Raw genomic sequence first — 60,948 nt, forward strand, 5'->3', positions numbered from 1 at the left:
AAATGGGATAATAATATTTCTTCTGTCTATTTAGATGGTAATTTCCATGTGACAGAAACTGGGTCTTACGACATGTTGGTACAGAATCCACCAGTGTGATCCTCTAATACTAGTTCTTTAAATTGGTAGTAAAAAACAACTTGTACAAATATGAAAAATTAAATGTTAATTCCTCAGCTGAAATCTCAGTACAAACTAATTTCACATATTTGAACAAGTGCTTTTCTTCTTCTTAGCAATAGGCCTCACTGGCCAAAAAAATAAATAAATTGGCAAAGTAAGTCTGCTAACATCACCTTTGAAGCAAAAGCTCAAGTGCCTCTGGAGCCAAACAGAAGGTATTCTGAATATAGGGTATTCTGCTACACATACAGGGTTCCCTTGAGGTATGTAGATTGCGGCAGGAGGAAAAGGAGAGGAAAAGGAATTGCTGAAACTCTGAAACAGCCTATTTTCTCACCTCCAGCAATTCTTCTTCCACTCCTATTTCCCCACACCTAAATTAGGGCAAGCCAGAAGGCAACAATTTCACTTGGGTAGTGTCTGTTGAGTTTTTGGAAAACACCCTTACAGGTCTTTAAGCAGTACTTCAGAATACCCCGTACCCTGAGAACTACCTCCTTGGTGTGTCAATGATGGGAAGAGAGTGGAAAGCGAGTTGACTTCATCCTTCATCGTGTGTTGAGATGTACAGGGAGTGTGATGAGACCACTAGGCTGCAGGACTTGGTGGACGAATCTGAGGACAAGACCAGCAGAGGAAATGAGAGGGAGCTTGCCAACAAGGAGCTGCCTGCAGAATGGGAAGAAAAAATGGGCAGAATGGTACACAGGAGAAAAAAGGTCACATTTTCCAGGGTTTTTACACTGGCATTTCAACTCTCATGTCCAAAGAAAATGAACTGCTTAACCTTCGCCTGTTCACTTGCAAGTAACCCTTACACAATGAAATGACAGTGCTGAGGCAAATTGTTGTAGGTTGAGAAAACAGAGTTTCACGAAGCAATAGCAGTGATTTCAGCAAGTTGTGACATTTGAAAACACAGACTACCCTGTCCTTTATTTCCTAGCAGTAGAGATGCCCTGTTATGTTTAATAGGCAACCATGGTCAGTAGCTAAGAGTTGACCAAAATAGCAAAGAAAGCTTCAACTGTTGAGGCGTCTTGGAAGTATGAACAAACCTGGCACTTTGGTGATAAAGAAAAAGAGAGTGGGGACAGGAATAATATCTCCTTGAAAGAAATTCATGTCCTCAGGCAGCTTTCAGACAGAGAAAGAATAATATTTATATATCTGTGAACTCTCTACAGACAGGACCTTGCTGTACAAACCCCATTGCTAACAACAGTGCTGTTGTAAGACACCACCTAGGTGAAGAATCCTTACTGCTGTATTTTAGCACTGGAAATTTAGAAGATGATGTGAGTGTTTTGAAGGACAGCTCTTCTGGCTAGATGCTGATCCCACATTATATGGGATATGGATGTTCGGTCATTTCAGTCGCCACCCGGAGGTCAGAACGTGACATTTTGAAGAACCAAAACACTGGACAGCCAACAACAGAGGGTTTATCACCACCAGACCAGTTCTGATGGTTCCAGGAAGAACCCCCCATTTCATATCAATGAAGACCAAACTTTTCACTGCCCTGAGGACGTACCTGCATTGTACAGGTAAGTGCACTCTGTAGAGGCAGGGTGGGGAAATTAGTCTGGGCACTAAAACCATGGATCCATGTATAAACATGCTTGTTTAAATATACTTCCAGTATCTCTATCCTATACTGCAATCTCAGTTGTTTAAACCACTCTGAAGTACTGAATCTTTTAAATCTCATCGTTTCATAGTCTCAGACATCTGGTAAACTCCATCTGTGCGATGGAACTATGCTATTTCAAGGTCATGCATTTCAGTAAATGATTCCTAGTGCGTTTTGCTCCTGTGTAGATTTAGAGTTCTCAGAATTATCCAGACGGCTCTCTGCATCCGGCTGAGGTACAGAAATACTGAATTCTAGAAAAATCACATCAGAAAATTAATCCATGGGAATGGGTCATGAAGGGTAGAGGGAAATAGAATGAGGCTGCAAGTGAGCGGCCTTACGAAAAGTGAGTTTATAGGAAACAGCAGAGTTGGCAGTTTGCTAAAGAAATGCTCTGGAACACAAGCACACACCACCTTAGTGCAAAAGGAGGACAGGAATTTTAGTAAGACCAGAGTGCCTCAATCATTAGCTCTCCTTTGATCTCAGCATAAGAAGGAAACATGCAGAAAATGAAATGTAGGTCATCATACTAAGGAGTTGTACTAAAATGGTAATACAAGCCTTTATTGTGGAAATTATACTGTAAGTTAGCAAGAGAAATAAAATGTAAGGAAGGATATTTCTGAAAGTATATGACTAAAATGAGGGAGTTCAAGCTCAGGTGTTGTACAATACCAAGAAGTGAGGGAAAGCGCCAGGGAAGAGGAAAGTAATTTTTTTTCTCATTCTTTTCTAACATACCTAATTGCAATCAAATAACCAACAAATTCTTGTCTACATGCGGAACAATGCATGTGTTATTTCTGAATTACATTCTCTCTTTCTAGAACTTTTCTTCAATTCTTGTAGTCATTTGGAAGTCTTGTTTTCTCCTCCAGAGTGCAGCTTCTGAAAATGTAGGACATGTGCTTTCTTGTTTCGTCATCTAGGTTATTACTGAAATATTTAATAATACTGGATTGGATCAGGTCTTCCAGGTAATTGTGTGGTACTATCCTCAGTTTTGTCAATGAACTACTGAAAATCAGTGAGTCCCGTGTTCCCTCCTGCCCTGCCCCCACTTTAGCGCTGCCATCAAACATAACATGGGGAACCAGCCTGTTTAGAAGCACATCATGAAAGACGGTATCAGAAGCTTAACTAAAATCAAGATCTAGAGCGCATACTGCTTCCTCCTACTCAAATGCCTGTTACTGGTTCATAGGAGAAAAATATTTTGATTTGACACAATTTGATCTTGGAGAAGAACATATTGGTTGTCAGTTACCTCCTTGTTTTCTTCCAGGTATTTACAAATAGTTTAATTATTTGTTTTAATATCTTTCCAGAAAATGAGATTTGAGTGACTGATACATAACTCTCCACTCTTCCTTTCCTCCCTTTTTAGCGTATTTATCCTCTTCAGTCTCCTGCACTTCTCACTTGTCTTCTATAAAGTGCTGAGGGTAACCACCAATGCCTGTGAGACTGCTCACCATGTACTTTACAACAGATATTGTCAGGTCCAGCTAATTTAGTCCAATCTACTTAAGTAATTTCTCAGCCTTTCTTTCTCTATTTAAGCCTAACTTCTCCAATTAGGTGGATCTAGCAGAGCAGTGCTGGTGCAGTAGCTTTGTGTGAGTAGTGGAAATATGGCTTTGACATTGCAGCTCTCTTAGTTGCACTTTCTTACCAACGCCAGGAAAGCAATAGAAGCCAACTAAGATGTGCCCACAAACCCTCAGGTTTTTTTACAAAGTGAGTGGCAGAGGTTTCTTGGGGCAGGTGGTAGAACCTAACTGCCTCTTTCCATTTTGGGGCAACAGGATCATGCATGACTGCAAGGTGTGTGAAAATCTGGCTGCTCCCAAGCTTGAGATTCAGAGGCTGTTTTGGATATCCAGGCATTTCCTACACAAGACCTATCTCTTTTGTTATCCTGCCTTTCTCTCATCGCTCTGTGGAAACATCATAAATGTAAGAAAGCAAATAGGCTTATGAGCATTAGGGGGAAATAAGAAATGTCTTATATCCTGTATGAGTGTTTAGCCTTTTGGCAGTGAAGAAAAAATAAAACCCAGTTTCTGTGTCTTGTGCAGGGCAGAGGTGCTGGTCATACTGTGGTACATGCAGTGGCTGTGTGCATCAACTAAGGTAGCTCCTTTTCTGGCCAAGGAAATCCAGCTGTGGCTGGTGGGATTGTCTTCCACAGCACTGCTGGTTCATTCCCATCCGAAGCCCCCAGATTGTGGAGGTGGTGGGCACAGAGAATTTGTCTGCCGAGCTGGAGGGGGCTCTCCTGCCGCGCAACGTGGGAGAGGGGCAGCTCCCCGGGGTGCGAACGTGAGCCCAGCAGGTCACGAATTCCCCCAACTGCCCTCACACAGGTGGCACATGCTGCCGTGGGGGACGCAGACTGAGAAGAGCGCGGGGACAGAGAGTTGCAGGTGTTACCTCGCCTCTCAACCCTGAACTCGCCACCCACGGGTTCACTGCAGCAAGCCAGGAGCTGCAGGGCTCTGCAGCAGCCCTCTCAATGGGGGCACGTTCTGGTGCTCCATGGCAGCTGCCTGCTCCCAAGAGACAGCGCTCAACGTGGCCCCTGTACCGGGAAACTGTGGATGCGGGTATCCACCAAGGCACAGGCACCATAAGACAAGCTCCTCTGGGATGCTGGGGATGCCCTAGCCAGCCTCCTAGTGTTGCCCCATCCCTCCGGCCCAGGGACCGCGCTCAGAAGACACCATGAAGACCCCTGTGGTGGCCTCAGGCAGCTCTCTGCAAGGGGCACGAACAGCGACTGAGAGCACGTGTGGGGCTCGCCAGCCTCCAGGGAATACTCTAGCGTGGTCCCATTCTGCAAAGAAGACGGGTCAGTGGTGACCACAGTAGACGGAAATAAGTTTAGGGTGCAAGGGATTGAAGGCGCCACGCTTCATGGTGCAGCGTGGACATGGCCGCTCTGCTCCAGAGGGCCCTTGCGCTGAACAGCAAGAAAATGCCACCTGCCCTGAGCTTGCTTCTGCTGCCTATCATGACCAGCGGTGGTACCCCTAGTGACTCACTTTATCTGGAAAGAGGTCAATAGGGTAAGAGTCTTCTTGCAAGTAGTAATTTAGAGGTGATTTGTGGAGAAATTTTCCTTTGGGCTCGCTTTCACATTTTTGGGGGTGTATGGGGAGCGTCTAAAAGGTACTAGTTTGAGTTTCTTTCCTGCTTCTTTTTTATCCTAGCAATATCACAAAATAAATATATAAATAAATACATATGTAAAAATATATAAGTACAGAACTCCTAAATATACGTGGGGAAAAAAAATAATCAAGATTTGCTAGAGGATTGCCTGAATGCCTGGCTGTGCAAAACCTGACCTGCTCACTGAAGAACTGATGCTGGTGCATTCTCTAAAAAAAAAAAAAAATAAAAAAAAATTTGCCTAGATGTTAATTGCTCAGTGCAGTTATGTAAGTGTTAGGGAAAACATATACCACCATAAACTTAAACAATCTTGTCTAAAACTCCTATTGCTACACAGTTTATTTTACTCTTTTCTCTTGCGATGTTATTGTTTTGTAATTACTACTGAAGATAAACACATCTGACTTGCTAAAGTAATCAAATAATTCATAAAAATTGACAAGCCCATCTTAGAAATTACAGGGAAAAAAAAGGGGGGGGGGGAGGCATAGTATTTTTCCTTTGTAGATCAATTTCAAACTTCAGAGAAAATGATACATTTTGAAGTGTTTACTACAGACTACTTTACTGGAATAGGTAGATACAAAAATAGATGAACATTTATAAAAAGCTGTAGCTACTTGTCTGAAAATAGTTTTACTTCTTACTCAGATAGAAACTGGTAAGTGTGTCTGAGGAGAAATGGCTTATCTTTTCTTTTAGTTTCTGGGTGCTCATTTTAAGTGTAACAAATACTTCATATTTTTTTATACATGGGAAAAATTATTGCCCGTTTTATTTTGAAGTAGGTCTTACGGTCTTATCCCAAGGAAAATCAAATTGTTTATAATTTTTCTCCCTAGTTTCTTGTTTTATGGCTTTGAGAAACCCAGTTTCCTCCCATCTTCTTATAGTCAGCGGTGGAGTTCTTGGTGGGAATTGCAGCACGTGGGTCTCCTTAGCTCACAGTGTTTGCGCCATACTGGGGTCATGTTTAAGGCCCACTTGAGCAAGGTAAATAAACCAGTACCACCCTTAGGTGTACATATAATCCTAAATTATTGGTGTAACTCGGTGTTAAAGTTGCCTACCATGCTGACTCATGTCCCAAAGATTTTGTAACTTTTTTCTGTGATAAGCCTGTGAACAAGTTTTCTTTTAAATAAGCTATTATGTTCTCACGGAGCACTTTTAGCTTTCAATATGTCACTTACTGCATACACGTCTTCTAACCTTCCAAACCCACATCTTTGCCAGGCTGCCAATGTAAAATAAAGTTCTGGAGCTTTCCCCCAAGCACTTCCTGAAATCTTTTTTTTCCCTGTCATTATATAAAGCGCTGTGGTGCTCTTTCTTTTAAGCTTGCCATCTGGATGTCATTCTTGATTTTGCCTCTTTTAAAATATGCATATTCAATCTAGACCTGAAATGACGCAGCTTCTTTCTATGTAACGGTTCTAAAAGCTGTACTTTCTTTCCCAGCCGTTTCATCAAAACTTTGGTCATGTCTTCATCATCTCAGGCCTTGGTATTTTGAGTTCTTCCTCTCTGTTATGAAACCCTGTGTTTTCTATCTCCCTAGGGATATGCAAAATGGTGCTGCAAAATTTATTTTCCTGACTGCGTGGACCGTACAAAACCCCCTTTTGAATCATCTTCCCCCGCCGCCTTGTATCAGCTGCAAGTTTCTCATCTTCACCTCCTAGGCTCCTCACCACTCAGCCTTTCCTAGGTTAGCTGATCTTGAAATGAAACCTGGCATCCGCTGTATCCTCATCTCCATGTCTTTAATGACATGTAAGCTCCCTGTCTCCTGAAAGCAAGAGCTGCTGGTGAGGGAAGACAAAGTGCTGAGCCTCTGCTGGGGCTCAGGGTGCAGGGGGTAGAGACTGGCACTTCCAGGGCTGGTTCTGCGCTGGCTGCCCTGGCACCCTCCTCTGCAGGGCCCAGCTTCTGTCCACTGACAGCATGGGGAGTACAAGACAACCCTTTCCATGTATAAAATTACTATTATGCATGTAGGTTTGAACACCCAAGGTTTTAGACTATAATATCTCTGTACCTGAGACTTTCTCCCTCTACCTATGTTTATGCAACAAAGAGAAAGCAATTCTTAACGGGATCTTTAGATGCAATCATAAAACTACAAAAAAAAAATAAATGCTGTTCGTTAATTGCTGTCCATCTCTTGTTTTTCTCTGATCACAACCTTGTGCTTTGCAAGGATACCAATCGATTTGTGAAACTGGATTTCATTACCAAAAATAACAAATGCAAAGAATTTAACAGTAATAGTTTTTTGCAATAGTGCTTTTTAAAGTAATGGATTACTGTGTTAATTGTTTTAATCCTTTAACATATCTGTCAGTGTTTAAAAAACCAAGATTGTCTTGTAGAATTCATAAGATTGGATAGTGACATCAATGAGAATAGCTATTTAAGAGGGTGCATCATGAAACTCAAACCTAAAAAAAGATAAGGGAAAATAAAAATGTTTGGTTTTCTCTGTATCTTTAAACCAAGAAATCAGATATCCTGCTGCAATAGTTTGCACAGAGATTAGTGTGTTCTTAAAACTCACTTAAAGTCTGCTTTTCATGTCAGTGCCATTTCTGACAGTGTAGTTTACTGGTTAGTGTGCTAATAGCCATCTATGAGATCATAACCGTATTCTTATTAAAAAAAACCCTCAACGCTTGGCGAACTAGTAGCAGTTCAAATTCTGTTTTCACTTCATCATAGTCTTCACTCTGTTTTTTGTTTTTTCTTAAACTAGAGAATGCAATTAAGAATTAGGAGAGAAGACTTGTCCTGCTGGCTTAATACTGGCACAGGTTCCTGATGAGTGGCCCGTAGGTGATTGGTAGGAAAGAGCACCAGAACCAGGCCACGTGGGAAGTAGCTTATTTCTCGTAGCCAACCCGCCTTCAGGCTGCCCGTGGTTCAGAAACTTCCCGAGTCAAAACTGTGTCCCTGAACGCTGCGCTTAGTAGCGGCTTTATGCTCTGTGACTTTGTCAAACTTTTGTCACTCAGATGCAGTTTTGTCCTCCACAGCCCCTTGTGGCAGCGACTTCCACAGTTCGATGATCGTGTCTGCGGAAAACAATATCTTTTTTGTTTGTTTAAACTCATTTCTTCATACTGTCACTGGGTGTCCCTTAGTTCTCCTATTTTGAGACTTTCTTTCTTCAACTTCTCTATGCTGCTAAGGACGTTAGACCTCTGTTATGTCTCCCATTCACTTATCGCTTTTCCAAACTGGAAAATCTTAGACTATGTATTCTCTCCTGTGTGAGTTGTTCCTTATTTCTCATCAGCCAGGGCAATAAGGAAACGGATGTGAAAAAGCGGCTTTATCACTACAGGAGAATACCAAACCAGGGGGGAATGTGTCCCGGCATTCCTCTTCCAAAATGCAGTGAATCCCAGTGGCAAAATGCTTCCCTCCGCTTGCCTCCTCTCCCTCTCATACAGCTACCCCATTAACTCATGTGGTATCTGTTTGTTTCCTGTGTGTTGAACGCTCTTCCCTTCCACGGAGCCAGAATGAGTGTTAAAATATGTTATTTATTATGTTGGTTCTGGTTTTACAGTTTTGCTTTTATAAGCAGAGAAATCCAGCGCAAGAGCTGTGAAATTCAGCATGACAAACTAGGAAATGGTAGAATTAAGATTATGGGTACATCATTGATTTACCCCATGTGTATTTATGGTATCGTATTAGTTCTTAATTAGCTCCACAATATGTTATTTCTCTCCCGGGAGACAGGCTCCAGGGAGACCTTATAGCAGCCTTCCAGTACCTAAAGGGGGCTACAGGAAGGATGGGGAGGGACTCTTTATCAGGGAGGGCAGCGATAGGACGAGGGGTAGCTGTTTTAAGCTGAAAGAGGGTAGATTTAGATCAGATATTAGGAAGAAATTCTTTACTGTGAGGGTGGTGAGACACTGGAACAGGTTGCCCCATCCCTGGAAGTGTTCAAGGCCAGGCTGGATGGGGCTTTGAGCCGCCTGGTCTAGTGGGAGGTGTCCCTGCCCATGGCAGGGGGGTTGGAGCTAGATGATCTTTAAGGTCCCTTCCAACCTATGATTCTGTGTTAGTCACTGCGTCAGGCAGACAGGTAACTAACCAGGGCGCTATAGGGAAGGAGGCTCCTGCCTGTGGGACTCTCCCCTCATTTGTTCCAGATGTAAAAGGCGTCAAACACAGAAAGTCTGGGTTTCTTAGGTGAATGAGCAGACGGCTACCTGGATTGCTGTCCCTGCCTCCCCAGACAGCTCCAGTGTTGTACTGGGCAAGTCCCTTCAACAAAGCTTTTGTACATGGCCACTACTTCTGTTTTCATTATTTTCCGGGCAGGAGGAGTGTGTTTACATTACAGACTTGTTGGTGCAGCTATGCCATTCGGGAACACAATCACAACTGACTGTTGTTCTGTGCTGGCAAAAGGCTGTACGTATGTTTATAAATGTAAAAATTATATGATTTTACTGATACATTTCTTTTCTGAAAGGGGAGAGGGAGAGGAAGGGAAGAAGGAATTTCCTGGCAAAAGTTCTGCTTCTTTGTGGTACGTGCAATGGCCATCTGCCTAGTGTTTTGGATGTCCAGAAACATGTCGGAGAGTAAATTATTACCAAAATAGGTAGGCCACTACTGAAAGCAGTAGTCTGCCCCCAGCAGAGGTAGTAGAGATGTGAAAGACCAAGGTGAATTTACCACAGACTGCAACCAGAGTGCTCTGACAGTGTATAGAAAAGGATGAATATGGACTGTGACACCCAATGGTGGGTGACACTCAGGGGAGAGGGTGACCTTGATCTGAATGGCCTAAATGAATGGGTAAATGGTCATAAGAAGACCTGATGAATAGTGGGGAAGGGCTAAATTCCCTGTCACTTTTTTCCCCTTTTTCTCTCCTGGTGAGTCTGTGCCTGGCAGTAATGGTGCCTTGGCTTTAAACCTCTCTGTGCCTTGGCTCAGCATCTGCACGTAGGGGCAGGAAAACCTCCCTTCCCACCTCGTGGGTATTCAAAGAGGCTCGTTAATGTTGATGAAGCACTCAGCGGCGGGAGGGCGGTCGCCCCAGTAAATCCCATGAGGAAATCAGTAATTCCCCCTTCCGCGCCCCGTTTTGGGGGCAGGGCGGGGGGGAGAGGGGTGGCCCAGGGGCTGCCACGTTAACAACAAGGCGGTGTGGTGCCGAGGAGCCGGATCCGGGCATCTTGCCGGTACCGCCGGCATCTCCCGCCCGGTCCCGCTCGCCGCGGGCTCCGCCGGGGCGGGGCGGCCCGGGCCACGCCCCCTCATAAATATATTCCAGTCATTAGCATACCGATGAGGCGGGCCCCGCCCCCCGGCGGCCATTTGTAGCCGCGGCTGCCTGGCTGCGGGGGCGGGCGGTGCTCCCTCCGCTCCGCTCGGCTCCGCACGGCGGGGCGCTGCCGGCGGCGCACAGGGGCGGCGGGGCCTGCGGCTGCTCAGCCCCGGCGGCCCGAGGACGAGAAGGAGAAGAAGGGAGAGCGGGAGGGAGGAGGAGAGAGAGAGATAGGCGCCGGACCCGGCGGCGCTGCCGCCATCGGCTCGGCTCGGCTCCCCGATGGCCGCGGGCTGCAGGGACGGCCCGGGGCAGGAGAAGTACCGGCTGGTGGTGGTGGGCGGCGGCGGCGTGGGCAAGTCGGCGCTCACCATCCAGTTCATCCAGGTGAGGCGCCGTGGCGCCTGAGGCGGCGGGGTGTGTGGGGGGAACCGCTCCGCCCGGCCGCGGCGCCGGGGCCTGGGCGCTGCCCGGCGCGCAGCGCGGCGGGGGGGGCCGGGACCGGGGCCGTCGCGGCGGGCGGCAGCTCCCGGAGGCGGCAGCGGGGGGGTTCGCCGCGCTGGGAAGCGGGGAGGTGGCGTGACCTTGAGGGGCCCCGGGGCGGCGGTTTGGGGCGCGGCACCCGCCTCCCCCCGGCGCGGTTCGAGACCACGGGAAGGTTCTGGAGGGTGGGAAAGGGGCGGCCGCCGCCCCCCCCGCCTCCGCCCCGGCCCGCCGGGCGCCGCCGGCGGGGGCCGGCGCCGCCGGGGCGGGCACAGCGCTGGGGGTGCGGCGTGGCCGCGGTCGGCAGGCGCTGGGACCGGCCCCGCGCCCCGCCCGGGAAGCGGCGGCGGCCGGGGCAGCGGTGACACTTGGCGTCCGGCTCCGAAATAGCTGACATCCCCCCCCACACCCCGTCCCCGGGGCTGAGCGGCCGCCCGGTGTGCCGGCCCGGCGAGGGGCGAGCGAGCCTCGGTAGCCCTCCGGGGAGCCGGGGTGTGCGGAGAGGGGGACACGCTGCGCCCGCTCGGTCGCCCACCGCCCCTCTGAGCTCTTGCTGTGGGTGCTTCAACTTCTAGATAATTGAACTTCCCCCCCCCCCATTCATTTTTAGTAAAAAGCATGACAGAACAGGTGATGTAAAGCGCGCGTATCAGTCTCATGAGGCAGAGCCTTTTTTCCTGTTCCGCTGCTAATTCAGCCATACCCCTTTTATTTATCTTCATCTTCTGCCCTGTTGCTTTTAGCGTCTCTAGTGCTGTCGTGGGGGCGTTATTAATCTACCTCTGTCTGCTCGTGGTGGAGGGAGGAGATGGCTACTTGCTGGTATTGCTGAGGATGAGCAAATCTGGAGAGAATGACTTTTTATTTGTTTTCTTTAATTCCACTGAGGAGAGGCCGTAATACTCTACCTGCCCCCAGGACAGGCTGTTTGGCAGCAAGGCAAACTTGTCTTCAACGCTTGAGGCAATGGTATTCTCAAAAAATACTTTGTTAGAACAGATGATCTGATAGCAAATAGACTATTTTTTTTACTTCGGATTTTCTGCACTAATGCATGCATCCACGTGTTTGTTAGCTGTAATGTTGCGTGGAGAATTTGAGCTCTGCAGCATAGACTAAATAGCCACGTAATCCGTGTAAGTATGGGATAGTGAATGCTTGGAAGATCCAGTATTGTGCAGGACATTAAAATAACTGACACTTCGGGAGAACTAGTTATTTGGAAATTAGTTTGAAGGGTGCATTTGAGATGGAAATATTTGTTGTAGCAGTACCTTGTTTATCAGACGTGTAGATAGCTGGTCAGATACTGGTACGATACTGACTTGCTGATCTGTTTGAAGGTGATGGGGCTGGAATAACTGCAATCCTTTCGGCGTGTGGATTGAATTCCTTCATTGTGGAGATAATTTATTTCTGTGTTTGACTGAAGCTGGTTTAGAGTGCCATTCACTCAAATGTGGTGCTGTTGCTTCAGATGGTATTGCCTGCACCTTCGTCTGGGCATCTAAGCCGGTTGTGTCAGTAAAGTGGGTAGCTGGGCATGGCTTAAGTTCTGTTTTGAAATGCTGCTGTCTTGGAAAATGTTGGCAAATGGATCTCTGGAGTCCCTGGCTATGTTAAAGGCTTTTGGATAATTTTAACTTCACAAAACAAAGGGCTGTAATTTCTATTAAAGGCATAAAGAGAAAAAAAAAGAAGTTCATGCTTGATGCCTTGGTATGTCCACTTATTTTAATAGCAGTAAGGTTCTGCCGAGTACTGGATAATTTCAATATTTGAGGGATGGTAGTAATTAATTCTTTAAAGTAAAAGCTTGAGCTACAGCCCTATAGAAATAAAAGTTTGGGCTCAAGTGCGGCCACTGACACTTGTCTTCCAGCAAATACCTGCAAAAGAGGAACTGTGTCCGCTTTGTCACATGTAAGGGTCTCTTCAAATTAATAGCAGAAAAAGAAATAGCTGACTTTGGAAGAGTGGTGAGGGAGCAGCGCTGTAGTGTTAAGCTGGCACGTTGAGGGTGAATATTTTCAAAACAACTTATTGTCAGTTTCTATTAAGTTATCTACGTCTTTTTGCCCTCTCAGCCGCTTTATCTTGAGATAAAAATCTTGCCACCACAAAGTGATGTTTAGCAGAAAATTCGACCTTCTGAAAAAAGAAGTAGTAGCTGGGAAATAAAGACCTTCTGCGCAGAACCTCAGGTGCTTTAGAGAAGAGTTTTGTGTTGTTTCCATGCTCGCTATGAGGTTACGTACAGCAGGAGATGAGACTTGGTGTGCGGTTTGTATGCTGCAGTATCTTCTTGGGCTCTTAAAGCTTATGATGTTATTGAGTGTGTGTGATGCCATACAGCCAGTAGTGTAGTTCCTGTATGGCAAGCGTATTGCCAAATACATTGTTTGTCTTTTAAGACTGCATATGAACTGCTCTGAATTGTTCTAAAATTGTTTACAAGCAAGTCACGTGCTTCATTTTTGGAATTTTTTAGGATTAAGTAACAAACTCGTAGTTGCCTTCACTAAAACATGGAATAGTACTGGCTCTTGCCACATGACAAATCTTGATGTCAGCGAAGGATTTCAGTTCTCTTTTGCTTCTTTATTGCTTGTCTTTAAAATATGGCTGTTGCAGACTCGGTTTTGAAGCTTAAAAAGGAAAGTTTCTTCCTGCTGATACTAGCAAATATTTTTACACTTGCTTTCCTGTAATCCTGTATTTAATTTTCAGTAAATCAGTACTCAAGTACAGTTACTCTTACTTTTGCTTCGCTGCTGCCGATTATGTTCCAGTAAACAAGACTATGGTGGTCATAGGGTATCAGGGGAAAGCATGTGCTGTGATTTATGTTGTATTTTTGAAAGACTAAGAGAAATTTGTATTTGAAAATGGGAAAACTCGTTCTTCATTTCGGATTAAATCAATGACGACATGAGGAACAGAGAACATAGAGAGAACCAGTTCATCTTCTTTCTTTTGCCAGCTTTCTGGGATTTGAGCACAGCGCATCCTTTCCAGCCTTGTTTAGGTGTTGGTGGGGAAAGACCGTTCTTCCAACAGTAGTAATGGCTGACGCTGGACTCTTATTATGGTAGTGATCAGCACGTAAAGTGCTCGCTCCTGTGTGCGAGGGTATCGGTTCCTGAAGGTGGTTGTGCCTCAGTCTGAGCTGAAACAACAATGTTTTTATGAGGAGGCTGAGCAAACAAACCCGTGTCTGACAACGAAAGCTCTGTTGCATACTGGGCTCGGCATCGTTGTGCTAATTAGCACAGCGCAGTAGGAATGGTACATGAGATGTAACCGGTCACTTGTGTATAATTGCTTGTGATCTTGGGTTCACTTTCAGAAGTTCATCTAACAACTTTAGAGTACAGATCAGCAGATGAAAGCTTTCAGCGGGTAGGTGACTGGTGTGTTCCTCAAAATTCTTCCTCTGGGGAGATAAACAGAGCCTGATATTGCTGTTGGTGGGCCAGGATTTCATCCTGGAAATATCAAATCATTTCCTTTAAATCAGGATATGATATATGAACTTACTGCTGTCGAGTCTGTGCACTGTGAAGGCAGGAAGTGAAGACGTTTTAATTGTAGAGGAGAGTTAATGGGATCCCTTGCAGCTATTAGCTGTAGGAAAGCAGCACTGAATGGTCGTTCAGCATTGCACCACGGTATTCTGTAAGTGATGGAACTATGCATTCCTTCTCTTATTTGAAACATACACAAATAATCCATCATGCTCGTATCCCAAGGGGCAGAAAACTTTCGAACTGCGTTGCAGGCGGTGAACTGGCCTCTCGGCGGGCGGAGGTATTTGGGAGTATGAGCTGTGCAGAGCACACAGCTGTTGCCACAATAGCTTTTCTCCAGCTGTCATGCAGAGGTCTGTCACAAAATACCCCACATTCCCTTCTCACTCAGCCCTTTGTAATATTCAGGTTTCCTTGCTCAAAGGGTGTACAGCCTAGCAAATACCTAATCACCCTCTGCATGTTTTTTTTTACCCTGCAGTTGCCATTTACTTCATGCTTTTTTTTTTTTTGGGTTAAACTGAACATTGTATAGCTAGTTTTAGCACTATACAGCAAGAAAGCTGCTAATGTTTTATTCTTTCAAATCTGCTCCACAAAATAGTGGATGCTTTTGATCAGAATTGTTAAAATTATTTGTCATACTGATTTTCCTCTTCATAAAGGTATAGCTTTTATTTTGTGACAATGACATGTATATTTTTGCATACTGAGTAGACTTTGGCTTACAAGAATGTATTAGTTAATAAATGTCACTAGAACCTTGAGATAATACTGACTGGATGTAATTCAGAGTGGCTGAGTTGAGCTTAGTTTGTCCATCAGCTTAATGTTAACTCTGGTAATGCACAAAAACATTCGGGACTGCTAAGGCACTTAATGTGATATAAAATGTATGTAGGGGTCCAGTATTTGGGGCTTCTTGTTTGGGTTTTTGTTTACTGATTTCATACTGTATTTACAAGCTTAGTTCTTACTGCTAAATTTGTAAAACAAATATTTTTCCTATTGCTCTTAAACTGTCAGTAACAAATTATGATTGGAGCTGAGTTCACTGTTCTAGTAACTAGCGAGTAAAACGAGTTGGATGTAGATTTGTTGACTCTTTAATGTTAATATCAGACACTTGTCTGAAAGCAAGCGTATATGGCTTGCAGATGGGTGGTGAGAGCTGTTCAGACTCGTTTTTTTTTTCTTTTCCTCTCCTTTTCCAAGCTGCTACTTTAACAAGACTGTTAGTTCTCATTAACTGTCGATGAAGCTGAAGGTGAGTTACGTCAAAGTAACTTTTATCTCTGATATGGCTGTTGGGCAAGAAAGTAGCTGGTTTGGAATTTTACGGTAAAGCTCTAAAATAGAGTAGTAAAGCAGATTGAAAAGCAACAACTGAAAATGCAGCTGGTGTTCGAGCCGGCACGCTGCATGTTTGACAGACCCCCGTGTCTTAGCGGACCGCTTCTGTGTGCTGCACTTGGGGGATGTGCAAATCCCCCTGCCTTTTCGAGGTATTCTGACTAACTGTTGCTGACCGTCAGGGAAAAAAATAAAAAAGTTCTTCAAGTAAGTGCATAAGGAAATCAAAGGAATAAAATGCCATGAATTCCAGGCTGCAGATTCATGCGGGGCTACGCTAGGACTGGTATGCTTACATTTTGATAAAGCGTGGGGCCTTCTTACGGTAAGTAGTCCAATGTAATGCAAGGTGACAAAATACAGTTTAGGAGAGCAAGTGGCTGATTGTCGGCACCTATTGAGGTTAAAGGTGGTGCGTGTGTTGGGGGAAGGTGGGGAAATAAAAATCCTAATCAAAACAAAGCACTTGTGGTGCAGTCACCTGGAATAATAAGGGCTGGTTGTCACACTTCTTGTGAAACTTGAACTGCTTGGTTCCTTGTTTCCTACAGCACTTGTATCCAACAAAAAATGTGTCTCGCTCGGGTTAGTTGTGGATCTACAGCCTGGGAAATGTAGTAGGTGACTTCAGGCTTAACTCGCGGGTGGGAAGGAAGCATTGGTTTGCATGTTAGTGTTCTAGTGTAGCGAGCAATGGTATACTGCATCGTAACTCACCCAGCAGGGATGCCAGGTATTAATGTATATATAGGGTGGAACTGAGCTGGTTCAAAAGCCAGCATAAATTTGGAGTAGTGCTTAAACTTTAAGATGCTGATCATTCCAGTTCTGAGGAATTTATAATACTTTCCTGAAGTGAAATTCCTTTGAGATAACTTAAACCACACTGCAGTCAAAGCACCTTTCCATGTGTTAACCGCTAGCAGCAGTTGCTTATATGGCAAGTAAATATTGACCTACCTTTTGGTTATCAGGTTGTCTTCTACTGCCACTTGCACAAGGAGTACTGGTACAGCTTCCCGGATTGCTGCCCGCCGTGCCCTTTGCACCCCTGGTGATGAATAGGCAGCCGCTGGCACGTAGCCCTGGTCCTCCTTTCCCGGCTAGAGGGAGAGGCTCCTGCTTCAGGTTTTGGCTGGAACTTTGAATTCCGGTATTCAGTAGTGATGGTAAAGGGTGGCTATTATAAGTAAAGCCCTTCTATTGGTAGAATTTTGAAGGACCTGAATGGCTCTTGTTTGCATACCTTATGCAACCCGTCTGCATTTACCGAAAGCTTTACCAGCAGTGAAAATGTGAGTGAGGTCCTTGATGTACCCGAAGATAAATACTGGCTTCATGGAGTGAAATGTAGCAGTCTTCTGGCTAGCTGGTAGGAAGCTAGGTTTTTTGCAGACCTTCCAAAATGAGTCACTCGGGTCTAGACTGGTGTGACACAAGTAGATAACTTCACCGTTGGTTCTGACGGTTCGGGCTGCTTAACTGCACTGGTTTGGTAGCCTTGTGTTCAATTGTGGCAATAAGCACTGTTAAAGGAAAATGTAACATCCAGGTAAATGCAACCATTACTATTAATGTGTTCTATTTCAAGAAGTATGTAAAACCAGGATTAAAACTAAAATCACACCTGTAATTGCTCCCTTTGTGGATTTTATTGTTTTTTTTTTTACTTTTCCCCGTTGCTGTGCATATAACACATCCAAAGATTTCTGTATGTAACTTTGATCAGCTGAGACGAATGTTTACTGAAAGGGGGAGACTGAATGGGATCCAGATTGAAAAGCTTAATTGTAAATAATACCGGAAGGCATTGTTTGCCTGGCAAATGCTTTGCCTCCCCAAATTGCTGGAGTTCTGTTTTGAGATGCTGACAGATAGTAGCGATGGGCTGTTACTACGAATGTAGGAACTTGAGTGGGATCCTAGGTGAATTGTTTCTATCTGAGCAGTGGGTGAGGTTCTACCTATTTGTCTTGAGTGATATCTTTTCTTTACAAAGAGAGAGATGCCCTGTGATTGTGATCAAATTTTGTCCTTGGCTCTTTTTTACTTTCTGTTCTTTGACATTTTATGTTCTGTCTCATGAGGGTGGTTGCAGCTTGGGTCTGGGATAGCCTGTAAGGCGCTCTGTGGGAACAGGTGATGCAGAAGAAAAATATTTCTTTCCTCCTTTGATGACTTAATTACTTGAAGTAGACGGCAGACAAAAAGGATGTTTACTTAATCTGTTTGCTATGCCTTTTCTTACTTATTCTCCTTCGATGACACACCGTGCCTATACTGAAGCTAGTCACATCGCAGTGTATAAACCGCCTCATATGCAGCACTGCTAGATGGAACTTCCATGAGGTTAAAATTACTTTTTTTTATAGATCGCGTGCTTTTACTAGGTTGCTTCTAAGAGGGTGGGCTGGAATGCAGTGCAAGGGCTGTTCATGGTTAAGTTAAAGAAGGTCACGTATTCATGTTTGAAGCACTTGATCTTGCGGCTAATCAAGCATTGTGCACAAGGCTGCCAGTCATTAAAGTGAGGTCAGGGTTTCTTATCTGCTGCTGGAAAGGGAAAGGCTGGAGAACTCGCACTTTAGCTGTCCTCAGGTGTACTGGGAGCCCGGAACCCGAGCTGGGTGGGGGACCCTCAGGAGGGCTGTGGTGCGCTTCTCCCCTTACGTGGGGAAGTGCCGTCAGCTCTACTGAGAGATGGAGATGCTGTTGGGTGATTAAGTTCAGTGGTGATTTTTCATAACATACAAATGTGCTCACAAAGCCCTGAAAAGGAGAAGGTGGATTTCCAGAAGCTTAGGTGGAGCTCCCCAAAACCGCAATGGATGGCGAGGGCCGTGCTGAAGCTGTGGCAGGTCGGGGCGGTGTTGGTGCAGCTGGAGAAGCTGAAGGGCCTTGAAAGCGAGGGCAAGTTGGTGGTTGGCTTTTGAGAAGGGACAGCCAGTGGGGAGACACATGGCTAGGGAAGTGTTTTTACTCTTCAAGCCTGAAGAACAGGGCTTGCTGTAATTGAGGATTTGATTCAATAAGCTAGTACTAGCAGTAAGGAAGAATGCTCAGCAGGTCCCTGCGCTGCCACAGCGATTTACCACTATAGCTATTTACTCCATCTAGTTCACTGAAACTCCATCAGCACTCGGAGTTAAAAATAACCAGGGAATGTTTTTACCCGGGATCGGTTACCCGGTCTGGTTGGCTGTGCGGCTCTGCAGACAGCTTCGTCTGGCAGCTCTGCGCGTTTAACCAGACCTGCCCTGGCTTCTCAGCCGTGTCCAGAGAATAAACTGCAGTTTCTGGTGAATCTGGATAGGAGTGAGTTCAGATAGTAGGAATGTATGCAAAAGGGCGCTATTAAAGATAGCATAAAGTACTAGCTGCTAGGACCGGCGTGCATTAATAATTAACCAGATGTTAGCACTGACACATAAATTGCTACAGTTCAAGCAAAAAAAAAAAATCAGTGTTACACCAATAACCAAAGTATTCTGCAAAGATCTTTATGCAGAAAACCTATGAGAAGTGTTATTTCTCAGCAGATTAACCTTAGGTACACACATTTGTAACTATCATCTGTGTCACTTTCCTCAAGTCTTTTAAGCCAGAAAATAAATTTGAGCTTCCCCAAAACTTGTAAGGAAATTATTTTTCCAGTCCAGTTCTGAGCATTCAGTAACCGTAGTGATATAATATGTTGAGTCACTAGTTACATTTGCTAGGAGAAGGTGAAATTTTAAAAGCACTGTAGTTTTGAGTTTTTCTGACAAAACTAACTTGCTCAGCTCATACCACAGAGTGTCTTCAGGATTCCTCATTTAAGCAGATTTAAATCTATAAACCTGCAAGCAAATCTGAATATTTTGCGTCTTACGCGGTAAGTAGACCATGAAATGGTAGGATGCTGGTAGTAAATCTGTGTGAAAAATCTGGCATCTTTGGGTAGAAAAGCGATCTGCTAAACTTCTTCTGTTATTAGACCTAATTCTGTGTAAAGAAAGTAAATGGGATTACAGTAATATGCACTGCTTCAGGTAGAGGGCTTATCCATTGTTTTCCTAATGGTATTTCTGTTTTTGTCTCTGCTTTTATGAAAGTCTTTTATAATCATGTATGAAGAGTAATTGTTGATGATATACTTGTGTATGTGCTACCAGCTCTACTACTTAAGAACAGAGATCTTGTTATAAATGCATACAATATTTTCCTCTGCTAGCTCACACTAAGAAGTCTAACCCAAAAAAATAAGTAATGGTGATGCATTTAAAAGGATTCTGGCTTTGCATGACCCAGCAATACTAAGAATGCAATTATAAGTGTATTTTAATTTTGTCTTGCAATTTCAGTTGCTTTTTAGGATTTTTTTTTTCCCCTAGTTATTTGTCTTCAAAGTCCTGCAGAAACGTATGATCCTTGCATCTTTTTCCTGCCTCTCCTGACTCCAAATAAATCTATCTGGATCTTGACTGTATGTCCTGATTGAGATTTCCAAGACAGAAGTATATGTGCTGTATCCCTCTGTTTTCCCGTACTTTGACTTTCTTTTAACTGATGTCCCTCCTCCCCACGAACCACGTTCTCACCTTGCTGTGAGTTCTCAACTTGAGATCCTGCTTGGGGTCTTAAAATACCATGGGTAGAGACGATATCCTCCTGCGCTCGGCAGTGCTCCTGTAGTGCTGCAGTGAATCTGGAAAACCTTGTTGGTGGGTTGTATGCCACGATAAACGATTTACAGGCCCTCAAGTTTGAAAGTAAACGCGTGAGGCCAAAATCCTTCTCAGCACACAAGCAAGGTAAAGCAACTTTATCAATTAAACCAAACATGTCTTGCCTTACCATCTGAGAGTATTAAGATGAGAAGTTTTAACCTGTGGAAATACAGCTTGTTTCTGTAGGGGTAGGTTGTGTGTGTGTGTGTTGGTTTGTTTTTTCTTCTTTTTCTAGAAATGAAGTGTTCTGCGTGTGGCATCCAGTGGATGGGCCACTTTGAACGTCCTGCCTGGCTGCTTTTAATGCTGACTCTTAACAGGTTGTCACCAACCAACAGTGCTGCTGACTGCTTAGCTTTGGCTTGGATGCTTGTTCTTCTAGCTTTTTCAAGTCCCGAAGCCTCTTCCCATAAACTAAGGGAAAAGGTATACTAAATTGCTGTACGATCTCCTGTATGGCTTAACTACTTCTCTAGCTTTTGGTACAATATTATTTTATGTTACACAAGTGATACTGCCAAAGTACAAAACCTTAAAGCACTCATCTTATTTGATTGCTGCGATAACTAAACATTTAAGCAGTATTCTGTACTTGGATTATTGGAGGATTAATCACCTGGAGGCACTCTCCAAAAGAAATCATCAGGAGGGAATTGGGCGGCTTACTGTAAGTTCTTGAGCATGATTTTAGCATTAAATATTACATGAAAACAGGTCTTCAGCAGTAAAGGTAATTGAAGATGCTTCCGCTTTTAGCAGTTACGCAGTTCATTAACTTGTTCTGTTACATAGCTTCAGCTGTTGGGGCGATGCTGTAAAAAGGATCATAAAAACCCAGGTGAAATTCTCTGTAGCTAACGCTGAGACCCCCGTGCAGGCAGAGCACGTGGGGGAGGGATGGGACAGGCAGCAGCTTCTGCAGCGGGTTAACCACTGGGGAAGACGTGTGTACAACTGCGTGAAGCCTTGTGCAACAGGGGGGAAGTTAACCTGGTCCAGCTCTGCTGCAAGACGGAGAATGAAGCTTAAGAGTCTCTTATCGTGTAGAGCGAACACAAGAAGATTTGCAAAATGCCTCCTGTGTGTAATACTGATGAGTGAGTCCTCTTATCTGATAAGAAGGTGTTCAGCTGAAGCCTTTCAGAGTTTAGACTGTGTCAGATCAGCTAATGGAGCAAGAGGTTTGATTTTTCTTTCAGGTTCATCTAGAAATGTAAAGGCAGCTCTGAGAATTCAAGCTATTGTGGTCTTCTGACTTCGTGTAGCTCCAGTAGGTGCCTGTGCATCTCTCAGACCACTAAGGCTGAACGTTGGTTTATTGCCTGTGAGTGGATTAGCTCTTTGATCCCCTCGGGTGTTAGTTCTGAGAGCACTGCTTTGTGCTAGGAGACATTTTTGAATTGAATGTTTTACTTTTAACAAGGATGTTTTAAACCTGCAAAATTTCTGAATTCCTGCTCTGTGGCCTAAATATACCAACTATATATAGAAAATGTTTTGTCTCCTTTGGAGTTTCTACTTTGTTTCTGTCTTGCTGGAAAGGTACGCTCAAATATATTGATGCATGCATCTTAACTTCTTTCCATTTAAAAAAAAGACTTCAAAGCTCAGCTTTTGAAGTAGTTAAGAAAACTTTTTCCTCTTGCTACCTAGAAGTTCTTGCATCCATTAGAATCGATATACTATGTATCAGGTAACTGAAGGATTTAACTTTTTTTTTTGTCTGTGAAACTAATTTTTAGTTGTGTATGTTCTACAAAGGTTGATGAATTTCACTAATATTTGTAAACTTCAAATTGCCCAGTATCTGTGTTGGTGGGACTGTATGGGAAAAGAGCCTCAGATCTGAAGTAGTCGACTTCCTTGTCCCAATATTATCTGCCTTCTTCCAAGTAGGTTGCATTCCACACATTTTTAATAGTGGCTTCCCCTCCTCCATAGCTGCTTTGACTTGTTTTGTGGGAGGATTTGAATATTTAGACTGACACACCAGAAGTCTTCTCCTGAAAAAGGAAAATGATAATAGAATTGTTCACTTTGAGCAGAATTTGGAAATAATCTGATCTGTGCTGACTGGATGTCTGTTCAGAGGAACTGTGACCCGGGTCTTAAAATCTCTCCTAGTTAGGCATTTTACTCAAGGTTTAAGAGTTTGGGATTTTCCTAGTTCAAGAGTTAAAATTGCACCTTGAAATTCTGTGTTCTGTGCCGTTCTTCAATTTACAAATACTGTGAAGAAAATAAAAGCCCTGCATCTCTTGACTTGATCTCCCGAAGAAGGCGCTGGCTGCCTCCCTGTGTGAGGAGAAGGTGGTGAGCTGGAAGAATTCGTTCAGGGTGATTGCAGAAGGTGAATAATTTAAGCTGCAGCCACTTGCTTCAGACTAGATAATGGAAACTGAGTTCTGTAACAGCTGAACAGTTTATGTTTGAACTTAAAAATTTACAGCGCTGCATGTACTTTAGCTGTTTTGTACACGGGTACTTCCATGCCAATTGAGTAGCCTGAGAAATTTAAAAGTATCTCAGCTTTTCCCCAGCGCTAGTAGTTATTGTGAGCAGCTAATGTGATGTCTTAACGCTATTTAATTGTAGAATCACAGAATGGTTTGTGTTTGGAAAGGACCCTAAAGATCATCTAGTTCTGACCCCCCTGTCATGGGCAGGGACATCTCCCACTAGACCAGGCTGCTCAAAGCCTCATCCAGCCTGGCCTTGAACACTTCCAGGGATGGGGCATCAACAGCTTCTCTGGGCAACCTGTTCCAGTGCCTCACTCTCACTGTAAAGAATTTCTTCCTCATATCTAATTTAAATCTACCCTCTTTCAGTTTAAAACGGCTACCCCTCGTCCTATTGCTGCCCTCCCTGCTAAAGAGTCCCTCCCCATCTCTCTTGTAGGCCCCCTGTAATTAGGTATTTTGTCATATTTCTGTAACTTCTTCCTTGAATGGATTATGATACCTCTGGTCTCCTAAGCCTGGAAAATACATGAAATGTGGTTAGTGAAAGGGACTCTCAGTACTTGATTCTCCTGGGCAAAGCCTTGTGTGTATCCAGGTTCTGTTACTGCTGACTGAAGACCTCGGAGCTGGAGCACCGACTTTTTGTCATCTTCCACACTAGTGCTTTGAAGCGTGTGCTGTTGCGAAGCAGCGGCAGCCTGCTCCCCTAGCAGTGGGCTGCTGTAGTGATTCATAGGAAGATATTTCATAGGAAGATATCCCTAGATTTGTTCTTACGTCTTGTCTTCAGATCTGACAATCTTTTCCTAAACCTGAAGCATATAGGTTGTCAGTGCCGAAACGTATTTGTAGGGGACTTTGTAACTCTACTTTCGTTCTAAAAAATACAACGCCATCAAACCAACACAGTAGTGTGGTATTGATTCTGTTCACCAAGTTCGTAATGCAAATGGCCCATCTAATCAGCTTTGAGTTTTGGTCATTATGAAAAGTTTGCTTTTAGCACATGCACAGGAAATGAGTCTAGAAGACTTAAGATTTAAATTAAAATACTTTCTAATGCTGAGAGAAAGCTCAAAAGAGAAACTACTTGCCTTTAATTGGTAGCATCCATCCTGCCCTTGTAAATAACATTAGCTTTGCAGCATGTTAAAAGCTGGCAGCGCTGTGTGGTGGTAGTGCCGCGTTTGGAGGTTACGTTCAGACTTGGCTACGTATGAGTTAACCAGCAAGAAGGTGAGGCCTTCCGAAGGGCTGCTGCTTGTCCTACTGATGTAACGCCTGTCCGGAGACTTCACCTGTGATTACTGGAAATCTGAACAACACTGAATAGTCCATTATTCTAAGTAGGATGAAGTTGAAGAACCTGTTTCTAATCTATAAAATGAGAGAAACTAATGTGCTTTCCTGTGGTTTCGGTGCAAAAGGCTGGCTGCCTGTGCATTCCACGCTCTGTTTTCTCTTCACTGAATGCCTTTACCACAAGATCACAACTCGGTAGAATATGGGAGCGGAAATAGCGGTAGGTTCTTTTTTTTTTTTTTTTAAAAAAAAAAAAACAACAAACAAAAAAAACCAAAAACACAACAAAACCCCCCTCTGATCAAAGCCCATGCATTCTAAAACCTTCTTCTGAAAGTAAACAAACTAAAGGTCTTTGCACATCACTCACACGTTTTAAGATGGCATTCGCTGTGCTGCTGCCTCTCTGTACCTTCAAACAAAGCGTTTGCTTAAGTTCTTTGCTTAAGAAAGCAATGAAATAATGGTGTTCTCTACTTAAAATCATATTTTATTGTGTGTGCCTGTCTGACCAGGGAAGAATGTTCCACATTACAGTTTGAATTTAGAAATTACTGTATAGATGATTTTTCTTCATGAAAATGAGTGCTTTTAGGTGATGGAGTATGTTCATTCTTTCAGGACAAGATGTTTTAAGCTGTCTTCCCCGGTAGATGTACGATAAAGCCACTTTTTCCAGTGCTGCTGACCTCTTACAGTACTAGAGGGACGCGGCGTGCAATCACTTTGGCTAGTTTGGTGTGTTTCCTCACTTCTGTACATGTTATGAATCAGGCTCAGGTAATGTATCTATTAGCTGCTCAGTTTCTCTCAATGTGAACTTGCTGGGAGAGAGGAGAACTTTTGAGTTTGTTTTGTTTCTGATGGTTTTGTTTGGGGATTTTATAATTGCTCTATTTCATGCCATAGAAACTCTAGGGTTGCCTTCTTTCTTCTTGCACTCTGCATGGAATCGCTAATTCTTCTGGTGCTGTGCCTTCCGCACCGTAGCATCAGCCTCCCCTTGGGTTACGGCCTCCAGAAATGAGGTGGGGAATGAATGGGTTGCTTTCAAGGGGTCTGCAAGGCATCTGAGAAGAACAAGGTTACATTTCAGGAATAACAGCTTCCCTCCTGGAAAATCTTATGGGATCAGTCAAGTTGAAAGACTGAAAACTAATGTAGTGTAGCCAATTATGGCATTTGATAGTGTAAGTTGAATTTGTTGCTTTAAGATGATAAATGAAAAGGATTTTCCTTCTAAGTTGCTACTGGCCTGTGTAGAAATATAATACTTTCTATGCTGTCTGTTGGATTTGGAAAAGAGTAGCCTCTCTTCTGAGCTTGCTATCTCTCTGAGAATATTGGTATAAGTAATTCTTTTTTTTAAAAGGCAAATTATCTCAGGAATTAATAAATTACTGAGTTGTTTTTGCAGCAGTGGCTGTTCACAGAATCTGTCCTGAAGAAGGTAGCTTACTTCATTTAAGACTTAGTACAAGTTAGTAATTGTAAAACCCCAGAGAGATAGCAGCAGGTACTGGGACCAACTTGTCTTAAGTGGAGAAACATGACTAGCATCATCGAGTTATTTTTCATCGGTCCTTGTCCTTCCTCGCGTTGATCATACTTGTACATGGTTTAGATAATATGTTTACTGATGCTTTTTGTGACCTGTATTCATATGATGTGCCCCTGTGTCTTCTGCATAGTGATGCTTTTCTCCTCAACTCATGTCTGTAAAGGAATATTATATAGAGAAGTTGGCATCTATCCTCTGATGCAAATGAAGTAGCTCATGTGGTCTGTCTGCTCTGTGCAGGCTGACAGCAGCTCCTGAGTTTAGAAAACAAGTTTATTTGAGAATTTATGTAAATTCTTTGTAAGAATGAGAGCACACAGGGGACAGAAGGGAAATCACCTTGCTGGAAACCCCCAGAGCAAATCTTGATTAGATGCTGTTACTAAACTGAAGTGTCTGAATTTGAACCTGTGGTTTTTAAGCTCACACCTTTAATGAGCCTAAAAATCCAAAAGCCTGCCAATCTTGAGGATGGGATGATGAACTGGTCAACAGGAGTACAGTGTAGGAGAATCACAAATGCTTTAAATTCTTAGTGGCACGCATAGCTTATCTCATTTGAAACTTGAAAGCCTGCTAAAATACAAGACTTTTATTCAAAACAGGAATAGCAGGAGAGGGAGAGAATAATTAAATCGAGTCAAGTGAAATTTGGTAAAAAGCTGTCCGCGAAGTTTTGCGTGGATACATGTGGGTAGCTCTGAAGATATAGCTGTGTTCGTCTTAATAAGAAATGTCAACAGAAGACTGGGCTCAGTTGTGTTTAAGCAAAGAAAGTTATAGTGTTGCAGAAGGATGAGGAGGAAAACATTTTGCTTAATGGCATTGAGCTGAGATCTGTTGTCCGTGGCCTGCTTCTGCCCTCTTCTCGCTGGGAGGGGCATTTCCCTAAAGTGGAGTGTGTGAAAGAACAAGTGAGACCATCAACAGACAGGAACGACCTTTGGGTGGGGGAGTCTGCTAAGCTGTGGGACACCAGCCAAGGCAATACTCGAAATAGCCTCTTTGAAAGGTTTGTGTCTCTGAACACCAAGATGGTTCCCCCGAGGTTTTTAATGTGAGGGTTAGGTAAGGAGCGAGGGAAGAACGCAGAAAGGAGGATGAGCATTTCTAGATCTGATGGGGGTTTGTATCCTCTCGATGGTCTTAAGTTCTATAGATTCATTTAATAGTCTCGAGAGAGTTTGCTGCTGTTCTGGAGGAAGGGCATTTTGATGTTAAAGCCCTATTTGCAGCATTAATTTGCTAGCCAATTACTTAAGCAGAGCTGTGTTTACAAGCTTTGGGTGACAGAACCAAGAATGGAGAATGAGTGTCTTGGTGCTGTGCTATCGCAGCATGTGTGGCCAGGTTCATACTTGCAGCACTTGGCTTCAAACAATGAATTGCAATGCCCACGGTTCCTTGAGAAAAGCTCTTCACTGGGGAGCTCAGATTTTTCCTGAACATCCAGCTCTTCAAAGAAATAAAGCTCTATTTCCTTTTAGCAGTTTGTGTGCTTCTGAATGAGACTGTCTATAGAGTTTGCTCTCAATTTCATCTTTAAGCTCTCCTTCCCCTTGGAGAAACCTCACTCACAAACTGTGGGTAGAGAACTATTCCGGAACCTGCTCTAACATACTGCTAAACAGGATGTTAGAGAAAAAAAAACACTAGACCTTGCTTTCCAGTGATCCTAAGGTCTGTGTGACTCTACCAAATGCTTCTGGCTCAAACTGTGAATTCCCTAAATAACGAGGGATCGTCTGTGGATGTGGTGTTTAATGCAAATCATGTTTTTCATCTGTTACTTAGAATCAGCTCTACCATGGGAAACGATACTGCTCAGTGTAAAACTGCTCCAGCCTCTCATTTGCCTTCTTTACTGCTACCATAAATGGCCATACTGTAAAAACACTTGTTGACTGTGTGTGGGGTTTAAATAGGTAGCACCTCAGCTGAATGTTTGCTTGCAGCTTCTTGATGTGGTTCATAATAGATGTGGCTTTTCATAATGCGAAAGTAGGTATTTGCACATAAAACTGTAGTTTGTGGCATCGTATAGTATGAAGCAGATCTTAACATGAGAACAAGTCTGCTAATGCTCCATCTTTAGCTTGTCTGAACTGTGTTGCTGGATTTTGTTAATTGGATGAGGATAGTGCCTTACAAGAGATGTGTGTTGGGGTTTGTTTTTTTGGCCTTGGTTATAACAGCACCTGTTGGTTTGGGGGTAGTTATTTTCTTACTGAGGTGAAACAGTCCTTGCTATTAATACAATAAATTCTCAAAAAGTATAAAAGACAGGATTAGCACTTAACCGCTTAGAGCCTCTAGCTCAAAGGTCATGTGAAATATTCATCTAACATTGTTAATGCTATAGATGTTAAGTAATGTTGGTTATCTCTATTTATCTCTATTTTTCTCTATTCCATGTGCTATCTATGATAATTCCAAGCAAAAAGTAAACTCTGGGTTTCCTACATGTTTCCCTGCCCTGTGATTTGGGGTGATGCTGACTAAGAGTGGTACTACACCTGCAGGTGCAGAGATGAAAGGGAAGAAACGCAGTGGTTGGTTTTAGTATAAGCAAATGTTTTGCTGCTAAATATGCTTTTTTTTAGATGGAAATTGGTGCTTGCTTAAATATGTAGACTCAATACTGAAGGCGAAAGCATTTTTAATAAAATTTGAGAACATAAGCATGTTTCCATTTGACACTCACTCTTTTGACTTTAAAATCTAACATTGCTGAGGCTGAAAATTCTGGCAGCGCTTAAAAGCATTTGAATTGTGCTTACTGGGGCTTTAGGATCTCTTCCTTTTCCCTGTAGATCAGACACCAAGCTGACTTTAGCAAGACAGCGCTTGTAACCAGTTCTGCGCTATGAAATCTTGCTCACATGTCAGGATTAGCAACTGTAAAACCACTCGATAGTTTCTGGTTCCTGGAATTTGAGTCGGTACGCGTTTCCCCATATGTAAGTTGCAACAACGTCGGTTCACGTTGTGCTTTTAAAGCCTTCCTTAATTGGGAGGATAATGCTGCTCAAGAATTTGTTTCTGTCAGCCCTCCCTAGTAAGCGTTCCCGTTGGGAATGGTTCTGCTCCATGGCTGCCGCGCTGCTGGGCTGTGCCTGAGGGCAGCCGCTTGCTCCGTGGGATGAAAGGGAGGGCCATCCATCCATCATCCATCCTCTGCCTGGAAAGCATCTCCCCCCAGCTCCTCCTGTGATTCTGATGTGGAGGCGACCTTGTGCGTGCTGTAAAAATAATTCAGGTAAAATCAGCGCTGCCCAGTCTGGTACTCTGGAGCTAAGCATAAGCAAGTACGGATTGGGGGTGAGGTGCACAGAAAATGCTAGGTTGCATGAAAACTTCAAGTGTTAGCCTGCAAATTCGCTGGTTTAAAAGTGAATGTGGTGATTCTGAACAACTTTGTGCCACTGAGGTATGGATGGAAGCGCAGCACTGGCATGTGCACAGGCCTCGAAGACAAATAAAACATTAAGGGCTGGAGCTACTGCAGGACAGTATGTTTGGGTTATCTTGTGGGACACTGACGCAAAACATGGAACAGTAACTTCTGAGCCTTCCCAACCATGTGTCTGGTGGTTTGGGGGTTTTTGCTTGTTTTTCTTCTCTTTACAGTAATATTTTCTCCAGTACCTCTTTTATTTCTTCTAGGAACTTAAGCTAACTGTCTCTAATGTAAAAGTTCCAGTGCCCGTGGCTTTCATTTCTGACCTTTCAGAAGCAAATGCTACATTTCCTATTGTAACCAGTCCTCATGCACTGTGCTGCAACTTACCGCTTGATGAGAAAACCAGTCTGAATTACACTGTTGTCAGATGTGAAGGAGTAATAAAGCAATAACCTTTGGTCTTGAAAGCTGCTGCTGGTGGTTGTAAGAGAAACTATGAAGATATTCTCCAAGGACATTAAGATTTAACTTCTCTGCCAGCACTGATTAGTCTGGAAAGAAAACCATTGTACTCTGCTGGTATCTGTGATGGAAAATACTCAGTATTCCTTTTTCAAAGTGGTTTGTCAAGCTGAAGATTTGTTTCAGTTACGCAGGTCCATGCTGCAGGTTCCTTGAACTCTGTATATTGGATTTCTAATCTTTTGTTCTTACAGATACCTGGAGTTTTTTAAACTAGCGGTATTAATTTGAACCACTACTTATGAAGCGGCAGTGTCTACGTCTGTGAGACCAGCCTCTGCTTAAAATACTTGTGCTTTTTGACAGGCATCATGCCTCATCAGGATTTCAGGTCAGCTGCATCACTGAAGTCTGTGTCGGGTATCTGCTGCGACGGGGTAGGATTTCTCTGTCTTGCTTCGAGAGCGGAGTAACTTATCACATTGCTCTGCTAAGTTGACAAGTCTGGCCTTTTTTCCTTCCTCTCTGTCAGAATCAGATCTGTCGAACGCTGTGCCCAAGCAGTTGAACGAAACAAAGGGACTGCTTGTGTGCTGGGAAGATCTGAACACACTGTCCCTAGAGCGCGAAGGTTTACACAGCCTGCTCTGCCTCAGAAGAGACCCCCTTCCCTTCTTTTCTCTCTCACAATTAGGCAGGTTAACCCGACACCTTAGGTTAGAGAAAAGGTTAAAAAATAGTCTTAAGCTTTTTGTTAATTGGCTTTAAATCCCAAACTAAGGTTATGAATACTTCTCTCAATGTGTCTGGGTTTAAAACCTGATGCTGGAATGCCAATCTTCTGAAAAACGTCTCTTTGCAGAGGAGACATTAAGGCTATGGAGCTTATTGCTGGACCTGGGGGTGACTGACACGCAGGTGCTCTGTTCTCCTTTGTGGTCCCTGTGCTGGCCCTGCCAGGAGCTGCTGAATCTGAAAGTACAGATCACGTGCAAAAAACACTTGTTGACCAGCACAAATTCTCCCTTTATCTGAGGTTTTAGTGCTTAGCCACAAAATTCTGAGAAATGGTTCCAGGAGGCGGAAAGCACGTTTTCATCTTAGAATACAGTGTGATGGCTGATAGGGATGTGCGGAAGTACCTGGTGTTGGGGCATGGCGGGTGGGACCCGCCTGGTGGGACCGCGGCGTGGGGCTTGCACGCATGGAGTGGATCGGCCTGGTTTGGTGTGGCTTTCACGCCGTGTCTGCAGTGGTGTGAGGAAAACTTAAGAACTGGCTGTGTTAGAGGCGTGTATTTAGCACGCTAGCACCATTGCAGCTTTTTTAGCATGAGCTTTTTGTTGATAGCTTGACACCTGCAAGCTGTGCGGATACCCTTTTCTAAGGGAAAGTTGCCTAGTGTGTTCTCATTTTAATTGATTTTTGCCATTATTTCATAGGTAGGCAACCAACTCTTTTCATTATTTAAAACTTTCATGACTCAGAGATGACTACTTCGTGTATTTTACTGAGCTGGATGAGGAGAATGGGGGAAGGCTAGTAATAATTAGCCTTGATAATGAAAATAGATGGCTAAATAACACAGCTCCATTTGAGCATTCCTTGGCACTTCTAGTTGTGGCACTTCCAAAACTTAAAGATTATAGTAATTGTCTGTAGTTGGCGAAATGAGTCTAGACTGTCTAGTCTCAGGCCAAAAGGTTGGAGTTGAATAAATATGTAATTTGGGCAAATAAAGCCATTAGAACTGTGCTTATTTTCTGACACAGTAGTTCTTATTAGATATAAGTGCTATTTTATAGCTTTTTCCTAAATAATTAGCTTCTAATGATCAGTCAATAAATCTTCAAAAAATAAAGTACTCCAGACTTTGCTAATGAAGCTGAATGTTTTCATGTTGGATATTGTCCAAGTTGGTGCTCAAAAATTCCATGGGATTAACTGTGGTAATAAAAAAAAAAAAAAAAAATTATAGGACAGGAACTAGTGTATTGCTATCAATGACTACAATGATCTCATAGTATAAATGAGGTGTGTTGCTGGCTCTGAGAGGGTCATCTTGACTTTTAATTACATATGTGCTAATGATTCTGTGTGTCTTTTTTCTAACAGAACAAGTGGTATGATGAAAACTTCTAGAAGCTTTCACTCTTTTGCTTCAGTCTCTGTTCGGCACTTTTTTAATATATAAAAATACACGCACATATATTATGTGTATATATACGTGCTGGGGGCAAAAGGCGTCTTTTAGTGATATGCTGTGACCTTTCCTGAAGCGTCTGGATGTTTAAAGGTGGCTGCAGTTGGCTAGTATTTGGATGGGGGATTTCTTAAAAACTTTTAGTTAGCGAGTTGAACTGTCTGGTCTCCTGACCGTGCTGCAGACAAGGTCTGGAGTGGGGATGACAAAACCTCCCTCTTCCACTAGCAGGAAGTTGCTAATGTAGTTCAATTGTATTGTGAAATACTGTCCTACAAATATTTAGTCCTAACTTGAATCATGCTAGAAAACTGTAGGCTCTGGGTTTAAAGGACTAATTAACCTAGCTGTATCTCAGTGTTAAACAAATATTTTTAAAAGGAAGAATGTGAAGAACTTAACCTTCCTCAGGCTTTCTGCCTGGATCTTTCTGCTGAACTGTGGTCTGAGCCCGTATCGGCTTCTAAGCTGCTACAAACCTACACAACTGGCCATAGCTCTGTAGACAACTGAAATGTAATAATAAAGTTAGGAAGAGGCTTTTACTACTTAAGACAGATCCTTACTTACTACTGTCAGAAAAAGAAAGGTATTAACTTCAGAAACTTCTGGCCTTAGCTTGCTGTGGAGTCCCAGGGTTTGAATATTTTCCAGGTACTTAAAATGTGAAGTAGGAGTTAAAGTTACTAAAATCCACTAGAGTTGCTGAAGTGAGGCTTTGTTTTGCTGGCTTGTTTGGGCTAGAAAAACTTCTTACCGCATTAATGTAATTGTATGGGTCTAAATGTTCATAACCTGGTCCAGGCAATCTGAAAAGTACAATTAGCAAGCAATTTCTCTGCAATTTGAACCTATTTTAAGGGTTCTGGTTTAATGCAAATACCTGCACTCTCCTCAAGAGCTTATTTTTGCCATTGAATTAACTTTTCCAATCTTCATTTCAGTTCTTCCATCATGTTCCTCAAGGACTTGTGATCTGGCTTCTCTCTTTATAGACTGTAAATGCCCTAAACGTGGGTCTCCTCAGCCTCTAATCTGAAGTCTGTTGTTAGGTTCAAGTTTACTTAGGTTTATTTTAATTGATTCTAAGTCTTACCTTGTTACTGTACTTACCTTTATAAATTGAGAGCTCTTACATTACACCTTATGTCTTGAGGTGTTCTAATGATGTCATGTGTATGAGAAAAAGGTATTCCAGTAACTTCACTTCTGCCTCACCAGGGGAATTTTGGAGTAACCTTACTTTCTTTTCACTTATAGCTATATATTCCCATTTCCTGGTTATACACATACCTAAAATCAGATATGCTGTTTTTAAAAGAGATTGTGGGATTCTTGAGGTAAAAACCGAGTTCATCCTGAAAAGATTGTGTGAGCTGCTATGTTGAAAACTGTCTGAACTTGATAAAATTTTATGGATTAAAAGATAGTACGTAGCAAATATTTTAAACATTCCTTGAATTGCAAGTGGCCAAGATCAGGAAGATTAAGTACTTGGTGTGCTTGTAGTTCTTTAACATATTTACTGTGAAGCAAAAATGAAATTAAATGAAATCAGGCCTCATCCGTGCTTGCAGTATAGAGTGCATTTCAGTGTCAGACGTGTTTCGACCTGAGAAATTGCATAGCCGCCTTCAAAGATCTTTGTAGGCGCTTACTGGCATTAAAAGGCATTAATTCAGGGCATTGCAAAGAAGTCTTAACAGACAGTGAAAGTTTATGTTCTCTGATCTTGAGTAATGAAAACTACATCACCAGGAAGCTGTCGAGAGGCCAAAGTTTAATGTGTGTATTGCTTCAAACAGGTCTCTGTGAGTGTGTGTGGTGTGGTTTGATTGGAGAAATTGATGAGAATTGTTAATTGGAGGCAAATGTTCCCAGGCTGGTGAGCTGCTAATACTGAGTTGATGTACAGTGGGGAGAGCTATAAGCTAGTGACTGAAAGAAGACGTTAAGCACAGTGCAGACTCAGTTCGAGTTTAAAAGGTGAAAACTGTTTTTAAAAAGTTTCAATCTGCAGTTTTTTAAGGAAAATAGTCTTTAAAAAGATGATCACATGCATTTCAATGCATATATTAAAAAAACCGATCCCCACCGTCACCAGTACCCGCTCTGTCCATAATTCAAGTGTTGAGGCTGCATTAACGCTTTACAACAGTTACCCTAACAGTATGTTTAAGCTTGGCAGGATGTTAGCAAAAAGGCATGTAATCTTTTTCACTGAAGTAGTTGTCATAGTTATTCTTTAAACCTCTATGATCTGAACGTGTGCTGAGAGGCTGCCTGAGTTGTTTCAAAGATGCTTTCTTTTTTCCCAAGCGAATCTGATGTCTCTGAGCAGATTCTTAGTGGGTTTTTCCTACAAGAAAATCTTGTAATTATCTGTTTAGCAGTTAGAAAATCTCCAGTTTTCTACCTGTAAGCTTGAGCTGATTTGTAAATCGCTCCTTGGGTGCCAGCTTCAAAGGAGAAAAGAAAGGAGATGTTTTGCTGTGCTGCTGCAGCCCAAGCAGGGTTGGGGAAGGTAAAACTGCCTTATAGGTAGATTAGGCCAAAAACTAACAAACCAGATCTGTGTTATGTTTGGCTATATGCAATAAATATGCCTATGCACTGAACACAGATTTCTTAAGTTTTCTTTTTCTTATGTGCTTGTTTGCTGATCACTGTGTATGGAAGGGCAGGGAGTGGAGAGAGAGGAGTATATGGCTGTATAATAGGGCTAATTTGTCCTTTGTTTACTGTTTCCAGACCAAGCACAAGCTCTTGATAATTCTTACATTGCATAAAAAAAACTAAGGGGAAGACTTACATACACTTAACACAGATGTTTAATTTTTTATCCTACCATATCTTATTCAGAATTCGATTTGTATCTCTTCTGTCTTTGGGTTACACGTTGCCTGATAATCTAACGGATGCGCTCTGAGGCTGCCATGGGTTATTCAAGAACTTTGCGTTCCCCGTTACGATTTTCTTCACCAGAACCATTAAGATTTGATTAAGCACGTGCTTAATCATAAATATCAGGACTATGTGTAATGCTAGTTCTTAGGAACAAATGAAAGAACTTTTGAACTTGTGGATTAACTTGGAAAGGGTTTAGCTTGTATTTGGCTCATGACATCTTTCTTTCACTATAACTCTTTTCAGTTTAATTCTCCTCTCTCTTTGAGTCTCAGTCTTCACTGTTCATGCAGATATCGAGTGTTTCACATCACTGGATAATTGCAGTAATAGTAGCTACAAATGACATCTGTTTCCCTGGATAGCCATAACAACGCTGGCAGTATACATTAGAACAGCGGGAAGCAGTGTAAATTGAGGGAAGCATCACTGATTGCTTACAAGCACTGACTATATTTTAATTTATATTTTTTGGAAGAAAGGAACAGGTGCTCTTACTGTTTGCATAAGTAAAAGAAAGTAACTCTTAAAGATTTGTATGAATATGGGATAATTGGAGGAGGATACACCTGGCCTTCTGCAGCATGATCCAGTGTTTTATTCCTTATCTCTGCAGTTGTCCTGGTATGGTTTGGGCAGTGCCCGAGACCTTTGCAGAGGTGGCATTCCCTGTTGTCCACCCCAGCAGCATCCATCTCCTGCTGCCCCAACACCAACCGATTAGACCTGTGTGGAAACATCAGGTCCTCCTGAACCACCTGCTCTTGGGGAGGTATATGTTAAGTATTTAACACGCTTGTTAAATACTTAGCTCATCAGTTGTGTGCTTTTTGCTTGTTTGTTTTTTCTTTGACCCAAGTAGATGGGGCTCTGCAAAATACTAAACTTGGATGTTTTGCTGTGTCTGTTCCTTTATTCTGGAATGCAGTCTGGGTTTAAGTTTGCTTCCAGAAGCCAGTTCGGGGTTTTTTCCTGCATGTTTTCCTTGTTTTCTGGCCAGCCAACTCAAATATTTCTAAAGAAATTACTTCAGGAGCCTCCTTTGTTATGTGAAAGCAGGTTCTTCAGTTAATCTCCTCAGGTGCTGAGGCCCTGGCAGCTGCTTTGCTTAGTTACCAGTTCTGTTGGGCAGGTTGGTTCTGGATCGGGGCCAGCGTAGTGCTTGAGCGAGGTGGCAGGTTACTGCCACCCACCTTCCAGGAACACGTCTGTGGTGACACTGAGCCTGTTTGTGCTCCTCTAGGGATGGAAATGTAGATTTAAGCTCCTTGATATAGTCTCTAACCGCCTCTGCAGCCTGGAGGAGGGCACAATGTGACACTGGTCATGTTAGTATAGATTTGGCTGCTGTGTCACTCTGCTTGGGTGGAAGAGCTAAAGGCAGAGGTGGTAACATTTTGGTGGCGAAGCAGTGAAGGTTAGACACCCCTTTATGCAGGCAATCATTTTGATCTTAATATGTGATCTGAGAAAGCTTTCACCATGTAGCCAAGTACCTCTAGTAGAAAGGTGTTCACTTAGGGCCCTACTAACTGGCCAGGACACTGTAGTTCTGGTCTTAAACTCTGGCACTGACTTCGTCTATGACTTGGAAAAAATGTCAGAAATACTAATTCAAATTAAAAAAGGTGTTTAGGAGATAACTTGGTCAGGTTTCTGTCTCTTTCTGGATCAAGTAACTCTGGTCTGATCAATGTGGTGTGTGTGATAGGGCTGTAGCTGATACTTGTTCTATGGCCATGGTGTGAAGACATGCCACTGCGGGTCCTGAATTGGACTTCACATCCATCAAGTGGGACAGGAGCAAACAAGTGTTATTGCTGAAGTCTAGAGGAAACGAGGAAGAAGCTAGAAAAGACACAATAATGTTAGTGGTAGTCAAAGGAGAAACTGCCAAAAGAAATACTCCATCAGTGTCTTGGGATCGTGTATTTCAGGTATTTAGGAATATACTCTAGTCTAAAGCTGAAGCTTTGGTGTGCAGCATTCACCAACGTGTTTGTTTTAAGTTCTAACTTACAAATTATAGCTGGGAAGGATTTTGGGGCTATTTGCAATGCTGAAATTGTAGATGTTATTTAAATCCAGAGCTGCTCTGTAACTTCAGCTGGAGGGTGGAAACCCTTCTATTTCCTTGCCTCCACTGGGTTGAAACCAAAAATTTAAACATGTGGAAAAAAATTTAAATAAGCAACTAGTGAGTCTTTGAAACATTAAGTGTATATTTAGTAAATACAAATGGAGATTATAGACACAGCAAGGATGAATATATTTTGGCATGTACCACTCCTTTAACTTACTCATAGTAGTGTGCTTTCACTGTGCTGGGCTGCCTTTCGTTACATGCCCTTCAAGTTTTGTGTAAAGATAAAAGCAAGCACATTATGCATCCAGCCCCTGGACTGCAGCTTATAGCAGCTCCCTGCTGGTAGCATCTGACTTCTCTCTTGCTTTAAAACCTAAGTGTTGGTGCAAAACAAAGCAATCCAGTGGTTTTTCAGCTTGTGGACTGTTGATGACCTTACGAAGAGTAAATAAGAAAAGCTGCATAAGAGCTGTGAAACTTCACAGGGGTTCTCCCCCTTTCCATGTAAGATGTCTTCACTTAGGTAGTGGTTTTTACTAATTTATGGAGTGGGACTCCTGAGCTTTTAAGCGAGTCCAGCTAATGGAGGAATTCCCTTGCGTGTATTAAAGGCAGCATAACCAAGGGAGAAGATGATAAACTGAAAGCAGATTTTTCACACGTTCTCCTTGCCAAAAGACTTGAGTGATTGCAACGATGATTTAGGGATTACTATTACCTTAAATGGAGAAAGACTGCTAGAGCAGTATTCGGTATAGTAGTGTCATCGTTCCCGAGTACTGCAAGTAGAAACTCCTCCAAAGGTCAGGAGACTGTGTTTGAAACACATTTTAAGATGACAAGTGTGGATATAGAAAGGGATTGTGGTGGTGGGTTGCCCACCTGCAAGTGATGTAGGTGGTGTGGGGACGGGGTTTTTTGTTGTTTTTTTGTTTTGTTTTGTTTTTTGTTTGATTTTGTTTTTTTCCTCTGCAAAAGGTCTTATGTCCTTGGCAGGCTTTCCCATCTCTGGACTTGATTGCCTCAGCAGCCTTAGAAAGAGGAAACCTAGAAAACTTGTTGCATAATATTTCGGGTAAATTGAATGGTTGATGAGACTACTGGGCTCAGCTTCTTATTTCCTTTCTAGGAGGTGGGTGGAAAGAGCCTTGATTTTGCTAGTGATTAAGGGAGTGGTGTAACAGGAGCATGTTCAAGTTATTATCTTCATAGAAGAAATTTAGTTTCTTCTAATTATTTCCTGCAGGCAGTGGCCAACTGTGATGGAGCCAGCAGAAGGCGGCTTAGCTCCTCCGATTCGTCATAGAAAGTCAACTGCTACTAAAGAGTGGATCTGGCAACCTGGTCTGTAATGGGTCACCCTAGAGAGTGGTCCGGTGTGTTTTGTAGCAGCTGGCACCCCAGACACCTGCTGGGGCATTATAGTATTTTGTAGTTTAGCTGGGGAACTGCTTTGAAGTGTTGGAACTTGCATATCCACATCCAGCTTTCATAAAAGAGATAGGGGTAGACAGTGTGTGTGCTCCTCCAGCTTGTCTGGGCACGGCGTCAGTTTAAAACCAGTAGGTCGGCAGTGGTTTGCATCTGCTGGAATTGCACTCCTGGTGGTCTTCCTATGCAGTTCTGCCACAAACTCCCTGACCTCTACAAAGCTACTGACGCTGGTGTATGTTCTGGGGCTCGCTGGCCACGTAGGCGCCTTCCCACTGCTGCAGAATGGCCCTCAGAAGTAGAGGTACAGCCTCGCGGAGTACTCCAGGATATGCTCCGCCATCCCCTAATTCTTTAAATGCTGACTGTGTAGCAGCAGTAAGGTCCATTTCTGCTCAGATTGATAAATACTGCGTCTGCTACATCTAATTTTCCTAAATCACCGCTGACTGAATAAGGCCTGCAAGCTGTGGTTGATGTGCTCCCTGTGGCAAATAGTCCCAGTGCAATTTGGGAAGACTCCTTCGAAACCAGCAGCTATTTCAGGCACATTAGTTTAGTCCGGTGCCTGGAGGTAAACCACAACACTAATTGCCTCGCAAAGCTCTCCTGTAGCGGCTGTGACAGCAGATTTGGCAGCGCAGCTCCATGGGAGGGAAGCGATTGCTCATAAGAGGCTTGTTAGATGGGGAGCTCTGGCATCTGCTCATTCTGAATGTGAGATGTGGCTAATGGTGGAGCAGAGTAACTTAGTCTTGTTCCCTTCTTTGAGGTAGGAACTGTGTTCCGTGTCTCTGTACCTAGTCTGACAGTCTTGCTTTGTGTATAGTTTTCTTTTTTTAAAAAACAGCAAGACCCAAACAAACCAAAAACAACAAACAACCCACACAAATAAAAAAATAACAAACCAAAAAGGGTGGAGGCAATCACAGAAATGACCTGGAGATTACAGAACATGCTGCAGTTCTTGGCCCTTGGACAGATAATAACGAAAATATGAAGAATCCCTCTGAGATTATTATTGTTTTCTTTTTCTGACCTTAGTGAAAAATATTGCCCTTGTTGGTTATAAACCTGCTGCTTTAGGTGGTCTACAGCTACTGATTCACGAGGGTGAAATAAACTAGACTTAAAATTCTCCCTTTTATTTAAAACTTGGCGTACTTTACTATTCTATAGATGTAAAGGGTCAGACAGTAACTCTGACTTCTGACGGACAGAGAAGTGAAAGTTGACGCTGGAGGAGGCATAGGAATTGTGTGTTCAAATAAGTGAATTTCTCTTGAATCTTTCAAAGTTTGTTGAAGGCCACAGAAGACTTGAGACCTAATTTCTGGTTTAGGAATAAATTAATTCCTCAAAGTCTGTTCTTAAGCTCCTGGATAACACTTTTCGAGTCATGGATACAGGCAAAAGAAAAGTCAAGAACAGTTTTGAAGCCTGTGGTTTTTTTCCTTTTTAAATCTTCAGAGAAGCAAGGTTAAAGGGATCATTTGCTGTCAGAACGGCATCTTCGGGGGCTTGTTCCGTGGTGAGATGTTCTGCTGTCTGCAAATAGGTACTCTGCTGCTGCAAAACTTGGACTTGTGTGTGTGCTCTGTTTATGATCCCATGCCTGTTGGTTTGTTTGGGTTCTTTTTTTTTGTTTGGTGTTGGTGGGGGTTGGAGGTGGGAGTTTGCTTAGCCTGGGCAAATGTTCTAAAACAATGGAGAAACCATTTCTTATCCAGAAATGAGCAACTTGACTTAGGTGAAACACCGTAAGAAAGAAGTGAATTATAGCATCTCATGTGTCACAGGTGTCTCTGGTGGGACAGACTGCTAGGATTTTATCCTTCTCGGAGAGGAACGTGGTTGTTCTAACGTCATTGCTACCTAAGGGTGGCTGGTTACACAGTGGTGCCATTGATGCAGAGCTACTGGGACGACTGCGTAGGTGTATCCTGAGAGGACAGTTCACGGATGTCTACCTAAAATGCAAAGGAGATGCACAGAGCTGTTCAGTGTCTCTGCTGTAGGGGCCAGGGGGTTTCCAGTATTGTGCCAAATCTTAAATGAGTAGATAAACAGCAATCTGTATGTACTCTTCTTGTGGCCAACTGCACGATGGTGAGGATGTGGTGTGTGAGCATGGGTTATATATAGTATACACAGCTGGTAAGGTGCGTTACAAGTGGCGATGTTTTCCTCCCAATAAGGCAGCTGTAGCTCAATTGATGAGCTCTGCTGTGGAGCCCGTGTCCATGCCATTAAACCAGAAACCTGGTGTGGGTGTGCCCGAATGGTGGGGTTCAACTGGATGCAGTCAGGACAAGGTACTGCAGCCAGTCCTTGTGGGCAACTACAAATTGAAACTGAACAAGAACAAATACAATTACGTTAATAAAACGTCATCTGCAAGAACAGAGTTAACTGTATTTGGTGCTGACAGTGATGTGTCTGGAGAAGATTAGTGAGCTAGTGCTGTAATTTCAGTTATGACTTTTTTTTTCTTTTTTTTTGTTCTTCTTTTCCTTCCCATGATATCTGTTAACTTGACTTCGGTACATTTAGAGAAATGGAGTGGTGTCTTGTTGGTATCTTTGAAATTGTGTGATGGGAAAAATGCTTCAGTGAGAGCTATTAATTTTGACATGAATAAGGAGATGCACCCTATTTTCGGCAATATCTTCTTAATGCAAGAACAATGCCCGTCCTTTTTTGCTTGCTGGGAGCCAATACATAGCTTTAAAGCATTTCTATATTCTTACTGGCTTACAGATCTGAATAACATACACAGGCGGTACTCCTTCAGTTACTGTGGTATTCATCTGGATGCATACGTGCCCCATGTGCTGGATTCTGAACAGTTGGGGCAGTATCCCCATCCACATCCTCACTGCCTGCTGCGTTGAGCAAAGAGGGGGAGAAATTTGATCAGAGTTAAGATTCGTTACGCCAGTCTGCTTTGGTTTTGGGGGAAGATAACTTTGCTACGGCTGCACGCAAGCTAAAAATTCATCCTCTGAAATCTAAACTTGCTGTCTTCAGATAGTATTGATACCCCAGTATTCAATACCAGGTCACCCAGTCTCTAGAAAGATGAATCAGAATGTGCTTTGCTCTGCAGTTCGTGTGATAAATAAAGACTGGCAGTAGCTGGTGGAGCCTCGTGCTTAGGCAGTGGGTGACACAGGTGTTTCATGGCTTATTCTGCTTTCAGGAGTTGTCTTTTTCAAGGGTGTGTGTGCCTAAAGTCATTAAAACCAAGAGGGAAATCCTGGGAACAAGGATGATCCACTAAATTTTATTCAGCTTACAAACTAAATGCCATTTGTGGTGCATGGAGCTGTTGCTAGAAGTTGTTACAAAACTACTAGAGAATTCTAGAAACAGCTGGGAAAGTCCTGGCGCTTCCTAGGAGTTACTGGCTCTGGGAGCAAGGGAGGAAGTCTGGAAACTTCTGAGAATTCCAGAAAACTTCTAAACCCTACCAAAAGTTCAGAGAAACTGAGCAGTTAGTAGAGACCTTAAAAGCTGCTACAACCTAAAAGTTTCTAGGGATTCCTGCTGGGAAATTCTAGGAGTTACCGGAAGTCTCTAGAAAATGCTAGAAATTCTGTGGGAATCCAGTAAATTCAGTGGATCTGCTAATAATTTCTGCAATTTATGAATGTTTAGTAGGCATAGGGAAGACGTTACCTGCCGTCTTTTTGGATAAAGTGGCAAACGGTTGTACATGGGTAAAACCTGCTCATCTGCCCGAAGCTGTCAAGTGTACAGTTTTAGCATCTCACTCGATGAGTGTCCTCTACGTGCTTGTCTCACACACAAACTTGTCTTATTTTCCGCAGTCCTATTTTGTTACGGATTATGATCCAACGATTGAAGACTCCTACACCAAGCAGTGTGTGATAGATGAGAGAGCTGCGCGCTTGGACAGTAAGTAGCCCAGCTAAAGCATGGTACTGACAGCCTGCAGCTGCTGGTGCCCGCGTTTACAGCCGTATGCATAAAACGTAACGCAGGTAAACATGTGCAGCATGTGGTTTTTTTATGTAAGTGTGCGGCTGATAAAAGCTAGCTACTTTTGTTTTATTAATGAGATACCCGGGATTTGAAATGCTTATGTCTTACGTATGTGTAAGTGTCTCTCTTTAAAGTAAATTGGACATCTTTTTGAAGAATTATTCCTGAAGCCTTAGTGCCTACAAAAATAGGAGAATTTATGTAACTCCTGGCAGTTACCTGGGTGACATGGTGGAATGAAAAACACATTGCTTGGCTGTTGCGTGCCGCTTCTCCCAAGTGCCATATAAATGCTTTGTTTTAAAAGTTTCAGTTCTCCCTTGTCAGTGATTTCTTTAAAGACAAACCAGCAACCCTCCCAACCTCCATCCCCAAGTCTCTCTAGGCATTTTCCAGCTGTTTCAGTTGGTTGCGAATTGGCAAAAGTCCACCAAACTTTGTTGTTCAGTTTGGTAGCTCTTGAATTGTTCAGTCAGTCCAAGAACGTGTTGGGAATCTTAGCAAAAATCCAGTAGTATCTCTGAAAAGTGATGTCTGCTTAGTTACGATATACAGGAAAGGCTCTCACAATGTTCTGTTAGGAAGGATTTTTTTTTTTCCCGGTCTGTACTCGTGAGATCGTGAACTGCAGTAATCAATGTTTTGCTTTTGTTCAGTTCTGGATACAGCAGGACAAGAAGAATTTGGAGCCATGCGTGAACAGTACATGAGGACAGGGGAGGGTTTTCTGCTTGTTTTCTCAGTCACTGATAGAGGAAGGTAAGCCCGATGTCAAGTTATTAAAGCAAACAAGTTGTAATTAATCTTAAATTACTGCTTATCCATTATTGAAATAATCTCAAACAGAAATGTTAAGTATGTGTTCACTCATAGATTCTGTGGTGTAACGGTCTTTCAGCACTGATGAAAACCTCTTTTACACCTATCACTTATTGAAAGTATCTGTCTCTTGCAATAGGAGACTTGAAAGCGTACACAGAAAAAATGACATCTCCATTCAAGCGCTTTGTTACAGTACGGAATACTAGTTTCCTAGAAGTGACAGAAGTTTAAACTAAGGGCAACATGCTGTGATGTCTGATCAGTTCTTAGAAATATCCCCTTGCCAGATGAGTGGCAGGCTCTCGATTTCGGAATGGGTGTATCCAGTTCAGGGTACATCTCTGCGCTCTTTTGCAGGCAGGGCTCACTCTGCTTTACTCCCACAAATTGACTGGAACCTGCGTAACTGGTTGATCGCAGAGTTGAGATGAAACATATCTTTTTAGAAGCTCACGGAGCTTGGTCAGGTAGCTCCTGATCGTTGGAAGAGTAGGAAACTGCCATATATAGAGAGAGACAATCACTTAATATTTGGGCTGTGATCTTCCTTCATTGAGCTTATCAAATATGTAGTAATAAAGGAGAAGTGCTCAGGGATCTGTCCTTCCACTTGTTTCGAGTTGCGACAGAAGAGAAATAAAATGACCCAAAAAAATTTGTGCATGATTTCCCCCCACACACACACTTTACAGATTCAATCTAGGCTTTAATAGTTACTTCTGATATTATTAATTGGCTCTATAATAAGAATTAAGATAAATACTCAACGGCACGTGAGTGTGTTTCCATTGGATCTGTATCTTGCATTTAAGAATGCTGCTAAATGTATAAATTCATCTGGGTGTGCTCTTACACTTTTACACTTCTGTCAGAGATCTGGGTCTGTGGATTTAAGACTTACTGAGCACTTGTGTTAACATTAATATTTTTGTTACAGAGGACTGTAGTGTTTTGTGGGTTTTTTTTTTTTGAAGTTGTCACGTGAACTCCTTGGTTTGTCTGAAAATCTTAAGTTTTTGTTTGCTCTTTTGGCTAAGGTTCTGCCTTGATTTTAAGCAGGTCTTGACACATTAAACCTGCATATCGCTTTCCTCTCTGAAATACTTCCAAGACTTCTGAAGAGCAGAGTTTTCATTTTTGTTCTGGTAACCATCTGATTCAAGACTTAACCTTGCCTGTCAGTGAAATGTCTGCTAGTGGTGTCTGTCCTGCTTGTGTAGTCGAAAGCAATTCTGAAGCAAGAAGAAATCTAGATGACTTAGTTGATAACTTTATACTCTCTTCCTCCAGTTGCTACAGACTTCTGAATAGAGTATGAAAACAGCATATCCGATGCTTAGTGGCTTACCTTCCTTCTAATCCACCTTCTCATGTTTGCTTTATGTAGATGAGGTAGATCGTCATTGTCATGTCTGACTGTAATTTTTTTAAAATGCCATTTTCTTACTGATGATCATCTTGCTTTTAAATTTTAGTTTGCAAATCTAAGGGCAGATGGCTTCAGACTATATGCCTGGAATTAAATACACTGCTTGGGAAGTCTGAGCTCCAAAGGATATGTGATTGTCTGCAAGCGTCTGTGCGGAAGCTCCTATTGTAGTGATGGAGCTTTAACAGTGTTCAGTTGAAAGCAGTGATTTTTAATTTTCTTTTTTTTTTTTCTGAAAAAATCCTTGTTTAGGCCAGAAACAGATTGTTTAATGTACTGCCCTTAGAGAAGCTTTCTGCTTTGCTCACCTTCCCTTAAGCACTGCTGGAATATTCCTTACTGCTTGAACAGCATCAGTAGCTGATATAACTTGATTGGTAACTGGAAAGCTTTCTGATTGTTTAGGCCTGCCTTTTTTTTCAGTTCTGTTTTATTTCTTCAAGAAATAAAATTTTCCATCTTTTGATAGCTTCCCCCAAAATTCCTAGAAGTAGCTGGGGAGCTTGTCAGCCGAAATACTGATCGCCAGGGTCTCTAGACTATAGTTTGAATATTCTAGCCAGAGTTGAACTCCAAAGTCAACGTTTGTAGAATGGACTTGGTTCTCTGCAACGCATTGGCATCTGGATCCCTCTAGATCAAGACACAGTAAGCGCTTTGCTCACCCTGCAGCCCCACCTAAGTCCACTGCATAGCACATTGCTAACTCGAGGATTTTTTTAGTTTGAGTGTTGAATGATTTTCTAACTGGTCGTGCTGTGACAGTGGACTCTCTGGTGGAGTGCCTGCAGCTGTCTGCTTGTGTGGCGTGGCAGGGCAAGTCCAAATAGGTGACTCATCATTTCTGAACTTCTGCAGAACCTGAGAATCCATGAATTAATACACTGATACTCTACGTTTTTTTTCTTCTACAGTTTTGAAGAAATCTATAAGTTTCAGCGACAAATTCTTAGAGTGAAAGATCGCGATGAGTTTCCTATGATTCTAGTTGGTAATAAAGCAGATCTGGACCACCAAAGACAGGTAACTCATTTCCTATTAGTTACTGCTCACTTTCTTCTAGAAACTTTACAGTTTTACTCCCAGAAATGGAGTGGGAACAAGAAACAAATGAAAAAGGTCATATCATACTAACTAATTCCAATGCAAGAAACACAACTACACTCAGATTCTGTACTTGAAGAATCTTAGAAGCATGATGGCATTCCACATACAGCACATCTTCTGTCTGACTCAGTGGGGTTATGTTGAGACCAAGTCTATTCACATACAGGGTTGAGAGCTTTCTGTCATGACTTGATTGCTCAGGCATGAACGTGTCTAATTCCTCCGTTCTGTTACTCACCCTAGCGCGCGGTGCCAAGCAGAGTGCATTCCAGCACTAGCTCTAACGATCCCGAGACTTCGGTGCTGTTGCTTTTACCATTCACTGCTGTTACATATAAATGAGTAGCCGTTTGCCATTTTCCACTTGGCCACTCATCTTCTGCATAACTGACTTCAAGCTTTAAAAGTTGGAAGTACAGCAACACAATTGCTATTGTATTTATGTACTTTAATTTTAAAGTTTTGCAGCTAGTGTAGATTTTAACCTCACCTCTGGTTGTAAGAGAGCTTAGAAGTTTTAGTTTTGAATGGTTTAAAGAAGGAGCTTTAAATTTGTTTTCCCTGGTTAGTCTTGATTTTCATGAATCAACTGGTTTGAGCTGAAATGAGAATCATCTTACTACATCAGCAGGAAAGGACAGGCATCAATCGTGTATTCTTCAGCAACTTATTTCAGAAGTTCAGTATTTTCTCCTGAGACAGTAAGATAACTCTTAAAACTTGGTAGCGAAAACAATTGATTTTTATTTTTTTTTTAATCTGGGAGTAAACTAAATATTCCCAAGGCTGCTGTAATAATCTTAAGAGTTTCACAAAAACCCACAGCTTTAAACAATGAGATGTTCTCAGATTTGCGTACCAGGACATAGCTTCGTTTCTGTTCACAAGTGCTTACATGGGTTTTGTTCTTTGCTAAATAAAATCTTTTCTCTGTCAAAAACCAGTGGCTGGAACAAGAAAAAATTAGGCTCAAAACAAATAACATTGAAGAGTTTAGTTGGTTAGTGCGTTGTTGTTGTTGAATGAGTTTCTTGAATACTACATAAAACCTTCAATACAAGAAAGTTCCTGTTGAGTATGCTTCCTTGATTGTCACAGCCTGTTCACCCCCAAATCGGAGTAGAAAGGTCATGACAAAATTTAAACCTATGCTGAAAGGTAATGTTTTAAAAGAAGTTTTCACAGAAGTGGCTGACAAACTCATCAAAAGTAACTTCATGTACTCGCACATGGACAGAACTATTGGCCTGTCCCAGAGACAGAACTGAAACTCTTTCACTCCAGTTACCATCATGCCTCTGTCGAAATTCCCTGGAACATTAGGTACTTCATCTCACGTACAAATGTTGGCATGAAAACCACGTAGGTGAAACTGAACTGTTCTGCAGACTGTAATTGTCGAAGGACAAACATCCAGATGCTTTGGGAGGGAAATACCATCATCGCTATCAGCCCCAGTTCTCAGAGGATACCTGCAAATGTAGCTGGTAATCCTGTAGATCCATTTCTAGAAACACTTATGAACTTTGTTCTCTCTCTCCTCCACCCTCCTAGTGTTATTACACCGCATCTGGCTCTCCCTTAAAGGAAGAGGTGCCTGTCAGCTGTTCTCCTGCGGTCCTTCCCTACCTGATTCCTAGCTGCTTTTTCAGATGGTAATGGGCTGGTACACATTCGAGCTCAAAGCAGCTATTTTCAAATTGCTTAGCTTCGCAGTTTTGCTGCTTATAGCTGAACACAAATAAAAGCATATGTCCCCCAAAAGCTCCTTTTGCTTTTTATGGCTATGTTAATTGTCCTAATTGATTAGATGCTGACAAGCATAACTTTCGGTGCTATCACTCACACAATTTATGTGCAAATTGGTGGATTTGTGACCTCCACCATAAGTTGGGGCTTAGACAGCTGGAGCTGAAGTAGCGCTTCTAGGTTTGCTGCAACAGCTAGTTATGTGTTCTTAACTCTTCCTTGCCCCTTCCCCATCACGTGGTGTGTTTCAGTTGGCCTTAAGTCAGCCTGAAGGAATGGTTTGGGGATGCTGAGCTGACATAATCAGTCCCCAGAAGGGAGAGGCTCCCCTCCCTCTTGACTTCACGTTCCCGCTCTTTCCTTTGCCGGCCCTGGCTCTCACTTGAACCACTTTGAGTTGAATCATCTCTCTAGACAGGGAGAAAAACAGGGGGGCTGGAATGGCTTTCTGGGACCTGTGTGAGTTAAATCAGCTCGCAGAAAGCTTGAGTGCCAGCGCGCGAAGCATGGGAAGGGGTGGGACTGTGGCTCGGAGCAGAGCAGGGAGGAGTTGAAGGAGGGGGGGGCAAGAAAGTGAGACCTCGCCTTTTGGCAGCATTGAGCAGTTAGCTGTTATCAGCTGGATGTTAAATGCAGCCAGAGCCTCTGCTCCGTCAGCGGGGTTGTTTCTGCTCCATCGTGTCAGCTCTCGACGTGAGCATCCCCTCAGTGAGTTGGACCAGCTTGCTGATGTGGCTGAAAACTAGTCCTGCCACCGTGTCTCCCCAAGCACGGAAAAGCTTCAGCCTGACAAGCCAGGCCATCCTGCCCTGGCTGCGCTTTGCCGTGAAGGCAGCCTGGTGTGGAGGTCTTGGGGCAGAGGCGAGTACTCCCTCACCTCGGTTCGGAGTGCTGGGGCGAGTGGGAACTGCGGGCTGTCCCCAGGCTGTAACGTGTGGGCAAAACCATGGGAAATGCTAGTCCTCTGCATTTTCAGCCTGCTGGTGTGTCAAACCTGACTTGAGTTACTCTGTAAACCTGGTCAGCCAGGCTGAAGGGTCACACTCGGTACTTTTACTTATCTGGCAGTTCTACAAGAAACCATTTTGTTCTCTTAACGTGTCTGGTCACTAATGTACGTTTTTCAGCTTCAGAATTTAAGTAGCACTTTTAGAAATTCAGGAAGCTGGGTATGAGTTCTTAGAGTAAAATTACTTGTACTAGGCATCTGCCTTCTTTGTCTGAAAGACTGGAGGCAAACCGGTGGAGTAATAGAGAACACATGCTACCGCTGAGAGCGTAAAACTAAGTTAAAGTAACTTAGTGTGTGTTTCAGTTGTCAAATGATACTCAATAGAATTAACACTGGAACCCAAAAGAGTTAAATGTGTATGAAAGCTTCGGATGTCCCAAGGCTCTGACCACACCTTTATGCAAGGAACTGTATTTTGTAGTTGAACACAGTACAGAATACTATTGTTATGATACCATAAATTTGGAAGCAAATGATGCATAGCTAATAATCCTGGTGTAGTGGCAACTGTTTCTTGTTGTACAGCAGAAGTGCACAGGCAGTAGTGTGATCTTGATGAAGTGTTAGGGGCATACCAAAGGTGTAGTCTAAAATGGTGGTGGATGTAATGTATAGGCCAACTCACAGGTGTTTTTGGAAGAAGAGTGGTGAAGTAGGAAGTTTGAAATAGCAATTTGTATAGCTAAATGGAGTTAAGCAGGCTGCTTGTAATTTTCTTCTCCTTTGTGGTATGGGAGGTGAAGTCCTCAATTAAGTTGACAAAGAAAAATGAGTTATTAGAGGATGAGCAAGCATTAATCTTTAGAATGTCCTTGTATGAGAAGGAATAAAATTAGCAGTGTTTCCAGATTCCCCAATCAGTCACAGGTTGGTGGCTGAAACCAAAACTGAAGCACCATCATTGTTCTTTCCTTAAAGTAAATGCCGTGTAACAGTCTTTCTCTTCAATGGATTAATTTTGTACAACTCAAACGACGCTGGACTTTTTTACAGTAGGGCAATTCAGTAGAACACCAGATGTTTTAGTAATAACCACTGCTGATGGAAGAGTAGACTTGTCAGTGCAGGATATGTTTGATATTTTGTAGATAACTGCTAGCTTAAACCGGGTCAAGTCTGATCATTGCCCAGATGGCAGAGTTTCAAGGAAAATCCAAATTGCAACAGGAACCTGAATGCCATTAAGACTTTGGTTTTTTGCCTTCTTAGCTATTGGGAGCTCTGTATGAAAGTGTGACAATAACTTCTCAAGGTAGTAGACTTTATACGTATACAGTGATGCCTCTGTTCTCGCAGATGGATTGTACTTTCAGGTCTTCCCATGGCTTGCCTGATTTTGAGCTTTATAGGTACGGCATCAGATGCCTTATTGCTAGTTATCTCAATACAGCAAGTTAGTCTGCTTGAACACGTCAGTGCTTCATAACCACAGTTTATGTGTACCAAAGTCACCTTTTATCTGGGAAGATGGACAAAATAGAGTAAGTGGACAGGTGAACTACCCCTACAGGAAAGCATTATGGTAGCCCACTGTAAGCGTGAGCTAGCAGCAGTTGTGGGTGGCTGGTGAGGCAGAAAATCAGGATCATGGTTGCAGTCTTCAGGAGTGATGGAGCTCTCTGCAGGAACGAGCAGTGTTTTTGTCCAGGGAGCACTGTAGGGGGGCCACAAGGAAGTAGAAATGGATTCCTCTCAAACTTGAGGAAGCACTTAACCATTACACAAGTACAACGTGGTTCTCAGTCGGTGTAAGTATCCAGGCAAAATACATACGCAGCGTTAGGTTACGCAGCCTTACAGAGTTTCTTTAGGTGGAGGAAAGGATAGAAACTTCAGAAATGAATATATTTCTGACAGTTCTCAGATATAATAGTGAAGAAGGAGGACTGTGTGAGGGTTGTTCACAGGAGTCTCCTGCAGATACTCAGATGGAAACTAACAGTAAGACAACTGTTACTTACGGAGCTGGAGAATAAGCTTTTCCATGTTTGACTTGCTCACTTACATCTTCTAGAATGGTGTTTCATTTGGGAAACTTTTACCAAATACTGAACAGTGTGAATGAATGACATCCAAAACCAAACAGTACAATATCCCAAAACAAAGAAGAAACACTGTAAGTGATTCTCAGTCATATTCAGTCTTAAGCTTACCAAGACTAAGATATTTTCACTGTAGAATCAATACACATGCACACGTGGATACACACAGAATTACTGACAGAAAATCTGTGCTTCTCTTTAATTTTGTCAAATAGAATACAGTGTTCTTTGGAGAAAAAGGATGAAGTTTTTATTTTGCCGGTGACCTTTAATAAGCTCTCCCATCACACTGAAAAGTCTGTTGTGACACAGGTTTGTCACACTTAAGGAGGAAGAAAGGGAGAACATAAAGATGTGAATGCATGTTTTTGTTTTCAAGTATTTCTATGTTTGTACTTACCACATTTCCCTCAGCTATGAAAATGGAACTGGTATGCTCTGGCCTCTAATTTAGAGCTTGGGCACTGCAAATGCTTCCGTAGTGTGCCCAAAATCAAGTGGTTTTTTTTTAAACTGACATTGTTGAGGTCACTAAAATTGACCACAAGCTACTTGACATATACTTGTAAGACTGACAAAAAGATTGATTTGGAATTAAGCAGTTACAGGTCTTCTAGCAAATGCAATAAGGGCTTTAATGTTACATCTTTATTTTTTTAAAATGCAGAATACTATGGAATACTATGGAAGCGTAGCGTAACTTTATTACAGTGTTAGTTTGACTTGTACTTCTAATGTACTTTAGATACAATAATGAAGAAAATAGTAACCACGTATGTTTGAAGTCTGGATTCAGTTTCTCCTCAGGTTTATACATTCCTTCCTAGTTACTTATTTTTATTAGACTTTAGCCTGTCACTTTCTGGGGCTACAGACGACTGTGCTGGGATGAAGAAAAGGGGGTTGGTTTTGCAAAAGCTGCCATGTCCATACTTTACCCTGCTTTTGTGTGGTGAATGAGGCAGAGATGCATAAAAGGGTCTGGAGATCCTAATGCAAACTTTGGGGGGTTCTGCAGTGTCACTGACATGATAGAAAACAGCTTTGAATATTTCTCAAAATGTAGCCTTCATAAGCTTTGGCATAGGGATATTTCAACGTTTGGGGATGGAAGGTAGAAGTGGGTTTGTTCTAGCTAGTGGAGCAAAACACTTTAATATCATTCAGTTTTCAGGTGCCAGTAGAGGACTGAAGGATCCCAGTCATTCTCACTTTATGCCCTGCAGTTAAAAATGCAGTTCTAGCAGTTCATCTTGGGGTTGGGTTGTTTTTTGGGGTTTTTTTTGGCTTCAGCAGATGGTGATAGTACAGAAATAAATGCAGAGTTCCCATGAGTGTTTGAGATCAGCAGATGCATCCTGAGTTACTGTAGCTAATGGCACACGATGCTGGGGGCTCCTTGTAAGACCTTCATGATATTTTGGTGGGATCAGCCCTCAATTCTGCAGTAAATGTATGAATAAAATGCCAGTGAGGGTGCTAAGGACAGGGGAGTCAACCATGTTGAGATGCCATGCGTGATGGCTCCCAAACTCTGCGTGTAGCTGTTAAGAAAGTATTTTGCAAGCTAAAAGTACTTCTGTATCTTGCAAATGCTCCCAATGATGCTTTTGTGTTCCCATCTATTTCCATTTCTGTGTAGCTTCTTAATCTAAGTGAATAATCTGAGTGCTTTTTCAAAGCTAAATTAAAAAGAAATCCTCTTTTTTTTTTTTTTTTTTTTGTTCTCATCATATCGGTCCTCTGTGTGCTGGTTTAACATTTTTCTGTGAAAGCAGTGTAATCTTTGACACTTCTTCCACTAGCCGTTGTCTTGGCAAGATCTGTTGCCCTTCCTTTTATCCCTGAAAGCTGCCCTTTCCTCCCTGGCCCTGTGGGTGACCTTCCCGCTGGAGCCTCGCGTGCCTTGCATTGCTCAGGGTGGCCTTCTGCTGTCCGACCTCACTGCTTTCTACTTCAGCCAAAAATATGTGGCGATCTCCGTTGGGTTTGCCCTGTGACCAACTTATTCCTCCTTCCTGCGATGGTCCTCTAGCTTCCTGCCTTCTGCTTCATCACTTTAATACCAACTCCTTACGATGCTGATTATTTCCTCTTCATTTCCCTTCCCCCTGTTGTCCCAGGGAGTCAAGAAGTAGACAAGGGCTTCCTTCATATCTGTGGACAGCCTCAAGTCTTCACCGATTTTTAGATCTCTTGTAATTCAAGCTGTCTTTAAAGCTAGGTGTATTAACGTTTTGCTGTGTCACAGATAGAATTTTTTTTTTAAATTAGTTTTTATAAGGATTCAGAAACTAAACACCAGTTCTTGTTTTAGAAGTAGTAAAAGCATCTGAATACTTTTTTCTCTAGATTTAGCTGGGACAGGGAGAAGGTGAATTTAGCAATAGTATTCACAGTTCTGTTAGTAATCCAGCAGATGTTGACTGAAATTCCCGCTTTGAGGAGGAATGGGGGACTCTTGTCTGCTTGTGAAGGAAAAATCAGTCTTGTTATGCAGAAATGATGTGCAGGTGAGGCAGCTGCAGTGAGGGTTATTCCTTCAAGGAGTTCGTCTATTGCAGAAACTTTTTAAGTCATCTTCGCTTGCATTTGAAAGGATGTATTGCATGGATTTGTTTGCCAGTTGTATTATATAGACAGTGTGGAAACTCTTCTGTGGCCAAATAAGCATTATTGTTTGAGGGAAATAAACCCTTAACGTGTATTTGCAGTGTCTGCTGATACCAACACGTTGGCAGGAGCCTTCAGCTTAATGATTGATGTCTGTTACAGGTGACGCAAGAGGAAGGTCAGCAGCTAGCACGGCAACTTAAAGTAACATACATGGAAGCCTCCGCAAAAATCAGATTGAATGTAGACCAAGCTTTTCATGAACTTGTCAGAGTTATAAGGTATGATAACTTAAGACGAAATAATTAATGCCCCTCCATTAATGGATAGCTCCAGCAAACATATATCACTGAGAAAACTCTGCCTGCTGTTACCTGTGAACTTCAACCAACGCTCTCCGTTATAAAATATTGCTGTGTATTAGGAAAAATGTTTACGTGAATGTAACATGCATTTGAAAGATAATTTCTTTGCCTTAGTCTCTCAGATTTTATTGATCAGCCAGTAAGTAAGCCTGATAAACTAAATCTGAGATTGACCTTCTGTAAAAAATAATGTTTCTTAAAAACCTATAAAAAGCAACCCCCAAAAAACTATCACTCAATCAGTAGTTTGATTGTCAAAAGTAAGTCCATCCTCTATAAAAGTGTAAAAACAGTAACTTTAAATACAGTATTTATTTTTAGGTAACTGAAAACGATTCTGTGAATTTAATTTGAAATATCTTTTTCCAGGAAATTTCAAGAACAAGAGTGCCCTCCTTCACCAGAACCAACACGGAAAGAAAAAGACAAGAAAGGCTGCCATTGTGTTATTTTCTGAGAATCCCAAGAACCAAGCTATCAACTGCCAGCTTGTTGTTTGTTTGTTTTTTTTTTTCTTTCCATCGTTTTACATCACTTCCGGTATTGCTCTAGCCTTATATGTGCATGTCCTAAAAGTGGTCACCAGAATAGCCTTAGTCCAAGAAGCTGGCAGAATAGTTCTTGAAGAAGACTCGGTCATCTTGGGGCAGACTTCAAAACAAAACACTAAGGCTGCTTCTTTAATACCACAGCTCCTTCCTTCTCTCCCTTAAGAGCTTGCACCTTGTGGAGTTTTATTCGCAAAGGAGATGAAACAAAACCGTGTAGGACAAGGTGTTGAAGTCATGCATAAGTTGTCTCTTGTGAATTAATTTATTTTTACTTCTGCCGTTTCATTAGCTATGACAAAGACCTATATTGAAGTATAGAGAATACTTTTAAAAAAGGGGTGGATTGGCTTTTTTTTGCCCTCAGTTAAATTAGACGTGAGTATTCAGCTAGCCTTAAGAAACCTACACTGAATTTCATTGTCAGCAAAGATTTTCATCTCTCACTTATGCTGCAGTTTTATTTCAGTGGCCAAAACAGTCTACTGTATTTATTTTACGAATCCAGAATAGCTACAGGATAATTACTACTACTATTAGCATATGGCCAAATACCTGAGCTCATTCTGGATTGAGGCATTTCAGCTTATTAAGGAATTTCACATCATGTGTTCGGAAACAAATTGTGTCTTCCTTTGTATTTCTGGGTAAGGGATTAAGGAAACCTAAAATTGTAGCTGTTTTTGTTTCATGTGATACAAAAATGAATTTGATCTTTCCATTGTCAGAGATGATTAAATGTTTTTGCTATATACTTTTATACATTATTTTCTTATCAAACTAGTTAACAAGTATTTTTATATGTTTGTAAGCAAATATGCTTTCACAGCATAACTTGTGTATATGTAAAGATGAGTATTTAATTCTCACAGTTCACTTTTAACTGACAAAATGTGGGATTTGCCAAACTGTGGTAAACTTCTCCTTACTCTTCCGGTTATACCCAAGAATGGCCAATTATGTGCCTGCCCAACACACCCATAGAGTAAAATCTAGTGTTGTGTTTTAATGAATTTCAGTATCCCTTACTAAAGACTGACCATTATGTGAATTATTAAACTGTAAGACTTTTAACTGATTGTTTAGTTAAACTGTGGATGGTTGTTTAATTTTGAGTTCTGTGGATTGTGTTTAAACAATTCAAGAGTATGTTCCCTGATATTGAAATACTGAGTGGTATTGCACAGTTGTCACCTTACTGAATGTGTCCAACAGTTCTTTGAAACTTGATTATTAAGCAAAACCCTTGTATAACTTCAGGTGCTAGAATTAAAGATGATCTAACCATTATCGGGGGTAAGCATATCGCCTCTTTCTGACTCTCTTCCAAAACCTGATTTTTTTGCGGATGGGGGAAGAAGCGGGTGATGGAATCCGTTTGGGAGCTAGATAGGCATGTCTGGAAAGATTGGAAGTAAGGAATTTTAATTTAAATCATGATAGATGATAAAAGCTGATGTCTGGTTTGATTTAAAGTACGTAGCCCGTGGTGCAGTCAATGATTTTTTTTTTTTTTTGGTGTGTGTGTTTTCAGGCTATGCTCGCTGTCGGGTGCTCTGCCGTAAATCTGTAAATGTCTGCTGAGAAAAGAGTGCTTAAACAAGTTCCAGTTACCTTGACTGCAGCAAAGCATCAAGCCTAGAAGTAACACTAGTGCCATGCATAGCAGAGGAATTTAAGTTTTTTTACATAATTTAGATGAGGTTGTGTAATACTCTTTGAGAGAGTGAGTAGCTTCCTATCTTCCCCCCACCCTTGAATACAGTTGTTGGTTAATGAAAAGCTTATGGTACTTATGAACAATGTGTAGAAAATTCAAAATAGAAGTTACGGTGGAATTACGTTTGGGAGATGGATTACATTTTTCAAGTCAAATGTCAGAAATTACAGCCTGTAGCAAACACCACATGTTTTCTTAAATATGTAAAGCTCTCTGGAATTAAGTCACTAAACGCGTGGCATTAGAATGAGTTAAGACAACAGATGACAGCGCGTGTGTGTAGAGACTGGATTTGTGAGGTGCAGATACCTTCGTTTCATCAGGTTTTTCCTTTTTTTTTTTTTAACCTTTCACTATTGATAGATTGGTTTAAAATAGTAGTAGACTGTTATATAGGTAGATCTCTTAATACGTAACTCTGTAATTCAGAGAGGAGAGCACCACACCCTTGCTTTTCCTCCTATGGAAAGCAGAACAGCTTTGAGGTGGTTGATGCTAAGCAACCTGCTCCGATCTGCGAAGCCACGTTGTAAACATGGTAAACTTTTTAAACAAGTTAAGCAGAAATGGGACCACCAGCTGCTGCTGTGGAACTCTGCTCGCAGTTTATTAGCTAAGGCGGTTTATTCCTCTACATGTGTCTTTCAAGGCTTCTGCTGGAGAGGACGTGCAGGGAAATCTTCATGTGATGTTACGGTCTCTTTTTGAGATTGGTTCGTATAGGGCACTTTAAGCAGCTGTTTTGATCTTACTCTTCAGATTTAAAGTAGGTATTTAGAAAAGTATCAAGTCTGGATTAAAACAAAAATATTAGCTAACACTTCCCTGACATCAGCTTGTGACAGCGTTTCACCCGTGGCGTAGCTGTAGCCATCGCTGACTGCCCTTGCCACGTAATCTTGTTACAAATCTTTAATGAGCTTATTCCAAACAGGAGATTTTTTTCAAAGTCAGTCACTACAAGCCAAGTTCAGGAATCTGCTAAACAGGGAATGCGACTGTTCACTTGATTTAGGCATAGATTTTGGGAGTTGATTACCCTCCTGTACCGAAACCACGGCAAAGGAACACTCAAACTGAACTTAGAGAAACACTCGGGCTGGAAGTGCGGGGGCACGGTGGTGTTTCCCCTGTTACTCCCCTGCAGGGCAGCGGCCTTTGCCAAAGCCTGAAGGCTCAAAATTGTTAAGATGGGCTCTGGCTCAGAGCGTCCTGAGTGGTAAATGCAGTGCTCACCACTCTGTAAATGTGACATCTCTGCCGTACTTACCTGGTCCTATTGGAAAACTTAGTTAAAATTGGAGATTCGAAGCGGGTTCTGGGTTTTAAGTGGGGTAAGTAGAAGTATGTTCAAGGTCTTAATCCCTGTATTGTCAGGACAGAAAACTTGTGAACAGGCTCAATATTCAGATATTCTCATAGAACTCTGACGATGGGAACCCTTGGCTGAAAGGGATCGGGTTTTGTTCTTAAAACTTTGTGGCTGTGTAGGCCACTTTTTCTATTTTTTTTTTATTTATTTTTTTTTTCTAGGCTCTTGTTCAGGCTATATGAGGAGCAGTAGGAAATAGGAAAAATCACCAAGGAGTCATGGTAAAGGGAAGGAGGAAACTAGTCTTGATACTTTCCTTCGTTCTAGCCTGACAGCGTGCAACATATCGGGTGCAGAAGCGAGGATGGGTAGCACTGTCGTAGTAGCCTTTAGCTGGGAAGATCAAGAGCTTTAAATGAGAAGCAGCAGATGTGGAAAAGGCAATGGATTAATCTAGAAGGAGAGTGTAATACCCAGAAACAACATTGTGAATGCCTGCTGTGCTCGCTTTCTGTAGAGCTTTCTACTGGGATTTTTAAGACTGCAATTATTTTAGAGTTTGAGAGGCTGTTGTGGATTAAATATAGAGGGTAGACGATGTCCCCCACAAAAGCTAAATTGCATTAACGCATGTAATGTAATTAGTGATGTTCCTGAGGCGGCCAGCAAGTAGTATGCAGAACTGAATGCATCGCCTTGCTGCTGGAAAGCAAATGCTAGGCTGTTCAGCTAATGTTTAAACTGGATCTGGTGAACTGTATTAAGATACATGGTATTTGGTACTCGGTAATTTGTAGTGACATCAGCACTTCATAAATTACTACAATTTTTAAAAATGCTTCTGACATGAAAGTATTGTAGAGAGGGAGGAGTTACCATAGCAAAGTGCAGGCACCAAAAATGCAAGTAGAGGCAGCGATAAAACCTCTTAGTTCCGGGGCTCTTAGTCCTAGGCATGAATTGATGCATACTAGAGGAACTTTTAATTTCGCTTGAACTGGACGCTGAAGAGTGACAATACAGCACACCACAAATACTCCTCTGAATGCATCCCATGGTTCTTAACGACAAATGTAAAAAATGAACTTACTCCAGTGATAGAATAGCCTATATGCTTTAAAAAGTATTTTGTGAAGTAGGTCTTTGAGACCTGTCTGGGGCCATACATCCAATCCACCATGCAAATGTAACGCAAGTTTGTCTTCACTGTAAAAAGCGGTAATGTGAATAGGTAAGGCAAGCACCCTTACAGAAGAAGGATCTGCTGGGAGTAAATGGTGGATTATCTTTTTGTTGTCATTATTTACAAAGCGGTGGAGTTGTGTGTGGAATCCCCCCTCTAAGCAAGGGATGGAAGGTAGGGTAAAAAAGCAGTGGTAGGAGCCACGTGGGGTGAGGATGAAGGCGTAAGCGGGGGGGGGAAAGGCTAAAGAAAACCGAACCAAATGTGCAGCAGCTCCTCAGTGCTCGCCCCCTGTGCTCCTCTGCAGCTGCTCCTGCGGGGTGGAGTGTCCTAAAGGCTTCCCTGCGGCTGGGGCGGGAGAGGGGCTGCCACCGCATTGCTCTGGCCCGACGGTGGGTCTGCGGTAAGTTCTGCTGTAAATGTGGAAGGCGGAGGGAACTATTTTATCGGCGACCACAAGATGTCACTACTGGTAGGCAGACGGGTGTATTTAAAGGGCTTTTAAATGCTGCTTTTGCCGAGACCCTTGTACAGAGTTCTTGTTTTTACAAGCGGGGTAGGAATGAAGGACGAGAACCATAACAAAGCTGTTGCTCTATAATTAAACGGGGCCACGTGTCCGTGCTATTCCAGAGTATTTTGTTCTGTGAACTTTGTAAAATCTGGATGGTCAGCAGCTAGGGAAAAAACAATGATTTATAAATAGTGGTTCTGGAGAAATTCGTGTGAAAAGCAGGAAGGATGCTTGCGATCTAAAACCTTGAAATGCATGTTAATTACAACATAGTACAAGTACAGGAGACAAATAGTATTTGTATATCATTCGTAACATGTACAATTTGCAGTCAAAAAGTTATGTATAAACACTTCATGCTCAGCTAAATAAGACATCTAAATGAGGATTACTGTCAGTATGAGGAAAAAACGTGGTCATTCTCGTCTAGGCCCCAGTCCTGGCCTTTCCCTGAGGAGCGGGGAGGTCTCGAACGCGGCGCCGACCTTTGGAAGTGAAACAAAGTTCTCCTGCTTCTCTCCTTCCTACCGCAACTTTCGGGCAACACCTGCTGTGACTTTTAAGCAGTAGAAGCTCACGTGTCCTCTAATATTTCTTCTGAAAACTGTGAAATGTGCCTGTCCTTCATTGCCTCTTGGAAGAATGCCATATTTCTGAACTGGCTCCTTGTGTCACCGTAAAAAGGCATTCTGTCTGATCTCTTTCCTTGTGAAACTGAGCCATTCTGTGTTTTGAGCTTATTTTTATTATTTACAAAATAATCAAGTGCCTTAATGGAATTAAAAATGACCACACTGGCAATATGACCTCGTACTCTTCTGCTTAGTCATCCTTCTCATTCAAAAGGTTAAGTTTCCATCATTCTGAGGGCCACCTTTTCAAGGTTTTAGAAGGTATCACGTGCTTGCTGTAACTTTTTGTTCCTCCCTAATCCCACTTTAAAAATATCCATTTGTCCAGTTGTATTTCTGGGAAATGGGAAGAATACCTTGTGAATTCTGAATGTGGTGGCCCTTCTTTTTTTTTTGTCTTGTGGATTCCTGATGTGCAAGTTGCACACTGACGCTGCTCAGCTCTCTCTTCTGGTTGCCTTTATGAACTGGGCATCTTATCGTCTTAATCTTTTTTTTTTTTTTTTGTAATTAAAAGGCAATGAGACCTCTCCTGTTTATCTTTCTCTTGAACAACCAGCTCGAGATCATTCAAATCCTCATTAAAATAGCCAGCCTCATGATGCTATCAACATCTGCCAGAGTCTAATACCACGTTTTGTAAGGTGTCTGGGAAGGCATGTCACTGCCAAGTCTGAAGGTCTGGGCTGCTTCATTGTTGCCAGAAGCTGCTGTGTCATGACTTCTTCCCAGCAGTGTTATTTCTAATGTCTTTTCATAGAATCGCTGAGGTTGGAAGGGACCTTTAAGATCATCAAGTCCAACCATTAACCTACCCTGACAAAAACCACTTCTAAACCATGTCCCTAAGTGCCCCATCTACCCTTTTTTTAAACACCTCCAGGGATGGTGAATCCACCACCTCCCTGGGCAGCCTATTCCAATGTTTAATAACCCTTTCAGTGAAAAAATGTTTCCTAATATCCAATCTAAACCTCCCCTGACATAACTTGAACCCTTTTGGAGGGCTCTGGATGTGCAAATAGAGACCATACACCTGTTTTCCCACTTGAAGCATCAGAGCAATCCCTTAGCAACTGCTGTTTGAATTCTTCGTATTACTAGGACTGAATCTGACTTACTTCTACAGACTGTTTACTAATTAATATGCTGCAGGTGATTCCTCTCTGGTTTTGCCTTTCAAGAGTTACGCATGACCTGCTGAACCAGGAGAACTTGGGGCTGCTGCTGAATGGGATGAGTGATGTAGCGACAGCAGACACGGCGAGGGCCAAGGTACCTGGTGCCTTTGTTGCCTCAGTCTTGACCAACAGGGTGTCCCAGGCCTGTGTGGTCAGTGAAGAGGCAGGGCGAGGAGAAGAGCCAGCAGCAGTGGATGAGGATTGAGGCAGGGTTTACTTCAGAGAGCTCAACCCATACAAATTCCCAGGATGTGGCGTGCTCCATCCAAGGTGGTAAGAGACCCAGCTGACGTCCCTGCAAGGCTGCCTGGGTGCCTTGATAACCATCTTTAGTGGAGATGAAGGAATTCCTGGTGACTGCACCCGTCTTCAAGCAAGGCCTCGAGAGCAATGCAGGGAACTGCAGGGAGTTGGCCTTGCTTTGTCCCTGGAAAGCTGCACAGCGTCTCCTTAGGAACACTTTTCTGGGCGCATAAAAAAGAAGTGGTTGGAAACGATCCACACTAATGTGCCAATTTACCAGGGTCAGTCACACCTGACCAGCCTGATTGCCTTCCGTGGTAACGTGATGG

At 42.5% G+C, this 60,948-nt stretch overlaps 1 protein-coding gene across 1 annotated transcript; it reads left to right on the plus strand.

Moving 5' to 3' along the window:
* The first annotated feature begins 10,278 nt into the window (after positions 1–10,278).
* On the plus strand, positions 10,279–55,124 carry RRAS2 (RAS related 2). The gene is made up of 6 exons (XM_074585885.1): positions 10,279–10,631; positions 41,973–42,060; positions 42,804–42,906; positions 45,313–45,421; positions 53,084–53,202; positions 53,656–55,124. The coding sequence occupies exons 1-6, from the start codon at positions 10,527–10,529 to the stop codon at positions 53,741–53,743; spliced, it is 612 nt and encodes a 203-aa protein (XP_074441986.1). The 5' UTR covers positions 10,279–10,526; the 3' UTR covers positions 53,744–55,124.
* Positions 55,125–60,948: the final 5,824 nt, after the last annotated feature.

Source organism: Larus michahellis, chromosome 4, assembly GCF_964199755.1.
Source record: "Larus michahellis chromosome 4, bLarMic1.1, whole genome shotgun sequence".
Classification (NCBI taxonomy): Eukaryota; Metazoa; Chordata; class Aves; order Charadriiformes; family Laridae; genus Larus; species Larus michahellis.

Excerpts from the sequence above, each read along its gene's own strand:
- RRAS2 (XM_074585885.1), top strand. The coding sequence starts at position 10,527 with ATGGCCGCGGGCTGCAGGGACGGCCCGGGGCAGGAGAAGTACCGGCTG. Across the intron at positions 42,061-42,803 it reads GAGAGCTGCGCGCTTGGACA|TTCTGGATACAGCAGGACAA; the intron begins GTAAGTAGCCCA and ends GCTTTTGTTCAG. Across the intron at positions 45,422-53,083 it reads ATCTGGACCACCAAAGACAG|GTGACGCAAGAGGAAGGTCA; the intron begins GTAACTCATTTC and ends TGTCTGTTACAG.